The sequence below is a fragment of the Solanum dulcamara genome, chromosome 10 (assembly GCF_947179165.1).
Source record: "Solanum dulcamara chromosome 10, daSolDulc1.2, whole genome shotgun sequence".
NCBI lineage: Eukaryota > Viridiplantae > Streptophyta > Magnoliopsida > Solanales > Solanaceae > Solanum > Solanum dulcamara.
In genome coordinates this window covers 10651893-10723981 of record NC_077246.1, presented here as the reverse complement: position 1 = coordinate 10723981, position 72089 = coordinate 10651893, and the positions used below count along the sequence as shown (strand labels likewise).

The window sequence follows — 72089 nt, the reverse complement described above, 5'->3', positions numbered from 1 at the left end:
ATAAATGAATTGTGAAAGGTTTTCTCACAATATGAATGAAATTGTGATTCAAATGCTTACAAAGGCAAGTATCTTTATGAACGATATTATGAATCATGATTTAAGGAGCTACTCTTATATGATTTTATGAATGTGGATTGGTACATGTTTATTGCATTTCCTAATATTAATGATTTTATCTATTCCATTGGTATTTGACTTAACACCGAGAGGGCTTGAGGCGGAGACTTTGTAATGAAGTCTCTAGTAGCAATCTCTAGTCTCAAACTGCGTTCCTCCGTATGTTGTCTTAAATGACATAGCTAGTGGATCCACAATTAGCTCATGATATTAATGATACAGAGTTACCTTGACAAGTAGCCTCTCCTTTTTTGGTGTAGGAGTTGCACCGAACTCCATGTTATAGATCACATGATTTTATTGTCGGTTACGATCCATATCCTACAAAATGATTATGTTTACTTACAAGCTTTTAATGATGTCCTTTTTTATGATGCATTGACCTTATTTCTTGACTTTATGATTTATCTCATGCTTTTCAAGTTATTTTGGTCATGCATTTCATATTCATGCTTATTATGTTATTTTTCTCACGTTATGCATATGTCTCACATACATAATATATTTCATGTACTAACACATGCTTTTTCCTACATTGCTTTATAATATAGGTCACGACGCTCTCACCCATCCACGTGGCTAGTTTAGGTTTCCATTTGGAGTTTGCTATTTTGGTGAGTCCTCGTGATTTGAGGGGCAAACCAGCTATGTTATTTCTTCGTGTTTAGACTACTTCACTTTCTTATGTTCTAGATGAGCTAGGACTTTTCCTATTCTCTATCTAAGTCTAGTAGGGGCATTGTCGGACTATAAGAGTTTGTTTAGTTCATGTTAACTATTATGTTTGAATTCTCTTATCTCAAGATTTTCATGTCTGAAACTATCTTCCGCGTCTATGTCTACTCATGATTTTCACATTGTTTTTTTCATGCTATGTATGCCAATAGGTTTGGTTGGATTCATTCAATGTTCTAATCGATGTATCACATCTAGGGTCTAGCTTGGATCGTGATAGGATAATGTGAAAAAGACGTGTTTTTTTATAGGTTGAATTGGCTTATCATTATGTGGCATAATAAGTTCCCTATCAATTTATGTGTTTACTGCCAATGCTACTAATGATATTTTTTAATTTGGTATCTGATATTCACATTGGAGTCTGATTATTACAGATTTATGTCGTGTAAGGCACTATTTGGAGGGAAATACCCCCTATCAAGAATTTTTGTATATCCATGGCTCGAACTTGAGATCTCTGGGTTAAGAGAGGAGAAACCTTATCTATAGCTACTTGTAATATATTTTTTGGTGGTGCTATTATTAGTTTTGAGGATGAATCATCAATTAATCATTTTTCTTCTTCTAATTCATAATTTGGATTTAAATCATTTAATTAATATAAAAATTTCCTAGTTTACCCTCGGGGTTTCTTATTAAACCTTTTGAAATTTCTGCTTTCAAATAACACCACATGTAAAAACAAAAAGACAAAAAAACAATGCAAAAAAATCCATTTCAAATTGTTCCATATATAGTCCTTGATATGTCATAACATGGTTGTCTTATTAATTAATATGTTATAAAAATGAGGAAATTTCTTATTGTTTGTTGACATTTCATTTTTCAGAGAAGTTTACTTCATTGATCCACACGACTTATAAAAATCAAAAGTTTGTAATATATGACATTTTTTTCCGCAAATAACTTCATAAAAGTTATGTCTATAGCGCGACCCCAACCAAGCCGTGAGTGGCATCCACACTAATCTTCTGGTGGAAAAACTAAAACTACACCCCAACTAGCATCCTAACATAAAAATATTCATAGATATGTGGAAAATATCATTTTTATAAGTCTAACTGAGTGCCCAAAATTGGAGGAATTAATTTCATGCACAGACATAAAATAGTCAAAACATGCGGAAGTCACCCCCTAGAATCTGAAAGTCAATGTACCAAAGCCCTACTAAGGAACAATTCTAAGAATAAGGGGATGCAACCCCAAAATAACAAAATAAAATAAGTCTGAAAGGTTGGACTGAGATCCTAAAAGAATTCATGACAGCCTAAAAGAGCTGGCTCACCCCTGAATCTTGAGAAGTCAGTGGTCTCCTAATTAAGGTCTGGCAGCCGCTGCCTGAACATGACCTTTACTCAACAAGAAAAGACTAAGTGCAGTATCAATACACATAAAAAATAGTGAATTGGTAGGATCACGCAGCTACCCTAGTCAATGAAACATATGTCAGCACTATAATAAAGTAGAGACAGGAATCTATGAAATATATTACCAATTAGGAATTCTTAAGCATAATTTAGTTCACATGATACTAATGTCTAGTTTGCTTGCCACATATCTCGTGGCTAAGGATCAACTAACTCACCACCCATCTCGTGGCCAAGGAATCATGATACTAATGTTTCGTTTGCTTTCCACCTATCTCATGGTCAAGGATACAAAAGATGTCACATTTTCTTTCTCAAAAAGAATTTTCACGGTTCTCAACTTCCCAATAATCAATGATAATATGAATGAGGATGAATATGTTCACAACATATAAGGCATGGAGGTAATATTTAACTTAACATATAGTACAAGGTTCAAAGTTCTCAAAACTTAACCTAAACATGAAATTCACCCCCAATAGATAGTAATGGGAAGGAAATGCCTCAAATTAAGTGTTCAACCCTTTCTCAACAATATTTCAATACCCAGACATGTTCAAAAACCCCAACTCAACCCCTCAGGCTGCATTATAAGTCAAATAACCTCTTCGAATCTCTAACTAAGTTAATTGATGTATTACATAGTCTCAATCACAGATAAAATATCATATAATGACCCCACATGGGCTATACAACATATATAAGCCCCCAAACAAGCATCGCGATATAAATTATCAGTCTCAAACTACACTAGGACCCCATCCAAAAGTTTATAGTATAGAATTCGACTAATCACCCCAACTCAGCCCTAATAAGGATAGCCAAACCTACCTCAATTGCCGGAATTACACCCAAACACCTCCACTGGACAATCAACTCTCAAATTCAATGCTCGGAATGACAACCCACTACCAAGAATGAAACATACGCGTCATAAGGAGTCTAATGACACCCATATCAATAGGTTTCAGAACTGGGGGTACAATAGTCCAAAAATTGATCTTTTCCAAAAAGGGTCAAATTGGAATTTTATTGCAAAATTACGTTTTACTAGTAATAAAAAACTCATGGTTGGAAAATCCATAAAAATAGAGTCAAAATAAGTTAGAAATCAACATTCTCCTCGGGTTCAGATTAGGGAACAAAATAAGAAATTTAGGAGTTTGAAACCAAAGATTAAGAGTTGAAATCATGACATAAATGATGGAATATGAAAGATTTTAGTGAAATAGTACTTACCCCACGAAATTACTCGAAGAATCCTCTCCAAAATCTGCCCAAGAAACTCAAAAATGGTAAAAATAGGTGTTTTACCAATTAAACACTGTTCTAGCATCAGATATCCCTTCGTGATCGCGAGTCACTAAACCTCGGGGTTGTGACGAGTGCTGGACATGATGAATCATTGCGATAGCAGAGATCACCATCGTGATCGTGTGATCTGGGGTCGCGATCGCGTGACCTAGGGTCGCGATCGCAATGAAATAAATCACCTGTACCAGAAACCAATAGAAACCCGACTAAAATTCTCCGATCGGACCCTGAATTCATTCGGAATCCTATATACACAAACCTTATATGCACTCTTACCAAATTCGTTCCATACTCAATGGAACCATTGGATTTTGAATTCGAGATCTTCTTGACCCAAAATCTGATAAGTCGCAACTAAACTAGTTTCGGCACTTGAAATATCCAAAATACCCTCGGAACCTCTAAAAATTACAACAAAGTCATTTCTAGCATTAGAATCACCCTCCAAAACTATTACAATAATTAAAAATCCAATGCAAATCTCCGAACTCGATTTGTTGACAAAAGTTAAACTTAGCTCACTTAAAACTGACTTTCTAACTTAGGACCTCTAATTCAGATATCAACTCAAAATCTGATTCTAACGACTTCCGTAGCCCAATTTCCACATTCCGAAGCTGATAGAAAGGATGAAATCCCATTCTCAGACCCGTAGCTCCTATTGGTACCAAAAAACACTTTTTAACAACTTAATTCCTTAAAACTCAAAAACTTAACAAATTCACAAACCATTAAAATTTTAACACATTCAACTACACAAACTGATCAAATAACACTTGGGGGCAATAACGATAGAGGTAAAAAGGTAATTTCATGAAAATTTCTAAAAATGTCCCTCAAGATCATTACATCATCCACCACAAAAAATGATGTTCTTCCTAGAAAATAAGATAAAGGAAGGTACCTGAAGTATTAAAGAGTCGAGGGTACTAACCCACATATTAGACTCTAACTCCCAAGTTGCCTCCTCAAAAGGACGATGCCGCCACTGCACCTTGACCAAATTGATCTCCTTGGTTTTGAGTCCACGAAGATGCCTATCTAGGATAGTTGTCGGCTCATCCTCATAAGACAAATTCGGACCCAACTCTACCGCATCATATGAAATCACATGCAACTCATCCGGTATGTACTTGTGAAGCATGGAAACATGACACACCAGATGGAAAACTGACAATCTAGGGCGTAAGGCCAACTCATAAGACACTCTCCTCAAAAAATCGAATAGGCCAGCAAACCTCGGACTAAGCTTGCCCTTCTTTTGGAACATCATTACACCCTTCATGGGTAATATTTTAAGCCACACACAATCACCCACCATAAACTCTAAGGGACGAACCCTCCTATCAGCATAGCTCTTCTGATGACACGGGGCTATCAATAGTCGACTTTGAATCAAGCGTACCCGCTCCATAGTATATCTCAGTAAGTTAGTATCCAATGCATCAACCATAACAAAATCAAACCAACCAATGTGTGATCGGCACATAAGACCATACAATACCTCAAATGGTGCGATTTGAATGTTTGAGTGATAACTGTCATTATAGGAAAACTTCACTAAGGGCAAGTGTCGGTCCCATCGGGAACCAAAATCAATCACACAGGCCCTAAGCATATCCTACAACACTTAAATAGTTTGCTAGGACTGACCATCAGTCTGAGGATGAAATGCTGAACTCATGTCTAGTCGCGTACCCAAACCACGCTGCAATGCCTACCAAAAGTGAAAGGTGAACACTGAACCCAGATATGACATAATAGAGATAGGCATCCCATGAAACCTAACAAATCTCACCAAGGTAGATCCTAGATAACTGCTTTGCAGTGTAGCTAGTCTTCATAGAAAGGAAATAGGATGATTTGGTTAATCGGTCTACAATAACCCAAATCGAGTCATACTTATCTAATGGCATGGGTAACCCAGACACAAAATCCAAGGTGATCGCTCCCACTTCCATTCGAGAATAGGAATCCTTTGTATAGGACCAGCCAGTTTCTAATGCTCATACTTTACTTGTTGGCAATTTAGACACTTAGACACAAAATCAACAATGTCCTCTTCATGCCACACCACTAATAGTGTTGTTTCAAGTCATAAAACATCTTTTTCACTTCTTGGAGAATAGAATACTTGGAACAATGAGCCTTCTCTAATATCATACATACCCAATCATCAACTTTGTACACAAATCCAACCATTAATCCTCAAAACACCCTCTGGATCAAAAGAGGCTAATTTAGCTTCACCCCTCAACACTTTGCCTCGAATGTCCCTCAACTTGTCATCTTCAAACTGATGTGTACGAATCTAGTCTATCAAAGTAGACCTAGCCTCCACAAAGGCCAAAATACTGTGATGTATAGAAATATCAAGTTGGACCAACTGTCTAGGCAATGACTGAACCTCCAAATCCAAAGGCCTTACCTCCACCTTAAGGAAGGCCAAACTACCCATACTAGATTTTTTATGACTCAGGGCATCCGCTACTATATTAGCTTTGCTGGGGTAATAAAGAATGGTAATATCATAGTCTTTGAATAACTCCAACCACCTACACTGCCTCATGTTCATATTTGGCTGAGAAAAGATATAATTAAGGCTACAATGGTCAGTAAACACCTCACAATGCACACCATAGAGATAGTGCCTCCACAACTTTAGAACAAACACCACCGTCGCCAAATCTAAGTCATGGGTGGGATAGTTCTTCTCGTATACCTTCAACTGTCGAGAAGCATAAGCTATAACTCTCCCCTTTTGCATAAATACACCACCCAAGATGACTCTTGAATCATCACAAGACACAATAAAGGCCACACCCTCCTCGGGTAGGGCTAGAATAGGTGTTGAAGTCAATAAATTTTTAAGCTTTTGAAAGATCGCCTCACACTCATCAGTCAACTAAAATGTCACGGTCTTTTAAGTTAGCCTAGTTAATGGAGCTGCAATAGAATAGAAGCTCTAAAAAACCGATGATAATAGCCTGCCAATCCTATAAACCTCTGAATCTCGACAACCGAACTAGGCCTAACATAATCATGAACCGCTGTAACCTTGGTCGGATCAATCATAATACCATCATTGGTTACCACATGACCCAAGAATTCCATGAGTCCTGAATGCATTCTTTGGGATATTCAATTCCCAAACTCTCAACTGACGGTAACCCGACCTCAAATCAATTTTAGAGAAACCGATGCACCCTAAAGTAGATCAAATAAATCATCAATGTGAGAAAGAGGGTACTCTTTCTTGATGATGACTTTGTTCAACTGCCAATAGTCAAAACACATCCTTATAGTATTATCCTTCTTCTTCACAAATAAGATTGGTGCATCCCATGGTGATACACTAGGATGAATAAACCACTTCTTCAACAAATCTTACAATTATTCTTTTAACCCCGTCGGAGCCATCTGATAAGGAGAAATAGAGATGGGCTTGGTGCTCGGCTCCAAATCAATCACAAATTTGACATCAAGGTCAGGAGGAACACCCTACATGTCTGTGAAAAAACACATCTATAAACTCTCTCACCACCCTCATAGTCTCTAAAAGAGATAACTCTTTAGTGATATCGCGTATATGAGCAAAATAAGACAAAAAAACCTTATCCATCAAGTGACGAGCACGAATATAAGATATCAGCCCCATAGGATACGAACTTGAATTACCCTTCCACACCAAACTAGGCAAATTGGGATAAGCTAAGGTCATGGTCTTTACATAACAATCTAATATATCATGATAAGGAGATAGATAGTCCATACCTAATATCACATCAAAATGAAGCATGTCTAATATAATAAAGTCTTCACGAGTCTTTCTACCCAAAAATATCACTAAACACCCTTGATATACCTGATCCACCACTACGAACTCACCTATCGAGGTAGAAATAGTAATAGTAACAATAAAAGGCTTACACACATAATTACTACCCATATCAAAATATGTCGACATGTAAGAATAGGTAGACCCTGGATCAAATAATGCTAAAGCAAGATGCTGACAAACTAGAATAATACCTGTAATAATTGCATTAGAAGCCTCCGCTTCAGACCTACCTGGTATAGCATAGCATAGTTGACGATCACCTCTAGCCTATGACCCACCATGAGTGCCACCTCTAGCTCCATCCTTCACACCCTTAGTGCCACCTCTAGTTCCCTGTGTAGTACCTCACCTGGCTGGAGCAAGTCTACGAATAAATGGTGTCCCGGGCTATCTAGTAGAAGGAGAACATCGGGGGAATCTTGGTCCTTATGCCCAAACTCATCACATATAAAAGAACCTCGAGGACCTGAACCATGAAGAGGGTAACCAAATGTGTCAATACGCCCTCCGGAGCCCAAAGAACTACTATAACCAGACTGACTTAATGTAGATCCACCTGCACTATCTGAGCACTAAATAGTTATCTAGACTGGTCTGACTTAATAACAATGGGTACCTAAACTCGAATACTCTCTACTTCTATAGGAATGACCACCAAACTAACCCTGCCGACGGAACCTCTTGGTCATGCCCTGTCTAACATGTTGAATGCTTTCTATCATCCTGGCATAGTCAATAACACTCTAAAAAGTACCACTGAATAATACAAGATAGGTTGTAGCATCTTGAAAATAACCAGTGAATCCTTTCACCAGCTTGCGAATCCGCTCAAACTCAGTGGGGATACTAGACATAGTATAATGAGACAACTCATGAAAGTGGGCCTCATACTCAGATACCGATAGGGGGATCTGTTCCAATTTGTAAAAATCATATGTGTGATGATCAAGTAGGATATAAGGCATAAACCTCTCAAGAAACACCTCTGAAAACTGCTCCCAGCTCATCATTGGGGAACCAGCAGGCCTATGAGCAATAATCGATCTCCACCGCTCCTTGGCCACCCCTGTAAACTGATATGAAGTGTAGGCTACTCCATATGACTCAAGAATACCTAGATTGAACAAACTGTCCTGGCACTCAATCAGAAAGTTATAGGCCTTCACCCCGACTTTACCATTAAATCTGAGGGTGCCAACCGAACAAATCTCTCAAAGATCATTTGCTCAGCTACCGACATGGTAGCACTAGCAGAAATTGGCAGAGCTGCAAATCTTAAAGGTATGATAGAAGGTACAGAAGAAGAACCAGTATCTGAAACCCAACACTAGACCCCTTAACTGGTTGCGTAATACCAACTGCAATACAAGAGCCTGAAGTTCCTGGGAGAACATCAGCAGTAGGAGCACCATCTAATCTAGCCAATAGTCTAACAAATAACACCTAAAGCATCGAAGTATTATAAGGGACCGCTGGAGGCTAGGCTGGCCTCTACACCTTAATCTGCTACTCATAATCATCCTCGTGCTCAAACACCAGATCAAGCGATGGCTCTTTAGCTTGGCCACGAGCAAGTGCTACTTTCTTTACTCGGCCTTATCCCTTAAATCCACTGACCCCTCTACCTCACTCACGAACTAGGGCTGGGGCTACAGGTACAGCCTCATTCTCAGTGATTTTGTCTCGAGTCCTCACCATCTGCATAGAAGGAATAGATTAGAGGTATACAACACTTGATATGAATAACTCGCACAAAAGGAATTTATCCTAACAAGTATCTTGTAGCCTCTTGAAGATAATTACGAACGTCTACATACCAATTTGTAAGACTCTACTAGACACCCTATTTTTTAACTCGTGAGATCGGTGAACCTAGTGGTCTAATACCAAATTGTCACGACCCAAAAATTGAGGTCATGATGGCACATATTTCGATACCCCACCTGATGTGTAAGATGAAAAGTAAAACCATACGAGACTCCCAAAAGAAAAGTCAGGCCACAAATAAATGCCATAAAAGGACAATAACCAACCTATCCCAAAACTTGGCTTCATAAGTGTAAAGAGCATCTAATACAATGATTGAATCTAATCACCATATATCATTGAATAATAATACCGACTGGAAATAAAAGCTAGAAGTAATGTTGGTCCAAATCCGAAGACCTCACCATTAATTTGAGTAGTAAAGTATTTGCAAGAGAAGGAGATCAACTGTCGCGCGGAATACCCTGACTAGGATCTACACAAAAAGGGACACAAGAGTAGGGATGAGTACATTCCATATGTACTTATTAGGTTTAACCAACTGAATATAGAGAATTAATCAAAAACTATCAAATAAACTAATAAACGCTTCCACCTGCATGTAGAAAAGTCCTACTCTAGCTACGATGCCACCAATTTTATATAATTCAATATCATAGTTAAACAGATAGGTCAGGTATCACAAGTATCAATGTAATGCAATGTATTATGATGCAATGATATGATGTTATGGTGGGAATAAGGCTATCGTGCAACCTGTCGTATACACCTGTCGAGATGTGCTACCAAACAAGACCCATTGGGGTCTCTTAGATCATATACATCATCACAATCTCAACGTATCAACTAACTCACCACCTAGATCGTGGCCAAGGACATATGATACTAATATCTCATTCGCTTTCCACCTATCTCATGGTCAAGGATACAAAAAAGGTCATATTTTCTTTCTCAAAAAGAATTTTCATGGTTCTCAACTTACCAATGATCAATAATACTATGAATGAGGATGAATGGGTTTACAACATATAAGGCAAGGAGGTAATATTCAACTTAACATATAGTACATGGTTCAAAGTTCTCAAAACTTAACCTAAACATGATATTCACCCTCAATAGTTAGTAATAGGAATGAAATGCCTCAAATTAAGTGTTCACTCTTTTCAGAACAATATTTCAATAATTAGGCATACTCAAAAACCCCAACTCAACCCCTCAGGCGGCATTACAAGTCAAATAACCTTTTCACATCTCTAACTTAGTTAAGTCATGGATTACACAGTCTCAATCACAGATAAAATATCACATAAGACCACCCCCACACAGGAAACACAGTACATATAATCCCTCACACGGGCATCACAACATAAATTATCAGTCTTAAACTACACTACAACCCCATCCCAACATCTACAACATAGAAGTTGTCTAATCAAACCAACTTATCCCCAATAAGGAAAGCCAAACCTACCTCAATAGCTGAAACCTCACTCGAACACCTCCAGCAGATGATCAACTCTCGAATTCAATGCCTGAAATAATAACCCACTATCAAAAATGAAAAATACGCATCATAAGGAGTCCAATGACACCCATATTAATAGGTTTCAGAACTGGAAGTGAAATACTACAAAAATAGATTATTTTCAAAAAGACACAAATTTGGAATTTTATTGCAAAATCATGTTCTAGTATTAATAAGGAACTCATGTTTGAAAACCCTTTAAAATAGAGTCCAAAATGAATTATAAATCATCATAGGTTCGAATTGGGGAAGAAAACAAAAAATTTGGAGGTTTGAAACTAAAGATTAGGAGTTAAAATCATGACATACATGATGAAATATGAAAGATTTTAGTGAAATATTACTTACCCCACAAAATTACTCGAAAATTCCTCTCCAAAATCGCCCCAAGAAGCTCAACAAACTCAAAAATTGTGAAAATGGGGGTTTTCCCGATTAAACATTGTTCTAGCATCAGATAACCATTCACGATCGCGAGTTACTAAATCTCGCGGTCATGAAGAATATTAGACATGATGACTCATTGCCATCGTAGAGCTCACCATCACGATCGCAAAGCACACTAACCCAACACATCACTATTGTGTGACCTAGGGTCGCGATAGCGATGAGATAAATCACCTGCACCAGAAACAAGAAGAAACCCAACTCAAATTCTCCAATCGGATCCTCAGAATTCATTAGGAATCTTAAATACACAAACCTTATATGCACTCCTACTATATTAGATATTTCGAACTCAAAGAAACCATCGGATTTTGAATTCAAGGTCTGAAATCCGATAAGTCATAACTAAACTTGTTTCGATACTTGAAATACCTAAAATACCCTCAGAACCTCTAACAATTACAACAAAGCCATTTCTAGCGTTAGAATCACCCCCAAAACCATTGAACTCATCAGAAATCCAATTCAAGTCTCCGAACTCAATTCTTTGACCAAAGTCAAACTTAGCTCATTTAGAACTAACTTTCCAACTTAGGACCTCAAATTCACATATCAACCCCAAATCTGATTTCGATGAGTCTCCTAACCTAATTTTCACATTTCGGAGCTGATGGAATAGACAAAATCCTACTCTGAGACACGTAGCTCTAATTGGTACCAAAAACTACGTTTTAACAACTTAACTCTTTAAAACTCAAAAACTTACCCAATTCACAAACCATTAAAATTTTAACACATTCAACTACACAAACAGATCAAATAATGCTTGGGGGAACTAACAATAGGGGTAAAAAGGTAATTTCACAAAATATTTTTAAAATGACCCTCAAGGTTATTACAATAATCAATGAACATTCTAAAGGATCCATCTTTCTTTCACACGAATAGGGCAGGAACGCCCCATGGTGATATACTCGGCCTAATAAAATTCTTATCTAAAAAATCTTTCAACTATTCTTTTAATTCTTTAAACTCAGCAGGGACTATTCTGTAAGGTGGTATAGAGATAGGCTTAATATCAGGGATAACAACAATCCCAAAGTTAATCTCCCTATTGGGAGGTACTCCAAGAAGATCCTCAAGAAATACTTCAGGAAACTCATTAGAAAATCGCGACAGACGCAAGAGATAGAGACTCCACATTAGGGGTGTTAATGGTCTGGTTTGACTTGGTTTTTGGCTAAAACTAAACCAAACCAATTAAGGCAGTTTTTTTAATATTCAAACCAAACCAAACCATTATATTATAAATTCTATCCATTTTGGTTTTATCGACTTTGTCAGTTTTATCGGTTTGTTTCATTTATTATGGGTTGAAATAATATATTTTATAATAAAAAAAAATTGACAAACTTATTTACTACCTTCATACTGCAAATCAGTAGAATTTTAAAACAATTGTCATTAATCTTCAAAGATACCTGTGAGGACGAAGAAAAGTATATAAGCTAAATAAATTACCATCTAAAGTCTAAGCTAGATCTATAAGAGAGAAGCAAATATGGTTCCAATAATAAAAAACTTGAATATGTCCTGATTGGAACTATTTCTGATGTTCTTGTAAAGTATATAAGCTAAAATGATAAGCTCTAAAAAGGGCAAAATATCAGCAATATAAATCCATAAGTTGGTGGATTGTTCAACTTCTACGGTCCACGAAGGAAATGACTTCAAAAATAAAGAATTGACAACTTATTTTAACTGTCCAAGTTCGATACCAAATCTGAGAAAAGGAACCACTAGAACAAAAAGAAGTCCTTTAAGAAGCATCATTTTTTTCACTATTGCATGAAGTAATTGAAGCATTCCGGCCGTGGCCAATAGAAAACTTGCTACTTTATCTTTCTCCAAGATAAAACTATTCGAAATAAAACTAAAAGAACGGATCAGCACAGCAGCATATGCAAAGACAACCTCGAAAGAAATTATAAAATTTCCATCACGGAAAGATAGCAACTACTGCATAGTAGTACAACCTCCACAACAACAAAATTAAGAAGGCTAACCCATAAAAGCTTAATTATATATGTTAATTTTTCATTAATCAAGTTGAGAATAATAAGAAGGTCTTTAAATAGTCCTCCGAATGATCAACATTCAACACAAAAGAACCATATACCCAACTGTCACCAAAAAAATATTACTTAATTGCTTGCATAAAAGTATGATTAGATACAGAAAAAAGTCAATAGCATAATCCAAAAGTACTTCAGGTGAAGCAATAGCAAAAACCTGAAAAATTAAGTACCAAAAAGCAAAATAGTTGCACTACGAATTTCAATTGCAACATCCAAACTAATCAATGCTCAAGGTTGTGCTAGCATATTCTGAAAAAATAAAGAAGAAAGTTTAATAAAGTAGGCATTAAAACTTTTTAAAACATAAAAGATATATTCATAAAGAGTTAAATGAGTAAATTTACCTTTTTCAACTATCTTAAGTTTCTGAATTTCTTCTAAAAGATCTTCAAACTTGCATTCTTTGGAAGTTGATCTTAACCATTGTTGAGTGCAAATAAGAGATTCTACTATCTTTGGAGATAAATAACTTCGATAAGAGTCAAGAATCTGACCACCGGTGCTAAAAGTTGATTCAAAAGTAACAGTAGAAATAGGAATAGAAAGAACATCTCTTGCAATCCTAGAAATAATTAGATATCTAGCCGAAGAAACTTTCCACCAAGCCAAAATATCTAACTCTTTGGTCTTTTCCAAATCATCTACCAAGTATTTCTCAAGTTCAGATTTATTTTCAGTATTGTCTTCATCTGCCAAATATTTCTCCCATTGTGACTGCCACATCTCGTCTCTATACATGGTATTAATTTCATCATCCAAGCTTGTTTGACCACCAAGTTTATCAGTATGAGTCCCACAAAAAGAACTCATGTAGTATTCATACAAGCGACTCAAAGTATCCATCACCTTTTTCAATTATTTGGTTCCCACCAAACAATCTTAAGAGTTTTTAAACAGATATTCCACAAAATTCAACTTGTATCAAGGATCCAAAACAACAGCAATGAATAATAACTTGTTCATACTTTCAAAAGTACCCCAGTATTTGTGAAATTTAAGCTCTATCTTTTTAGCCATGCCACTCAAAATAGAATCTTTTCTACGAACATACTTGCAAAATTCTTTTGAAGATTAAAGATCTCATGGAAGAAAGAATTGGAAGTAACATATGAAGTTCCTGAGAATTTCAAAGTTATCTGGTAGAAAATATCAAGGAAATTAATGAAAACTTTAATATTTTTCCAATCATCTATCGATATGGTCAGAACTTCATCTGGGTTCAAATCCTACTGAGAGGTCCACTAGAGATCAATATGCCTTCCCACATTATTTATTTCTAAACAATACTTGAGGTACTTGTGATCATCATCATACATTCTTGAAAATGCCCTTTCAAATTTTACAGTTGTATCTAGCATCATATATGTGGAGTTCCACCTAGTCTCAATATCTAAATTCAAAAGACCATGAGTGTCAATCTTAACCTTCTCGACAAATGACTTAGAGGAATCAAACCTTCTAGTTGAGTACTTAACATATTTGATAGCATTTCTTACCAGAAAAATAGACTCATTTTGTTCACCGAGTCCTTCTTTCACAATCAAATTTAGAATATGAGCATTACATCAAACATGTAAGAACTCATTTCCTAAGATGCCTCATTTCCAATCCTCAATTCTTCTCTTCAAGTGTTTAATTGCAGAATCATTAGCAGTTGCATTATCTAAGGTCACCACGAATATGTTATCAATTTCCCAATTAAATAAGCACGACTCAATCCCCTTAGCAATTATTTCACCCTTATGATTTGATGTTTGGAAAAAGTTGAGAATTTTCTTTTTTAGATTCCACTCATCATAGATCCAATGGGCAGTGACAACCATATAAGTTAGATTTTGAAGTGATGTCCACGTATCACTAGTAACACATACCCGTTGATTATGAATAAGCTTTTTAAGTTTTTTTTTCTCTTCTTGATATATTTTCAAATATTTTCTAGCAACAGTCAAGCGAGAAGGTAATTGAAAATTAGGCAAAGCAACTGTCATTAATCTCCTAAAACCTTCCCCTTCAACAACTTTAAAAGGTTGTTCGTCAATAATGACAAACTAAGCAATGGCTCTCCTAATCTCATTGACTTTAATCACAACCTTTTTACAGTACATATACTTTATGCTTGTTCCCCTTTTTTAACTACCTTGATTCTTGATTGATTTTTGTCAATAATTCTAAGAGGGGAATTAGGACAAACCTCATTTAAATTTCTCCATAGGGTTGAGGTCCCATTCGTACTTTAAGAAGCAAAGTTACTAGTATAGTAATTACATTTCACCCTTTTCTTACCCCATTTATCAAGATATTCAGTATAGTGTTTCCAAACGTCAGATGTTCTCAGGTCACTACTCACAGGGCTAGATCAGGGTCGCAAAGAGTTGTTTGTTTCCGCTTTTTAGCATGATTAGGAGTAATATCACGAGTTTTATCATCGTCAAGCTCAGGTTTCAGGAAAGTAGTTGGAGATACTTTGTTGGTTACCTCCACTGGCTCCACCTCTTTTTGAGTAGTTGTAGTTTCCATCTGAAAAAAAGTATCCGAAAATCTAAATAAATAGAAAAATCCAAAGTCATTAGATAAAAACTAAATAAACAGAAAAAAATCTAAATCAGTGGAGAAAATCTAAAATAACAGAGAAATAAAATAAAAAACACATACAAGATGAAAGACTAGAGAAGCAATTCATTCAAGTAAAACTTCAAAGACAGAAAAATAATTAAACAAACAAAGAGTAGGGAACATACAAAAAGTAATCAAAAAAGTAAAAGGAAGAAAAAGTTAGAGACTTACAGGGATTAAAGCTTCTTGCACTCAATTGTTATCGTGAGAGCAGAATAGAGGTCTACAGGGTTTGGAGGAAATAAGAGGGAACTGAAAATCTAACGAGGGAAAAAATTATTTATGCTAACTATTCAGTAAGGGCTTTTTATTTTACTTTAAACGTAAATGGGATTGGGGAACATGGGCTAGACTTTTTTCTTGGAATGGTCCTAAATTATGAAGAAGTTAAAAAATAGATAAAGTTTAATAAACATATATAAATATATATAATATTTTAAATATGTACATACATATCGGTTCGGTTCAGTTTAGTTCGGTTTTCTTTATGGGTAACACCAAACCAAACCAAATGTTATTAATTTTTAAAAATATAATCCAAACCAAACCAAATCGAGTCGTTTTTCAGTTTATTAAATCGGTTTGACTTGGTTAATCGATTTGGATCATTTTTTTGGTATCGTTCGAACACCCCTACTCCACATTGTCACCTTTCACTTGCACGATGTAATAAATACGTCCTTTCTAGATTAACTTTTTGGCCCTAAGGTAGAAAATAAATTTACCCTTGGGTACAATAGTACTACCCTTCCATTTTAAGACAGGCTCTGTCGGGAATTTAAACTTAACAATCTAATTCCTACAATCAACTGAGGCATAGCAGGCATAAAGCCAATTCATCCCAAGAATAATATCAAAATCAACCTTGTCTAACTCAACTAAGTCAGTGATGGTATCTCTGTGATAGATTGACATAGTACGATCTCTATAGACCCTATCAACTAATATAGACTCACTAACATGAGTACACATACTCAAAGGCTCCAGAAGACACTCAGGGATTTTATCAAATTTATTAGCCACATAAGGGGTTACAAATGACAAATGGCACCCGGATCAAACAAAGCATAACAATCAAAAGAAAATACTTGAAGGATACCAGTGATAACATATGGAAAGTTCTCCTGATCTTGGAGACTACTCACGGCATACAAATAGTTTGAACCCTCTCCTGTACTAGGAGTAGTACCCCTCTGATTTCCTAGAACTAGTAGTGCTAGAGCAGAAGATTGGGCTTTGCTGGCCCACTTTAGACAGTCACTCTAAAAGTGACCCACTTGACCATACTTATAGCACCCATTCCCTCCCTCATGGCATTCTCCCAAGTGAAGTTTAACACATTTCCCACATGGTGGCTTAGCTCTAGAACCTTGAGCCACACTAGCTTGTGACTGAGAACCCTGGGCTCTGAAGTTTTGGGACCCCTGTTCATTTCTTATCCTGGGTGTAGGTGCACTAGCAGATGATGGGGCTAGACCGATCTAAAAATGGATCCTATTCACGTTCCCTCTCTTACCAACCAATGGCTGGATATCTTAGCCCTCTTGCTCCTAAACTCCTCCCTGTTAGGATGCTTTTCCTCCTTTGTCTCCTGCCCATAAGTCATCAACCTACCAATATCCATGTCTCCGATCAGCATTGCTCCCCTTTCTTCTTTCTTTGTCGAACAACTCAGTCTAACCACATACAAACTCATCCTACTCCTCATATCAGCAACCATCTTCGGAGCATAATATGATAACTGTGTGAACTTGAGACTATACTCATGCACAGTCATATAGCCCTGTTTCAAGTTCAAAAATTATCTTACCTTCGCCTCTCTCAACTCTCTCAGGAAGAAGCATCCCAAAAAAACCTCCTCAAACACTACCTAACTCAAATCTGGTACACCCTCTCCTCTAGCCTTCCTCCATTGGTCAAACCACAGTCTGGCAATACCCTTAAGCTGGTAGGAAGCCAACTCAACATGCTTAGCATCAATCATATGCATAACCCGGAGTACTTTGTGAAGCTCATATATATAATTCTCTGGATCTTCATTAGGTGTATACCTTGTCAACTCAGGCGAGTTTATGCTCAAAAACTCATGGATCCTGGATGTGTTCGGAGCATCTTGTCTACTTTCTCCCTATCCGACCACTAATGCATTCATTGCTTGAGCCAAAGTCTGAATGGTCTAGCGAAGCTCAGAATTTGAGATGTCAGCCTGTGGTGGATACTCTGCAGGTATTCTTGGGTCTCCTTTCCCCTCATGAACTTCTTTTTTAGGTTGGTTAACATTTTGCCTGGCTGGGCGTCCTCTTCCCCTAGCTTGTCCGGCAGCTCTTCTTGGAGGCATGATCAGTCAAAATATGAACGCACGAATTAGAAGTGAACTTTCATAGAGTTAAACTCTATCGCATGAACTCAGAATTTGAAAGAAGTGAAACAATTCCTAATGTCTAATAGCCTCCTGATTATAAGTGTGGTGCACAACACACCCATAAGCAAGACTCTACTAGACACGGATCTATAGACTCCCTAAGACTCTTGAACTCTGTGCAGTGATAAAAAGTTTGTCACGCCCCAGGAGAATACCTTAGATGTGGTCGGAACTCAGAAACTATTAATAGCTTCCAAGTGAACCACTTGGTCAGATCACACATCTATTTATTCATTCAATCAGCAGCTGACTTAAAATAAAGAGGAAAATAGGTGGGCAAATCTAATTAACAATCTAACTCAAGAAACAAAGGCCATAGGAAAACAAATCAAACTTCAATCTATGTCATGTGAATAGTCTAACAAGAACAATTCAAGAAATAGAAATAGTCAATAAACCCATCTCTATCTAGTCTATAAAACTTCTATCACTACTATCTAAATGGTGGCAAAGACAGGTTCATGGATACCTCAAATCAAAATAAAAAGACTAAACTCAAGAAAATAATAACATAAGTTGTATCCTTCGAATGTAGGGGAGGACTCACCAATAAGCTAAATGTGAACAGATCTTCAACGGTGTGCCTATTGATGATCTCTAAAACTTCTCCCTGCATCATAAAATGATACAGGTCTAAATAGATGTCAATACATGGAATGTACGAGTATGTAATATAGAAGAATGAAACATGCAGTAAGGTAGAATAATATCAATTCATACATATCAAATTAGAAAGATCAGAAACTCAATCAGGATGTCATAAGTCTAAATTAAGAATAAGGTTTAGACAGAGACCAATCATATCTAATCCAATCCAATCATTAGAGTACAATCAAGACGTATCTGGGAGTTTCTCTTATCTGACAACAATCACTTATGAGCCAGTGATAGTACAACAAGCTTGTTTTTATTGCCACAACTGTCCAATACTTTACCAGGATAAGGGATGAATCAACCAATCAGGGATCCAACAAATCAATCAAGCCCTATCATGTCAGGAAAATAAGGGAATTCATCCGATTTATGGTACAATCCTCACCTACGTTTGCTACGTAGTTATTGAATTTAAGTTGTTAGATACTCTCACTCAATTCGGTGCTCGATACACCTCTAAAGACTCAATTCTCATAACACTTTATCCAATCAATTCAATATAGTCATTTGACAAGTCTCATTTGGACTCTTATCAATTTATCAATTCTATCACAATCAAACCACTCGACTAGTCATACTATCCAATCAACCCCAATCACAGCTTTCAAGAGTAGTTTGGATATGCATTTATGATGAAATTTAATTTTATTTGATCCTATTTGGTTTCAATTTATGAAAACACAAAGGACTTTAAAGTTTCATTAAGGCTACATTCATATTCAATCCTATTCACATTCAAGGCATTCAAAGTTCATGCTCTCAAACTCAATGATTACATAGAGATAGGAAGTTATATACAACATTTTTTTAGGGTTCATGTGGGAAAAGTACATAATTAATTATTCCAAGTATTTAATTCATAAAACTCTCAACTATATAATATCATGCAAGAATTTAATAAAATTTAGGGTAACTTTCAAGAACTCGCTCACAAGAGACTCAACTTAATCTCAATTCAACAAATCAACGAAGTAGGTCACATAGACAAACAAAATCCATATTTTAGTTAGCCTTACATACCTGAAAATCAAAGGGACAATCGAGACTTTAAAGGAATGGCTTGAAAACCTTGAACCCTAGCTTTCTTTCTTCTCTCCAATTCTCTTCACTCAAAGTTCTAAGTGTTAAATAAGAGAAAATACCCTTAGGGTATTGATAAGGGATGAATTTTAGCCCCGAAATATCTTGGGTTAATTTTGGAAAAGGTGGGAAAAGTCTGGAATGCCCTTCATTAAGAAATATCTGAAAAGCAGGTTCTGGCACACTGTTGGTGCATCGCCCTAAGCCCCAAACTGTTGCAGCTTGTTTTTAGCGCACTAGAGGCACGCCTCCCCAGGCCCCAAACTGCTATAGTTAGTTTTAGGCACACAGGTGGTGCGTCGTGCCAGGCCCCAAACTGCTACAGCAATAGTCTTCGGTAAAACGGTTGTAACATTTTACTCTAAACTCGGAATGAGTCAAATTTGGTGGCGTTAGAAAGAGAACTCAAAGAAATTTAATTTAATAGGTCATGGGCCACCTAAGTCTTAATATTATGAGAGATATAGTTGTTTCAAGTTGACACTTATATGATCTTATAAGAAAACTCAATCTATAAAGGATCTTTGAACTCGACTTAGTAATAGAGGTTCCTTATGACCCTAATTCACCAGTAATACACTTCAAATACTTAATAATTGATCCTAAAACATATATACAATTAGAAGTCATCAGGCTCGGGCTTATACGAATAATAAGAATGGCTTGGGTCATAGCTTAAAAAGTTTCGAGGTATAACAATATCTCCCTCTTGGGATCATTCATCCTCAAATGATAAGTAAACTAAGGATTGACTCGAGGAACGAATTACAATCAAGACTCAATCATTCAACCAATCAAATACTCTAATTAATCGACTATTCAAACTCAAGGATGGTCATACTAATTCAACATAAGAATAGGGATGAATTTTAGTCCCAAAATGGCTTGGGTTAAGTTTGAGAAAGGTGGAAAAAATCTGAAATGCCCTTCATTAAGAAAAATCTAAAAAAGGGGTTCAGCCGCACTGCTGGCGCGTCGCCCCATGTCCCATACCACTGTGGCTTGTTTTGAGCACACTGGTGGCACTCCGCCCCAGGCCCCAAACTATTGTAGTCAATTTCGAGCGCACAAGTAGCACACTGGTGGCACGCCGCCCCAGGCTCCAAACTACTACAATAATATTTTTAGAGATATAGTCGTTTGAAGTTGACACTTGTATGATCTTATATGAAAACTCAATCAGTAAAGGATCTTTGAACTTGATTTACTACTAAAGGTTCCTTATGACCCTAATTTACCTCTAATACACTTCAAATACTCAATAATTGATCCTAAAACATATATATATAATTATAATTCATTGGGCTCAGGCCTATACGAATACAAAGAATGGATCGAGTCTTAGCTTAAAAAGTTTAGCGCTATAGCAGTTTGTCGGAATACGACACCCGATCTAATATGTATATGTGTAGGAACATGACACTTGATCCAATATATATATACGTCAAAACTTGACATCTGATCCATATATGTGTGTGTGTCAAAATGTGACACTCGATCCAATATGTGGCAGAATGTGACACCAGATCCAATATATATATATATATATATATATATATATATGTATCAGAACGTGAAACCTGATCCAATATATGACAATCACAATCAAAGTCCACAATGAATAGTTCACATACTTGTACAATCAAGTAACAGGTTCATTACATATAATTGATCACAGTAGTCCTTTTATTTTGCTTATTATATATTTCCTAGTTTCACACATGCAGACAATACTATTAATTAATGTAACAAGCACATGTAACACAGACAAGAGTGTTAAACCATCACCTTCCTTGAAGTCTATCGGCTTATTTTTGGTGTAAAATTAAACAAGAAATATACAAAGCAATGAACTAATGGACTGCAATATTCGAGTTACATCAAAATCCTAACCCTTAGTCACTTTCATAATCCTATCACACATCTAGAGCTAATTCCTACAATTGCATTCAAGCCAAGCATCCTTCCCTAAGATATTTACCATGAATTCTAGGTTCTAAGAATCAAATTACAAAGTAGGAGAGTATTTAACTTATCTTTGGCACAATAATAAGTGGAAAACTGGAACAAATAGCCCTAGTTTATCCCTTTGCTCTCCAAAAATGAGAAAATGCATAAAAATATAATTTTGGGGGCTTTTCCCGTTTAAAACTGCATCTATTTCGGCGCCACTTACCCCAATATGGCGGTCCTGCCATAGCGGGAATAATACCGTCATGGCAAGTTGCATGAAAATAGAAACTCAAAATTTGTGTCCCAAGCTCCCATTTTGTAACATGCCATCAAACCATGGCATTCAAAAATTAACCCTTCACGCCAAGATCAATTACGGGAGTTTTACTCACCCGAATTCAATTTCGTAAAGTCATATGGGCTCCTTAGTGTCTTGGCTATCAATTTCAACAATAAAACTGATAATTACATCACTCATCCATACTGGATTACCCCATACCTCACCCGACTCAGATTCCGTCTAAATCTGACCTAGGCTCAAATTTTTCAAGTTTCTACTCAAAAGTTTTCTGAAACCAATTGTTTTCCCTATTGGCTTATCCATAACAATGAAAACAAATCGTTACAATCTATTTCCACAGATATTCTATGCAAATAGTGTAATCATCAACATCATAGATATATAACCTCCAAACTACACCCAACTCTGCTTAGAGAGTCATCACCCCAACAATTAGAGGTAAATTTATTAATTTAATCCTAAAGGGATGGTCTTTATACGATAGTGTAGAATGTTTTAAAAGGTGGGGTGTGAGATGAGACGTTTTATGCAACACGAGATCATATGTAGTCCCAAAACATAGGGCATAAGTCCCATGAATATTTGGGGCGTATAACTCATGTATCTTTAATTATATAATTTTATTCCTAAGAAAATAAACAAAAGTAATTTTTTCAATAAGTTTTTGAATAAATTTAAACAAATCACCAATAATATCGAAAAATTTATTATAATTATTATTTGAGAAAGGTTAAATAAACAGAAAAAATGTGTAAGACCCCCTAAAACGTTGTATGTGGTGTTTCAATTCTAGATGAAAATGATACTGCTTCTATATTTTGAGCGTAACTTTTCATAGAATGGTCCAAATTAGGTATTCAAATTTCTGAATAACCCCCACATCATTACCTACAACTTTCATGAGACCATATCTTAAGATTCGAAGGCTAAGTAGTTCAACTAAATTAAATTTTGCAAGACATGGTGTTGTAACAAAATAGAGTATTTGTAGAGAGAAATTCATATCTCACTATAGGATGTTCCAAATTGGTTGATTCTTGAACGACATGAAAGAATACTTCTAGAGCTACAATTCATATAAATACACCAAATCCTAATGAGGAAGCTATCTTGTTGAAACGCAGCCCCGAAAAGGGGTATTCCGTTAAAAGAAGGTTCATCTGATCATCCATGGAAAGATCTAGATCCATTTGACATCATCTATGACATCAATAGTGTTACACCCCACATTCTTGAACTCGGAAGGTTCCTTAAGTTACTTAGAATCTATCATGTGATCCCCCTAAGTTACGACACCATCAAACGACTCTAAGGAAGGGAGAATGTGATACCCCATAGTAGAGAAGGTTGGAAATAGAGTCATAAGAATCCGGAAGGAATTGGAGGCCAAGAAATGAGTCGTAGGACTCGATTTACCTACGTAAGACACTAAGTTAAGAGTCTTATACACTTAAGTTTCTTAAGGATATATCAAGCTTACACAGCACGGATGACATAGGCTCTTAAAATAAGACGAGATTACGAACCCATGGGGAAGAGAAAAAAATTACGCGGGGCAGCCAATGGGAGGGTGACACATGGAAGAACCTAAGCAAGAAGGTGACCCACCTACTTGGGGTCAAGTAGGTGACCCACCTGCTTGGGGGAGGTGGGCCCCACTGCCACGTGGCATCCCCCCTTGAAAGCATAGATCTGTGGCCCAATAAGGGTTTGACACGTGTCACCCTTAGGAGATGACACGTGTCACTTCCTAAGGGACCCTATATATGTAGGTTAATGACTCTTAAGTCATTTGGAGTCCAAAAATCAGCCAAATTATAGAGAGAAACGTGAGAGAAACAGAGCTCACAACAGCAGCCACAAATTGGAGGAAATTAAGGTAAGTTCTTCACTTTTCTTCCGTGAATTAATTATCTATGGTGTTCCCTAAGAACGTGGAGGTGTATATATGTATTTTACAATGTCTATGGAATTAATTCTTCAGCTTGGAACTTGAGAGGAAGTTGAAAGAACAAAGAGGGAAAACGTTAAAAACTAGTTAACAAACCCGTTTTTGGAGGGGACAGATATTAGTAATATTGGTATAACTTCTTGTGTATATCTTTGTTTTGGGTGATTCAATATGTTTTAGAAAGGTATTTCATAGGTATATAACTTTAATTCAGACTTTCAAATCCATTTTTGCTTTGAACGTCTCGAAAAAGGGTGATGAAGTGAAGAGGAGGTACTGCCCAGATTTTAGTTTTGGAAATCTTACACGGATTGTTGTTGATGTTTTGGTCATATATTTTTGTAAAAAATTGATGTAGGGGTGATTAAAAATTGTATGCGACCCTAAGACACATGTCTATAACTTTCATGAAGGACGTAAATCTTTTTTCCCTCTATTACCCCTTCGAAACGAAGCGACAAGGTAAAACAGTAAGCTGTCCAGAATTCACATTTTGATAGTTTTGAGTGAGTTGTTGCTGCATGGGTGTAATTTATTATTGCAGGGACTAAATGCATTCTAAAAGGGATGTGGATGCTTCTGGTTTCAGCCACACGAACCCTCGTTTCGTATAGTTAAAGGTGTTACAAAATAAAGTCTAGACGCCCTATTGTGATATCGTATTTTTGAATAAGCCGTTTGGAGTTTATGTTGTATATTGTTGGTGTGAATTGTTGCAGGTTGTTGTTGTTGGTTGGCTGTAGGTCTTAGGTACCTAATTGGAAATTTGGATAGGGCACATTATAGGGGAGGTGCTGCCCAATTTTCGTTAACGCCTTAACAAACTAAAGAACTAGTCGAGGAAATGACTAAGGAAATAGATTCCATTGATGCTAAGGTGTAACCTAAGGTGCTGGAAAGTAAAAGGGGTTGATATTCATATTAATTTCATTTTGAATAGGTTCAAAGGACGGCGAGGCAAGCAGGATAAGGAATAATTCAGACAAGGCATGTGAAGCTTTCTTTTGGCGCATTTTTTGAATAAGTATGTAGAGCTATTCTTCTTTTCTTTTGGCATGTCTTAGATGTAGGCTATAAATGATATGTATATGACATTTGGTATTCAATCCATTCGTAAAGCCCTGAGTATGAGTCGAGACTCTCTTTTACTTCTTGATATTAGAACTCCTGCAATAACTGAGTCATTGCCTTTAAGTCTTCTATGTGATGAAAACTAGTGCATGTAAACCCTATCTCTTCTTTCCTTTGGAATGGCTTAATTTTAAGTGAAATGATATATGATATAGATTTGGAGAAAATTCCAATTATGAGCTTTGAGTATAATTCGTGACTTGTAGTCATTTCTGACCATTAAAAGCCCGAAAATAGTCAACCTATTATTCTCGAGCCTGCTATATAGGGAATAATAAGTGGAGATACAAGCTCCTTTTCTTGAAGGCTCTGAAACGATCAATGTCTCTGATTGCATGATTGTGTCTTTGATTGCATAACTGTGTCTCTGATTGCATAATCGTGTCTTTGATTGCATAAACCATGTTTCTGATTGCATAAGCTATGTAGCATTGTCTTGATGCATGTCTGTGATTCCTGATGCCCTAATTGATGTAACCCCTAATGACATCTAAAGGGCGCTTCGGATGAGTACCTTCCTGGTCTTCAGGTGACGGTTCACTTGAGTGTTTCATTGAGTCTCAGAGGGTGACTTAATTACATATAGTTTTTCATTACTCTACTCGTGCATGCTGTAACCCTTCTTTCTTTGCATCCCACGATGGGTCAGATATTATGTCGAGCGCAACTTTACTACTTCTTTCACCGCGTCTCGGGCCGGATGTGTATAGTTCCACGCACGAGGAGATGATGTCATAAGTGAGGTGTGATATATGTTATATATTATGATGATACTATTATTCACCGAGTCCCGGGCCGGCTGTAATATGATATTATATGTGGCAAAATAAGGAAAAAACACTGAGTCCCTCCTTAGAGGGCCAGGTACGTATGTATATTATGTTGGTACGCTATAGACGTACACCACTCCATTCACTGAGTCCCTCACTAAAGGGGCCGAATACTTTATGTAGGCATGCAGATGAGATTAGAGTGATACATTTGCGACCCCGAGCCCCGTAGTGAACCGGATGTAATACGATGAGATACATGATAAGATTGTACCATATACGATGATATGATACTATATGCAATGATATGATACCGTATACGATGATATGATACCGTATACGATGATATGATGAAATAAAATACACGATGATACGTTGATATGTAAATATGAGAAAATACTTATGACACCGAGTTCACTAGAGGGTCGGGCACAACATATGATGATGTGTATGATTTACGTATCCTAAAGTGCAGGTACAGTAATTCGTTAAGTTGTTATACTGGTCCTCTGCATCCCTATTTCAGTTATGGCCTTAGTTACGATGTGTTATGGTTTACATACTCAGTACATATATCATACTGACCCCCCTTTTCTTGGGGGGATGCGTTTCATGCCCACAGGTACAGATATTCATTCTGGAGATTCGTCAGCTTAGGAGTTTCTCTCAGCTATGTTGGAAATGCTTCACTGTTTTGGAGCCTAATTTTTTATACTGGTCACTTAATGTATATATTTGTACATTCAGGGGTACGGCGGGGGCTCTGTTCCGCCATATGTTGCTGTTACTATTCCTAGAGGTCTGTAGACATATGGATGTGGGTTGTTTGTGAGTTCGTTTCAATTCTGCCTACATGGCATGTTGTGAATGTTTTTTTTGTTATAGCAGCCTTGTCAGCTTGCATGCCCTTATGTGTTATGAGACGAGTGAAAGAGGTCATACGTACATAAAAAAGTTTTAACTCATTGGGGTGTTGTGTGAGTAGTATCACCTTGTTCATGGTTTAATATGACTACAACTGATAGGTAGGTATACGGGGGTCCAGGTCGGACCCCAGTCGCGGCCTACGGGGTTGGGTCGTGACAAATAGTCCTCCATTTGACACCATCCATGACATCACAATCCTCCATTGAATTGTTAAGATCATTCTTTGTAATTATTTTTATTTATTATTAGGTACCTCCTCCACACCTATAAATACCCACTTTATTTTCTCGTTTTATTCATCAAATTTTCTCAAACAACTCTTCTCTCTATACACTTCTTTACTCATTCTCAAATATAGTTTTAGGTTTTAATAGTGTAGAAATACTATTCCGGTGATTCTTATACTTCGAGTAGCAAACAAATTACTCTAACGAGGAGAAAAGGCTAGGGATTCAAGAGTGTTCATTGAGTTCTTCAATTCAGAATAAAGCTTCGAATTCCAGGTATGTAAGGTTATTCATAGCATTGGATTGAGTTCGTTCATGCGCCCAATATTTAAATTCATCGTAATTGAGTTATAGTTGAGTTTAACCCTAATTGTTGAATTCTAAATGAGTTAATTCTTCTTTTATCGAGTTAGATATATTTATGCATTGTGATTATTATTATTATCTCTCATATTATTGGAATTATTGTTCATGGCTACTTTCTCATGAATCCTAATTGATTTGATGTTCATGAATATTTTTAAGCGTGTTTTGAGTAAAGATGGTTGCTTTTAATAATCATTGACAAAAAGAGTAATTTGAATTAATATTATATATGTATTTTATTGAGTTCTGAAAGAGCAAAAGAATTGAGTTTAAATGAATTTGATTTTTTGGATAAAATTATGTTTTAAGCAAGATGTTTTGATGAGATGTAAATGATGTTTTGAAGTATAATGATTGATGAAGAGGCAATGAGATAAGTTTGATATTTTAAACAAAAGTCGAATAAGATCAGATGATAAGGTTAATATGAACACATATTTTGGGAGTAGTATTGAGCACCAAGTTGGGTAAAGGTTTAATCAACTCAAACCCAGAACTACATAGCCAGCATAGGATGGAGGCTATGCCTCTTAAGTCCCAAAAATAGGACTTTGATGATTGGATCCAAGATAGTGATGTCTTTTACCCTGGAAAGGTATTGGATGGATGTGGCAATGACATCGCTTTGTTGTTGTCACGACCCGGGAGGGTACCCTAGACGTGACCGGTACTTGAAAGCCATTTTTGACCTTCAAGCGAACCACCTAACTCAATCATTCCGTCATATATGCTCAAAGGAGGGCTCAATTATAACATGTTATTTACAATATGGGGGCCGAAGGCCAAACATGTTCATCTCAAAAAAATAAGTATAATAGAACTCCTCAAAATAACAGTTCAAACTCCCCACACTCTAGTCTATGAAGCCTCTATCAAAGTCTAGAAGGTGCCAATGCAAGCCCATGGCTACCATAATCAAAAATAAAGGAGACAACATGAAACTATACAGGGAGCCCAAGATCCTCTGGAAGCTAGGAGGACTCACCACGTAGTTGGAAGTGCGTAGATAATCAACGGTGCGCTGGTTGATGGTCTCTGGTACCTGTCTCTGCATCATAAAACGATGCAGGCCAAATGGCATCAGTACATGGAATGTACGAGTATGTAAAATGGTTGGATGAAACGACATCAAGGAAACATCAATATCAGCTCAGGATATCAACTCATACATATATACATAACAACTCACTCAAATGTCCTAAATCTAACAAAAATAGTTTAGACGGGACTAACTCATAAGCCACTTAACTCAACTGACTCAGAGCACTATCAAGACCTATATGGGAGTTTCTCTTATCCGACAACCATCACCTATGAGCCGGTGATAGTATAACAATCAGACGTTGTTGCCACGTCCGTCCATACCTTACCAAGGCATGAACGCCTCCCTACTCATGGATACCATCGATTAGTCAAGTCCTATCATGTCAGGACAAATAAAAGGGAAACATCCGACTTTAACGGTTCGATCCCATGGGAAGCATCCAACTTTAACGGTTCCATCCCTACCTACGTTGGCGGAGTAGTTTCTGGGGTTCGAGTATGGACTATACTCTTACCCGCCTCGATGCTCGATACTCCTCCCATGACTCTATGCTCATAAAACTCCCTCCAATCATCTCAAACAAGACCTCACGGCTAGTTTCATGTAGAACATTGCCCACTCAACAACTCTATCCTCATTCTCAACTCAATTTAGTCATAATGGCAAGTTCCACTTAGGACCTCGTCCACTCGTCAATTCTATCCTCCAATTAACTCAATCAAGCCTCATTTAGGTAAGCATTTATGACATCCCCTCAAGACTCATCACAAATCTATGACTTTAGCTCAACAATCCAAGTAGAATAATATATTTAAGGAAAATGACTTAAGCAACATAATCACATGGTTAAAGAGATCAACAAAACATAACAACAAGTCATCTCCATCAACTCATACTAACATGAAGGTCTTAGGAACTTCTTAGCTCAACAACATCAACATATATATAATTAATTTAATAGGGGACAAAACTCATTCAAACATGAACCATACCAAAAAACTCCATTTTCATGGACATCTAACCTCAAGCAAGAGTAGGGCACATGGGTGAACTCAACCTATGTTTTGGATAGCCTTACATACCTTAGTGAGGACTTGAAGAGAACCTTGATGTTGGGTCTTCAATAGAGGACTAAAATCTTGAAGCTCTTAGACTCTTTTGTTGGAAATAGAGGAGAAGAGGAAGAGAGAGAGAGGAACTCCTAGGGCTTTTCTAGAGAGAGAGTGGGGGCTGGAAAATGTGTTTCCAAAAGACCAAGGGTAATACATATATAATTTGGGTAAGTTCCCAAATTACCCCTCCTCAAAAGTTCTGAAAAATAGGCAAAAATACACCTGGCGCGATAGTGGCGCGTCGCGCCATTGCAGCGCCAGGCCAATTACGCCTAAAACTTGCACACCTCATAGTGGTGCGCCGTGCCAGAGCCCAAACTACTGAGGCATGTTTCTGGAGCGATAGTGGTGCATCGCGCCCTTACGGCGCCAAGGCCAATATTTTCTGGGTTCTGGAAATTAGCTTGAAAAACCCTGCACACCTTATAGTGGCGCGCCGCGCCAGAGCCCAAACTACTGAGGCATGTTTCTGGCATGATAGTAGCGCATCGCGCCACTACGGCGCCAAGCCCAGTTTTCTAACAATTGCAACCTAGGCCTGAAAATCTCTGTTGTGCTAGTTCATATTAGGATCGCCATATCATTTGACTACGAACTCCAAAAATTACAGTCTTGGTGGCGTTGGAAAGAAGACTCGACGAACTTTAATTTAATAGGTCGCGGTCCACCTAGATCGTCATATATGAAAAGATAGGGTCGTTAGGAGTCAACCCCTTATGCGAACTCCTCCTCAAACTTAGTCACTACGAATCTTTTGGGACTTGGCTTGGTCCTAGGGGTCCTTTGTGAACCCATACCACCTCTAACACTTCTTAATTTCTCAAGGACTCGTCTTAACTCATGCAAATGCTCCACAATACTCGAGTTCAACCCTACTCGAATACAAGAAGGGTCCGAATCTTAGGGAAAAATTTTGAGGGGTGTTATATTATCACCCCTTGGGATCATTCGTCCTCGAATGACGAGTGACCAAGAATGGACTCGGCGTACAAATCGCAATCAAAATTCAGTCATTCAATCAATCAAATTCTCAATCAAATTCTCAATCAATTATCAATAAAGACTCAAAATGCACAAATGAATTCAAATCAAGGAAATGGGCATTACCTTCAACATTCTCATCGGTAGGCACAAATAGATATGGATATTTAGATTTTATGGCTTCCTCCGCTTCCCATGTGGCTTCCTCAACAAATTGATTCCTCCATAGGACCTTGACTGAGGCGACCTCTTTGTTCCTCAATTTGCGAATTTGGCGATCAAGAATTTGGATCGGAACCTCTTCATAGGATAAGCTATCCTTAACTCAAATACTGTCAATAGGGACTACCAACGAAGGATTGCCTAAGCACTTCTTCAACATCGAAACGTGGAATACCTGATGAATAGAAGCGAACTCCGAGGGTAACTCCAACTCATAAGCAACACTCCCAATCCGCCTCAAAATTTTGTAAGGACCAATATATCGAGGACTAAGTTTCCCCTTCTTTCCAAACCTCATGACGCCCTTCATGGGTGACACTTTCAAGTATACCCAATCACCCACCTCAAACTCTAAGTCTCTCCTCCTCACATCAGTGTAAGATTTTTGGCGGCTTTGGGCTGTCTTTAGCCTCTCTCGAATGAATCGCACCTTCTCCATGGCTTGATAAACAAAATTAGGCCCAATCAACTCGGCTTCACCAACTTCAAACCACCCAATGGGCGATCTATACCTCCTCCCATACAAGGCTTCATAAGGAGCTATTTGAATGTTTGTATGATAGCTATTGTTATATGCAAATTCTATGAGAGGTAAGTGGTCATACCAATTTCCCTTGAAGTCAAGCACATATGCCCTCAACATATCTTCCAATGTCTGGATGGTGCGCTCTGCCTGGCCATCTATTTGGGGATGGAAGGCCGCACTTAAATTCACCTTCGAACCTAATCCCCTCTGAAAGGATTTCCAAAATTGGGAAGTGAATTGAGCTCCTCTGTCTGAGATGATAGACAAAGGTACCCCATGCAATCTGACGATCTCCTGTATGTACAACTTTGCATAATCCTCTGCGGTGTCAGTAGTCTTAACTGCCAAGAAGTGAGCTGATTTTGTCATTCTATCCACAATCACCCAAATTGAATCATGTCGCTTTTGAGACCTCGGTAGACCTGTAATAAAGTCCATGTTGATCATTTCCCACTTCCATTCCTGAATTTCTATATTTTGAGCTAAACCACATGGCCTTTGATGCTCAACCTTCACCTGTTTACAATTCAGGCACTTGGAAACAAATTTTGCAATATCTCTCTTCATCCCACTCCACCAATAGTTCTCCCTCAAGTCATGGTACATTTTTGTGGAGCTTGGATGAATAGAGTATCTAAAACTATGTGCTTCGGCCATAATCCTTTCCCGAACATCATCGATATCCGGCATACATAATCTATTTTGGTACCTCAACACACCATCTCCCCCTTTGATAAAAACCATTACCTTTTATTTGTGAACAACTCCCTTCAATTGGAGAAGGATAGGATCTTGGTCTTGCTTCTCCTTCACCTCTGCCATAAGTGAGGATGTAGACCCATCCTGAACAGTAACTCCGCCTTCATTGTTCTCTTCCAGACGAACTCCCAATCGGGCTAATCTGTGTACCTCCTTCGCCAATTCTCTCTTTCCTTCCTCCACGTGGGCAGTGCTACTCATAGACAACCTGCTAAGAGCATCCGCAACAACATTAGCTTTACCTGGATGGCAGAGGATGCTCATATGATAGTCCTTGAGTAGCTCAAGCCATCTCATTTGCCTTAGGTTGAGTTCCATCTAGCTAAAGACGTATTGCAAGCTCTTGTGATCGGTGAATACATCAACATGCACTCCGTACAAGTAGTGGCGCCAAATTGTAAGCGCAAACACCACAGCTGCCAGCTCAAGGTCATGAGTTCGGTAATTTCTCTCATGAACCTTAAGTTGTCTTGAAGCATAGGCTATCACCTTCCCCTTTTGCATCAACACACAGCCCAAACCAATTCTGGATACATCACAATAGACCACAAAGCCCTCTGTTCCATCGGGCAAAGTTAGAACAAGAGCAGTGGTTAGCTTGGTCTTCAATTTCTGGAAACTCTCCTCACATGCATCGAACCATTGGAACTTAGCCTTCTTTTAGGTCAGCTTAGTCAATGGTGATGATATGGATGAGAATCCCTCTACAAACCTTCGATAATAGCCGGCCAAACCCAAGAAGCTCCTTATCTCTGTCAGGGATGTGGGTCTGGGCCAATTTTTCACCGCCTTAATCTTCTGAGCGTCGACCTGAATACCATCTCCAGATACAATGTGGCCTAGGAAGGCCACTGATGCAAGCCAAAATTCACATTTGGAGAACTTTGCATACAATAACTGGTCTTTCAAAGTTTGCAAGACGACTCTAAGATGATGGGCATGGTCCTCCTCATTCTTGGAATAGACCAGAATATCATCTATGAATACAATCACAAACATATCAAGATATGGTTTGAATACTCGGTTCATGAGATCCATAAAGGCTGCGGGGGCATTAGTCAACCCAAAGGACATGACCAAAAATTCAAAGTGGTCGTAACGAGTCCGAAAAGCGGTCTTCGGAATATCACATTCCCTCACCTTCAGCTGATGGTAGCCGGATCTCAGGTCTATCTTTGAGAAGCAAGTGGTACCCTGAAGTTGGTCAAATAAGTCATCTATTCTGGGGAGAGGGTATTTGTTCTTTATGGTGACCTTATTCAGCTGTCTGTAGTCAATGCACATTCTAAGGGACCCATCTTTCTTTCGAACAAATAGGACAGGAGCACTCCATGGTGAGATGCTCGGCCTAATGAATCCCTTATCTAATAAGTACTTCAACTGTTCCTTCAACTCTTTCAACTCGGCTGGGGCCATTCTATATGGAGGAATTGAGATAGGATGGGTATCAGGAAAGACATCAATCCCAAAATCAATCTCCCTATTAGGAGGGACACCAGGCAGATCCTCGGGAAAAACGTCGGGAAACTCATTGACAATTGGAACCGACTCAAGGGATGGAGACTCAACATTGTCGTCTTTTACTCGGACAACGTGATAGATGCACCCCTTTAAGATTAGCTTCCTGTCCCTAAGGTATGAAATAAACTTACCCTTAGGCGCAACAGGACTACCCTTCCACTCTATGACAGCCTCATTCGGGAATTTGAACGTGACAATCTGCGTTCTACAATCAATAAAGGCATAACAGACATAGAGCCAGTCTATGCCAAGGATCACATCAAAATCGACCATGTCTAACTCAACCAAGTCAGCCAAGGTATCTCTGTGATGAATTAACACAATGCAATCTCTATAGACTCTCTCAGCTAAGACAGAATCACCGATAGGGGTAGCTACACTGAAAGGATCAAGAAGACATTCGGAAAATTTATTGAATTTACTAGCCACGTAAGGAGTCATAAAAGATAGGGTGGCACCCGGATCCATCAATACATAATAATCAAGAGAAGAGACTCGAATCATACCCGTCACGACATTTGGAGAATCCTCTTGATCTTGGCGACTACCCATGGCATATAAACGGTTTGTACCTCCGCTGGTGCCTGAAGTAGTGCCCCTATGATTACCTCTAGCCGGCGGTGCGGTGGTAGAATGCTGGACTCTATTTCCCCCTGTTGGAAACTCCTTCTGAAAATGGTCCATTTGGCCGCATTTATAACAACCAACCCTTCCCGCTCTGCATTCCCCCAAGTAGAGCCTACCACACTTACCGCATGGTGGCTTCCCCCTCGAACCTTGACTTACGCTGGCTTGGGATTGAGAACCCTAGGGTCTGAAATTCAGGTGACTCTGTCCCTGCCGATCATACCTGCTCTGCGGCATAGGTGCACTGGCGGTAGATGAGGCATAATTTGGAGGCCTCTTCTGGAAGAAGGACCTGTTGCCCTTGTTTTGCCTCTACTCATTCTCATGCCTAGCTGATCTTGCCTTTTTGCTCAGATGCTCCTCTCTGTCTTTCCTCTTCTCATCCTTAACCTGTTGAGCATACACCATCAATCTGGAAATATCCATGTCCGAGATCAACAATGCTGCTTTGCACTCGTTCTTCACATGCCTCCCTAATCCGGAGATGAACTTCCTCATCTTTGACCTCACATCTGGGATCATTTCTAGAGCATACCTAGATAACTGGATGAACTTCAGGCTGTACTCCTTAAAAGTCATGCCTTCTTATTTCAGATTTACAAATTCCTCCACTTTCGCTTCCCTCAATTCTCAGGGAAAGAAGTGGTCAAGAAAGGCTCCCTCAAATTCATCCCACCTAGCAGGTTCAGCATCCTCACCTCTACCTTGTTCCCATTGGTTATACCAAAAGTTTGCCACATCTTTGAGCTGGTAAGACACCAACTCAACCCCCTCAACCTCTGTAGCATGCATAGCTTTCAGGATTTTTCACATCTCATCAATAAAGTTTTGGGGGTCTTCATCAACCTTAGAACCCATGAATGCAGGCGGATTCATCCTCAGAAAGTCTCTAATTCTAGTGGCAGCAGATGGCTCTTGGGAACTAGAGTTGAAAGTCGGTGAACTCTGGTTACTATTCCGGGAAGCCATTAACTGAGTGAGCATTGCAATCGCCCCACAAAATTCTGCCTCTGATGTGGGTGCAGGCGGAGTAGCAGGCACTTAGGGTGCCTTCGCGTATCTCGCAGGTCGGCCTCTAGTCCTTGCTGGGTGTACCTCTGATTGGGGCATCTCGGCGTTATCAACATTTCTCTGGCTAGCCATACGTTTAGAAGGCATTATCTGTAACGTACAAATGCACGAATTAGAAAGGGGTTTTATAAAGTTTAACTCTATCGCACGAATTTAGAGTATGAAAGAAGTGAAACAATTCCTAATGTCTTATAGCCTCCTGATTATAAGTGTGGTGCACAACACACCCATAAGCAAGACTCTACTAGACACGGCTTCATAGACTCCCTAGGACACTTGAACTCTGGGCTTTGATACCATGTTTATCACGACTCGGGAGGGTACCCTAGACGTGACCGGCACTTGAAAGCCATTTCTGACCTTCAAGCAAACCACCTAACTCAATCATACTGTCATATATGCTCAAAGGAGGGCTCAATTATAATATGCGATTTACAATATGGGGGCCGAAGGCCAAACATGTTCATCTCAAAAAAATAAGTATAATAGAACTCCTTAAAATAACAGTTCAAACTCCCCACACTCTAGTCTATGAAGCCTCTATCAAAGTCTAGAAGGTGTCAATGACAAGCCCATGGCCACCACAATCAAAAAAAAAGAAGACAACATGAAACTATACAGGGAGCCCAAGATCCTCCGGAAGCTAGGAGGACTCACCACGTAGTTGGAAGTGCGTACATAATCAACGGTGCGCTGGTTGATGGTCTCTGGTACCTATCTCTGCATCATGAAATGATGCAGGCCAAATGGCGTCAGTACATGGAATGTACGAGTTTGTAAGATGGCCAGATGAAATGACATCAAGGAAACATCAATATCAACTCAGGATCTCAACTCATACATATATACATAACAACTCACTCAAATATCCTAAGTCTAACAAGAATAGTTTAGATGGGACTAACTCATAAGCCACTTAACTCAACTGACTCGGAGCACTATCAAGACCTATATGGGAGTTTCTCTTATTCGACAACCATTACCTATGAGCCGGTGATAGTATAACAATCAGACGTTGTTGCCACGTCCGTCCATACCTTGCCAAGGCATGAATGCCTCCCTAATCATGGATACCATCGATTAGTCAAGTCCTATCATATCAGGACAAATAAATGGGAAACATCCGACTTTAACGGTTCGATCCCATGGGAAGCATCCGACTTTAACGGTTCCATCCCTACCTACGTTGGCGGCGTAGTTTCTGGGGTTCGAGTATGGACTATACTCTTACCCGTCTTGGTGCTCGATACTCCTCCCATGACTCTATGCTCATAAAACTCCCTCCAATCATCTCAAACAAGCCCTCACAGCTAGTTTCATGTAGAACATTGCCCACTCAACAACTCTATCCTCATTCTCAACTCAATTAAGTCATAATGGCAAGTTCCACTTAGGACCTCGTCTACTCGTCAATTCTATCCTCTAATTAACTCAATCAAGCCTCATTTAGGTAAGCATTTATGACATCCCCTCAAGACTCATCACAAATCTATGACTTTAGCTCAACAATCCAAGTAGAATAATATATTTAAGGAAAATGACTTAAGCAACATAATCACATGGTTAAAGAGATCAACAAAACATAACAAGTCATCTCCATCAACTCATACTAACATGAAGGTCTTAGGAACTTCTTAGCTCAACAACATCAACACATATAGCATTAATTTAATAGGGGACAAAACTCATTCAAACATGAACCATACCAAGAAACTCCATTTTCATGGACATCTAACCTCAAGCAAGAGTAGGGCACATGGGTGAACTCAACCCATGTTTTGGATAGCCTTACATACCTTAGTGAGGACTTGAAGAGAACCTTGATGTTGGGTCTTCAATGGAGGACTCAAATCTTGAAGCTCTTGGACTCTTTTATCTGAAATGGATGAGAAGAAGAAGAGAGAGAGAGAGGAACTCCTAGGGCTTTTCTAGAGAGAGAGTGGGAGCTAGAAAATGTGTTCCCAAAAGACCAAGAGTAATACATATATAATTTGGGTAAGTTCCCAAATTTCCCCTCCTCAAAAGTTCTGAAAAATAGGCAAAAATACACCTAGCGCGATAGTGGCGCGTCGCGCCATTGCAGCGCCAGGCCGATTATGCCTAAAACCTGCAAACCTCGTAGTGGCGCGCCGCGCCAGAGCCCAAACTACTGAGGCATGTTTCTGGTGCGATAGTGGCGTGTCGCGCCCTTACGGCGCCAAGGCCAATATTTTCTGGGTTCTAGAAATTGGCTTGAAAAAAACTGTATACCTTATAGTGGCGCGCCGCGCTAGAGCCCAAACTACTGAAGCATGTTTCTGGCGCGATAGTGGCGCGTTGCGCCACTACGGCGCCAAGCCCAGTTTTCTAGCAATTGCAACCCAGGCCTGAAAATCTCTGTTGTGCTAGTTCATCTTAGGATCGCCATATCTTTCAACTCCGAATTCCAAAAATTATATTCTTGATGGCGTTGGAAAGAAGACTCGATGAACTTTAATTTAATAGGTCGCGGGCCACCTAGATCGTTATATATCAAAAGATAGGGTCATTAGGAGTCAACCCCTTATGCGAACTCCTCCTCAAACTTAGTCACAACGAATCTTTTAGGAATTGGCTTGGTCCTAGGGGTCCTTTGTGACCCCACACCATCTATAACACTTCTCAATTTCTCAAAGACTCGTCTTAACTCATGCAAATGCTCCACAATACTCGAGTTCGACCCTACCCGAATACAAGAAGGGTCCGAATCTTAGGGAAAAATTTTGAGGGGTGTTACAGTTGTATTATCAGTAGCTTATAAGCGATGGTTGTCAGTTAGAGAAACTCTCAACTGAGTAAGCATTGCTTATTATTATTTTTAAACTTGCATTACATATTGATGTTGAGATGATGTTGAGTTCTGAGCTGAGTCTTCCTGAGAGGAGTTTCTTGATATCTGTCCTTATTTTCCTGTCATTTTACATACTCGTACATTCCAAGTACTGACGTCATTCGACTTGCAACATTTTATGATACAGATATAGGTGTTAGAGATCCTCAACAGGTGCATCGTTGAAGATCATTACTTTCCGGCTATTTGGTGTGTCCTTCTTGTATTCGTAGAAACTCTTTATCCTTTTATTATTGTTGAGTATTATGTTTCTTTTGAGGTAGCCATGGACATGTCATTGGCACCGTCTGATAGTGTTAGAGGTTTCGTAGACAGAGTTTGATTATGTAATTGGAGTAGTTCTCCTTTGAAACTACTTCTTCTAAGGATTATTCTTTCCTTTGATGTTGATGATGGCGAGCCCATATAAGTATTCTTATCTTCACTTAAGTCTTCCACTGATGAACGAATGAGTGATGAGACCAAGTGGTTCTTTCGGAGGCCCGAGATGGTTTATGAGTGTCGGCCATGCCTAGGGTACCCTCTCGGGGCGTGACAAAATGATAATAACCATCATCCATTTCATTATCGATCTCGACATCTACTAGTCCTTCCCACCCTCAACTAATATTTGCAAGATTATTGTTTACATATTATAAAGAAGAAGGATAAAATGTGCAAACAGTAAATGAAATTGCCTCAGAACATAGTGTTATATAATTGTATCCTATCAATTTCAGACGTGATTATCCAAATATATATATATATATATATATATATATATATATATATATTTATGGCAATATCATTTTCTATGAGAGTTGCCTTATCTATTTATATATTTTAGAAAAAGTCACTATAACATGAAAACATGGTAGCATAAAGTATAAATGTCATTATACCTAAATAAAAAAAACATGGTTTACAACAAAAATTCATTTAAAATAATAAAAATCAAATTTAACACATGAGACATATGATTTTATGCACGGAACTTATGTTTTTACGTCCGAAACTCACATTCTTACATTCAGGGCTTACGCCACATATTCTACAATGGACGCCCAATGGATTTATGTCTTTTTTTTACAGTGCGGAGAATTAATTTTGATACGCCTCTCCTCCAGAATTCACCTCAAAAACACTAGTTATAAGACATATTTTGAAAAATATTTGTGGAGGAACTTCGTTAGGTCGTCGCAGTAACATGCAATATTAAAGATTATGATGCAATAAATAGAATAATCAAATATTTTGAATTCAATTTTGAGTATGAAAATTTTTAATGAGGAGGCTGTTTTATTTGGGACGAATTTTCGTAGCAACCTTCAACTGGAATCTTTTTACTTTTAGAAGTATATATTGATTATGCCAACAACATCCAAACAGAAAAGTAGAGCATGCAACAGCATATCACATTTACATTTATGTGCTGAATTTTAGGATTGACACCTAATACAGATAAATTATAATTATTAATTAATGTCAGAACAATCACGAAATTAAGCATCTTAATTCTAAACACCAATCAGATTAAGCGTTACAAATCATATTTTTTTGAATAAATTATCAGTATAATTTTGATTGTGTATTAACTCTTCTTGTTTAACAAGAAACTGAACCAATATTAATGATTCTTATATTATATACTTAGTGCCTTAACTTATAATCTTAATATTATTAATCCAAGAATTAATTAGTCAGTAAGTTATTAATAGTAGTGCAAAGATCTATCTAGCAAAACACTTGCATTCCTTTTCTTTACCCCTATATATAAACCTGGCTGTATGTATAATAAATATACATATATGCTATATTATATAATTTGTATTATTTAATGTGAGGTGTAACATGTAGAAATTAAGGGAAATTAATATTCTCCCTATGAACCTAATAACATGTACAATTTTTTCGAGAATCAAATAAACTAAATCATCATCAAAATTTTCAACTTTCTAGTACAGTGATGGAGAAATGGAATTGGTAGTCCATCAATGTTACATTTACTAAGAAAAAAATAAGGAAAAAAATAATTTTTTTTGTCTCTTTTCTATACCTATTTTTTTCTTGCTAACTAATATTCCTCTACTTCTAATTAATGTCACGTTTCGATAAAACCAGTCATCCTTAGAACTGAGTCCCTTACTTGACTCAAATTCCTTCCCTTGAGCGTCCTTGTGTATCCTGTGCTAATTGAAAATGCCTGTTATAACGGCCAATTTGGCAGCCATCTTCATCTTCGGCTTCTTACTCAGTTGAATTTTGAAGCTCCGATTCATGCTCTTGAGGAGAAAGCACTCCGCTTTCCTGAAATTCTTCAGCCATGAAAACACAAGTATGAGAAAAAAATGAAATGTTTTTCTTTTTTTGGAACAAAAATATTTGAAGTTGAATTAATAGTAAAAGGGGCAGGAGAAGGGATTTATTTAGGGAAAGGAAATGATTTGAGGGTCATGCTGAAAAGCACGGAGTCTGGCTCCCACTTTCTCTTTCTAAAACTCTTTCTCTCACTAAATATATGTTAGATACTTTGTGTATCTATGATTTTTTGTGTATGTATGTATGCTTGTACTAGATTTTCACATTTATGTTACACTTAAAATCAATTTCTTGTTTAGTTTATATGAGTATAAGTTCGTAATGTAACAATTGGTTAACATTTTCGTATTTTTACACTATCATAAATTTTAAGTAACTCAGTTAGTTGACTACCTGAAACCTTGTTGGTGAGAGTTCGATTCTCCACTTTGTAATCTTCTTATTCGTTTTCCTTTTCAATAACAATAAAAAAGTATTAATAAAATAAATCATGCAAACGAAAACAAATCAATCAACATTCAGAGAGAAAATAAATAGTGTTACCCCCTATTTAACTAGTAGTTAAATAATTTGATCCATATCCCGATATCTTCATTTTCTTTCCTCTTTTGGACCAATTGTTGTCGAAATGTCCTCTCAAATCTATGTATTTTTAATCCAAATCTAACATTAGATGACAAGGATGAAAAAGAAAGTGAAAAAAGGGTTCGAAAATGGAAAGAATATACAAATTCACAGGTGAATAGTCAGTGCTTGAAGACGATTGTTAGGATTTATTGATTAAAAGGGAGAGAAAGCGGAGAGTTGGGGGCGACGGCCGGCAAAAACAAAAACTGATTAGGGTTTAGAAATAATTGAGAGGGTTAAATAATTGGTGAAGAGAAGGAGTGTGGGTCGGCTGCTTAAATAGAATAAGTGGCGGAGTTTACGAGGATGGGTTTCGGGTTTTTTTGATTGGTAGTGAATCGGATCAATTTAGGAGTTAAATTTGGGAAAAGTACATAAAATAGACCTAGATTGAAAGTAATTATCCGAAATTACCTTATCCTAAAGTAATTTCAGAAAATACCCCCTTTGCTCCAAATATGTACCCGAGATACCCCTTTAGTCTAGGCCGAATTCACGTTTATAATACCATCACAGTATATGTATACTATGATGATTTCATTCAGTATTTGTGCATTTTTTCCTAAATGTTTGATTCCTTAATGATACCATAACATATGCAATATATATATATATATACTATGATGGTATCATTCAACATTTGTGATTGTATCATATCAGTATATGATATATACTTGAAGGACTGTTCATTGGTGAATGATATCATGCTATTATATATGATATTATGTGATGGCATTATTGAGAAATTATGAATTTCTCACTTGAAGGATTGCTCATTAGTCAATGATATCATGCTATTATATATATAGTGTCTTTGTATTATTGATGATTGACTTAGTTGTACATGAATGAAAGTAGGAAACCTTAATAATACGATAACAGTATATGAATATATTGTTATGTTATCATTAATGAATGAGTAGTTTTGTGAATGAATGAATAAAGGAAACCCTAGTGCTACCACGACATTATATTCACATACTTGCGATGGTGTTATACATGATTAGAGGAGTAATACTAGTTATATGAAACAATTCTTAATGATACTATGCCAGTATATGATGGTATCATGGAGATGACGCTGAAGGATTGAAGTAGACATCAATGATACCAGGACAATATATAAATATAATGTGGCGGTATCATTACGGACTGAAACAAACCTCAATGATACCATGTTAGCATATTGATACTGCGATGGTATCATGGTCGCGAGTCGCATGCTTTGGGGGTATGAATTATAAAGGGATATTTGTTTGTAATTATTTTACTTTTATGGGGCGTGGGCTTACATTTCCCTTAAATTTGGATGTGAATTTTAGCTAAAATTAATATAATTTGACCAATTTTTCTCAAAGAGATTGGTAATTATATTGTACTTGGGTTATTATTTAAATATAAAAATACTACAACAAGATGATATTAATAAAATCATATAAAAAATTGTAATTATAAATATAATAATTAGTTAAGTACATGATGGCAAATGCATATGTAATTTTATTAGAATTAAAAATGAAATTAAAATTTCAGAAATAGATATAATCATAATATAATATACAGAATGTTATTTTTAAATATAATATGAGTGATAAAAAGCTACATAAAATTATGAATAATTCTATAGGAAAGTAGGAATTTCCAACAATTTTATTGGTGTAACATTTTAATATTTTTACCAAAAGTATTTTCGGCAATAAGAAAAGAGTTGTAGTAAGTGTTGATGTAAATATTGTTGGAAAAGTTTATGCAATGATAAATAATATTATTGCCGAAAGTCAATCATCACCTAATATAAAAAGTTATAGCCATAAATCAGATTTTATTGGTAAAAAATCACATTGTTGTGTCTTATGCGATTATTTAGCAACAAAAAAATTGTGCAAAAAATTGTTTTTTTTCCTCTATAAACTTAGTTGTTGCAAACGATGGACATGAAAATCGGTTAATAATCTTTTGTGAATGCTTAGCAACAACTAATATAATGGTAAATCATATTTTTTCTACAATATTAGTCATCATATTTAATTTTAGCAATAATTTATTAGTAATTGTTACATACACAATAATCCATATCTTTTTTAAAATTTTATATATGTGTGTGTGTGTGTTTATGTGTCAACACATAAAACTAATACACTTTAAAACACTGTAAATAATAGAGAATATGATTCCAATAAAGATTTTCATTAAGTTTAAGTATTTAAGGGTCATTTAATAGGTAATTAGGATTTAAGTGATTAAACTATATCTCACGTAGTTAAGCTAATTCGAGTACGATAAACTATTTATGTGTGAACATGGGTAGACAACACAAAAGGATTTATCCTGAGTAATTCAGTGCTTTAGTGCCACGTTGCAATTATATATTGTGGTTGATTTTCGTGCAGCAAATAACAAACCTCATTATTATCATTTATTATTATATTTTAAATTCGATAAATATTATTTGTCATTAAAGTATCTACTCTGACACTTCATATTTCGCGTCCAAAAAAAAGAATAAAAACAAACATATCCACACACTCAATACAAGTTGAAGTGTTAAATGGTGTGACTTGAGGGGGGGGGGGGGGGAGTGTTAATGGTGTGACTTGGGTTTGGAGGATGGTATGGTGTTAATGGTGTGACATAGTTTGGATTGAATTTAGATAAATTACAGACAAATTAATTTTTTGGCCATTTGTTTCAGTTTCTTAGTTATTATTATTTTTATTTCACTGGGTTGTTGTTGTTGTTTCATTTTTTCTCTTTCACATCCTAACAATTAAGGCTTGGGGTGTCAAATAGTGTCCCTTAATTTGAAGACGTTAATCACCATGACTTGAATTAAATTTAAAAGGATTAAAATCAGGCTTAGATCTATATAGTTTGGAGGTGTTAAATAACATGATTTAAATTAAATTTTGGTGAATTAAAATTAGAAATCAATCTCTATAATAAATTTTGGGATAGCACGATATCTGAATGCTTGATTAAACTTTAACTAACATTGATAACTTATATAGAAATATTAACATTATAAAAAGTGACACTCAATCTCACAAAGTTAATATGGGTACTACAAAGCTTTATTTTATTTTATTTTCCATTTATTATCTTTTTACCGTTTTCTTTAGCTCTTTTCTTTCTTTTTTTCAATTTCTTTATTCTTTCTTAAACCTATTTTATTTAAATTATATATTTTCTTTATTTTTTTCTGATCTTGAAAATCTTCTTTGAATATAATTTAAACATGTATTAAATTTATCCATTTAATGTTACTCTTTTCTTAATTTTCAAAATTGTTTAGAATAGAAATATCAAGAAACATAATATTAATCTAGCTATATATAGATTTATTAAATGTAGAGTATAATTCAATTTTATTAACTAGTGGTAAGTTTATATTGAAGATAGTGCACTACTAAGAACACACTTTTTTCTCAAGTGACAAAACCGGCTTATAGTTATTTATCCAAAATTATCATCTCAAAATTAAAAAATCGATAGATTTCCTTGAATTTATTCTATAGCATCTATCAGTTATTTAAATGAAGAAACTACTAAAAAGATTGTAATTTCATTAATCATAGACTATCGTTGATCCCGTTGGCTTCATTAAGAAAAATTCAGGAAAAAAAAACTTCATTGATTTTTCAATAGTGTCCGTTATTAATTTAGTTCAATTTAATAAAATAATTGACCAATGGTATCCGTAAAATTTGTTTTTCGATAGAAAACTACTTTTAGAAATGATGACACTCATAGTTATCAAATACTGTATTTGGCTTTTGACTAAAATGAATTAAGTTTATAAGCGAATGGGTTAGTAACCCGTCTAAATATTACTTGAGTTAAATGAATTAGATTGAAACAAATTTTAAACAAGATATAATCCAATACACTTAATTTTTATAAAGTTTTAATTTTTCTTATCTGTCTTAATATTTTATTTAAGTGGTAAAAGATTTACTTTCATTTGTTACATCGGCTATATATATATATGAGGATCGAAGTGAGTTGAGTTAATAAACAAGTGGGTCAATAACCACACCCAAAATTGAATTGATTGGATGAATTATGTTTTATACGAGCTAATTTTATGGGTAACTTACAGAAATCTCACTAGTTTATGAGATACTTACTTAGATACAGACTAATTTATAATATTACAAATCTTATCACATTTTGGTGCATCCAAATACGTCCCAGATACATGTATCTCGAGATACATGGGTCAAAGTTAGGTGTATTTGTGATTTGAATTAAATTTGGACGGATCTATATAACGGGTTTGGGGTAGCATGAAATTTGAATGCTTGGCTATAATTTAAGGGAAAACTACACAAATTAGATTCATTAAGCAAAATAACCCAATATATTTATCCTAACTAGACCCACGATCCAAACTATTTATCCAATTGCCCCCTTGTTCTATTTACTAAACCATTATTTCTTCATCTTTGATACCATTGGAGTATATATATACTCTGATGGTATCAAGCAGTAATTGAGTAGTTTTTTCACTGAAACACTGTATATTACTCCTTGATGCCTTCAGATTATATATATACTCTAATGGTTTCAAGGAATACCTTAGTAATGTTTTCACTGAATCACTACTTCATCCTTTTTGATACCATCAGAGTAATGCTGACGAGAATCGAATGGTGCTGGAGATGTGCAGTATAGCTAAGGACAGATAGAACACTTCTGATGACTAGAAGATGTTGGATTTGGATCATAAGGCAGGCATTTCGATTTATGAGTTGAATTGCACCTGCCATGGTACTTTGTTTGCTCAATTCGGTGGTTTTAGTGTGGCATTGATTTTCTCAAATGAATCTAGTATTTTCAATCAAGTTTGGTGTCTTGCCTAAAAAAAAAGAATGGAGCAATTTTTGGAGTTTTCAAGTGAATTTGAGAATTTTCCTCTTAAAATGAGTTCTGTGTTGGTATTATATGATTCGAGAGGGTGTATGGGGGTCGGGGGTCTGGGGGAGCAGCGGGCCCGATAAACTCGTCTTTTCCTGCCTTCAGGTTGTAGCTATCGTTCTACATTTGCGAACAAAAGTCCTTTTTAGTAATGGATATTGTAATGACCCCCGGGTCATTTTCTTAATTTTCAGATCTTTTTCAATGTTTAGAGTTTTTTTGTAACGACCCTAAGTCATTTATGACTTGCTAGGAATGACAGTTTGATGTCGCATCGTTCATTTGTGTTTTACGCAAATTTTATTTAATGGAGCTTATGTATTTTATATGGTTGATTCTGATCAAAACTCAAATAAAAAGGCCTCAAAATGCAATTCTAATGATTTTGTTAGCTCCTGAACATCGAGTTTGGTCTAAAATGACCTTTCGTGCAAATCTCGAGGGTCTCGATCTCATTCTTTCTCTATCTCATTCTAAGTCCTTTTCTGAAATTTGTCTTAAAATGGAATGCTTAAGCGTGGGATCAACTTTTTATCAAGTCCACCTCTGATAGAAGGTTCGATGGTTTAGTTGAGTCCGGAATGTCAAATTTAGTGGGTGACATATCTAGTTAAATTTTATCGAGTCCCGAATGAATCCCGAGGATCCATTTTGAGACTTTAAAAAATAACAAAATCTGATTTTGCTAGTGCAGAGTTTTAGCAATGGAAGAATGGGTCTTTACAGGGAAAATGATTTTTAGCAATGAAATGATTGATATTTAAATGGCGAATTCCAACTTCAGTCCTCATTTTCTAAATTCAATTTCTTGAGATAGGAAGCCTGATTAAGGTAATTTAAGTAGCGTTAGGTAGGGTTATGGCGTGGCTACATATTGGAGTTATCAGAGAAGCCTGAAAGTCGTTGTTTTGAGGTAATTTTCGCCCCAAAGGAGTTGTTTGAGCTTGAATTTGAAGCTTTTATGGTGATTTTATTACATGAGTTATTTTAGCTAGTTTTCGAGCTTGGATTGTACTCATTTTCAGTGCACAAGTTGTTTGAGCTATTTATGACATTTTGATAAAGTCAATTTTTCTATTTTTGATACGGGTCCCACTTTTCTTACTGACTCGATTTTTGATTTGTCTCCAATTATTGTGAATTTGTTGTCTAAATATCTATATTGACATTGTGATCAATAATTTATTAGTGTGACAATGACCGAATGTGATTCGAAAGCAGATATCTCTTGTGCGGTAGATTCAGAGTGCAAGTGATCGTCTTTGAATTAAGCTATAGCTTACTTTTTGATTGGGCTTTATTAGATGGTGTTTAGTATTAATTTCATGTGATTTAGGTTGGTAGTTATCGGGTATGAGAATTTATTCTATTTATTATATTCTTTCTTGATTGTCGTAGAAGCATTGGGGCTTATTGTGGAGTGACAAATTCCTTAGTTTAGGGTGGTAGCCTTGCTTATGAGTTATATAAGTGTGATTATCCTTATTAGGATGGATACTTGCGGCCTTAGGCTAGGATTGAGCCTTAGATGCCTTACAATGTGTTATTGCCCTTGTAGCTAGGTGTTGCTTCCGATAGGCTTGTTTCGTATGGTGCATCTTATGTTAGTGCTTGTGACCTTAATGGCTCATCGTAGCCATAGGTTAGAATTAGCTATGCTCTGTTGTAAACTGGAGTGGTATGATTAGGGTAAGACGTCGTTCCTTGAATTATTTCTCTCCCCTTATTGATTATTGAGCTCTTCTTGATTTCTTCGCTTGTTGGTTAGAAGTAGGCCTGTTATACATTATTGAGTTATTGTTATACTACTGGGTCTGAGTCCATGGTCGAGGACCAATTGGATTCCAAGTTAGTTCTCTCCACCTTGGTAGTGTGATATGGTTGATATTGTATTTTTGATTATGTGTGCCTTGTTTAGATGTTGGTGATGGCATGCATTGCATTGGTTGCTCATACTCATGTATTTTGTGGACTATCCCGATTCCTACATTGGTTCATCATAACTATTTTTGGAGAATGGCTATTTTCACTTGAAAACTATTCTAAACTGATTTTAACGAGAGTCGTACCACCAGGATCACTTTGTTAATTGATTTTTGAGATTTAAGAAGCGTCAAGGACGTGCTTCTTTTCTACTTGAAATATTAGAGGCTTTTGGGATGTGCTCAGGTTTTACTTGAAAACTCGGCATGTCGATGCCCTTTTCTGAATTGATTTAGCTACCCATACCTCCGGTACCACTATAATGACCTTGAGGGTCATTTTTGAAAATTTTAATGAAATTATCATTTTACCCCTATCGCTAGTTCCCCTAGAGTTATTTCAACAGTTTGTGTAGTTGAATGTGTTAAAATTTTAATGGTTTGTGAATTGGGTAAGTTTTTGAGTTTTAAGGAGTTAAGTTATTAAAAATGTGATTTTCAGTGCCAATCAAAGCTAGGGATCTCAGAACATGATTCTGTTAGTTTCATCAGCTCCGAAATATGGAAATTGGTCAAGGAGAGTTTTCGTAATCAGATTTGGGGTTGATATGTAAATTCGAGGTCCCAAGTTGGAAAGTTTAGTCTTAAAAGAGCGACATTTGACTTAGGTCAACAAATCGAGTTCAGAGACTCGGCTTGGATTTCTCACAATTCCAATGGTTTTGGAGGGTGATTCTAACACTAGAAATTGCTTTGCTGTAATTTTTAGAGGTTTTGAGGATATTTTGGGTATTTCAAGTATCGAAACTAGTTTAGATGCGACTTATCGGATTCTGGGTCAAGGAGACTTCTAATTCAAAATCTGACGGTTCCATTGAGTCCAGAACGTCGAATTTAGTAGAAGTGTATATAAGGTTTATATATACAGGATTCCGAACGAATCGTGACCCAATCGGAGAATTTCAGTTGGGTTTCTACTGGTTTCTGATGCAGGTGATTTATCTAATCGCGATTGCGACCCTAAGTCATGTGATCGCGATGTGTTGGGTCAGTGTGCTTCTAAATCTTGATGGTGACCTCTGGGATCGCGATAATTCATTGTGTCCAGTACTCTTCGCGACCACGAGGTTTAGTGACTCGCGATCGCGAAGGGTTATTTGATGCCAGAATATTTTTTAATCGGAAAAAACCCTATTTCCACCATTTTTGAATTTTTTAAGCTTCTTGGGGAGATTTTGGAGATAATTCTTCAAGTATTATCGTGGTCTAAGTAATATTTCACTAAAATCTTTCATATTCTATCATTTATGTCATGATTCAACTCCTAATCTTTAGTTTCAAACCCCAAATTTCTTGTTTTCTTCTGTAATCTAAAACTAGGAGAATGGTGATTTCTAACTCTTTTTGAACTCTATTTTTGTGGTTTTTTCATCCATGAGTTTCTTATTACTAGTAGAACAAGATTTTGCAATAAAATTCCAAATTTGACCCTTTTTGAAATTGATCAATTTTTGGACTATTTTAACCCTGGTTTCAAAACCTATCAATATGGGTATGATTGGACTCTTTATCATGCGTATGTTTTATTCTTGATAGTGGGTTATCATTTTGGATATTGAATTTAAGAGTTGATCATCCGGCAGAGGTGTTCGATTGTGATATCAGTTATCGAGGTAGGTTTGACTATCCTTCTTTGGGCTGAGTTTGGGTGATCAGTCAAATTCTATATTGTAGACTTTGGGAAGGGTCGTAGTGTAGTTTGGAACTGTTAATTTATATTGTGATATCCGTGTGGGGGCTTATGTGTGCTGCGTAGCTCGTGTGGGGACTTTATTTGATATCTTATCTGTGTTGAGATTGTGTAATCCATGAATTAACTAAATTAGAGATATGAAATAATTATTTGCCTTAAGATGCCCATATGAGAGGTTGAGTTGGGGGTTTTTAGTATACCTGAGTATTAAAACATTATCAAAAAAGGGTGAACATTTAAATTGAGGTAATCCCTTCCCATTACTATCTATTGAAGCTGAATATCATGTTTAGGTTAAGTTTTGAGAATTTTGAACCTTGTACTACATGTTGAGTATAATATTACCTCTATGTTGTATATGTTGTGAATATGACACCTTTTATATATCTTTGACCACGAATAGGTGGCAAGCGGATGAGATATTAGCACATTGAATTCTTGGCAACGAGCTGGGTAGCAAAATAGTTGATACATTGAGATTATAAAGAGGTATATGGTTTGTGAGACCGCTATGGGTCTTTTTTGGTAGCATGGCTCGGAAGGTGTATAAACCAGGTTGTGCAACAACATTGATCCCACGGTATCATTATATCATTGCATCATCATAACGCATTGCATTGTATTGATACCTATGATACCTGACCTATCTATTTAACTATGATATTGAACTGCATTTATGTGTTTAGTTTAATCGCATCGTTCTATATAAATTAGCAGTAGCGTAGCTGGAGCAGGACTTTTCTTTGTGCAGGTGGAAGCGTTCCTTAGTTTATTTCATAGTTTTGATTAATTCCTTATAGTCAGTTGGTTAAACTTACTGAGTACATATGGATTGTACTCACCCCTACTTCTGTGTCCCTTTTGATGCAGATCCTTATCAGGGTATTTTGTGTGGCAACTGATCTCCTTCTCTTATGGATATTTTACTATTTAGATTAATGGTGAGGTCTTGGGATTCGGACCGCTATTATTTCTAGTTTTTATTATTATTCGAAGACTTATGATGTATATCAAATTCGATCATTCTATTAGATGTTATTTACACTTATGACACCAGGTTTTGGAATTCATTTTTTGTTGTCATTTTATTGCGTTTATTTATTGCTTGACTTCCCTTTAGAAGTCTCGTAGGGTTTTAATTTTCGGCTGACACATCGAGATGGGGTTGGGGATGTGTACTATCATGACCTTGATTTTTGAGTCGTGATAAATTGGTATCAGAGTGCTATATTCACTAGTCTCATGAATTAAAGAGCAAGGTGTCTAGTAGAGTCTTGAAGATCAGTATGTAGACGTCCAAACTTATCTTCGAGAGGCTACAAGATACTTCTAAGGATAAATTCCTTCTTTTGATTCCTTTCATTCGAGTTATTCATATCAAGTATTGTATACCTTTAATCTATTCCTTTTGTGCAGATGGTAAGAATAAGAGTCGGAGTCACCGAGAGGGAGGTTGTGCTTGTTGCTCGAGCCCAATACGCAGGCGAGGCAGAGGACACGATGGAATCAGAGAATGAGGCCGAGTGAGGGAAACGACACCTGTTTGTGGCTGAGATAGAGAGGTGTCGCCTGAGCTGATGTATGAGCAGAAAACTGAGGAGCAGACGCCATCCCATCCTCTAGTGGTCCCTAATTGTATTTTGATGCTTCAGGAGTTATTGGTTAGACTATTAGCTAATTGTATAGTGCTCTGACTCCTAGTATTCACCCAGGTACTTCAAGCTCTCCTATCACAGTTGGTACTATGCCACCAGTTCAGGAGCCTAGTATTAGGTTCTAGACTCTAGGATCTTCTTTTGTGCCCTATATCGTACCTTTGAGCTTTGTAGCTCCTCCAGTTTCTGCTAATGCTGCCATATCGGTAGTTGAGCAGAAGAACTTTGAGAGATTTGTTCGATTGACACCTCCTAGATTCGATGGTACAACTGGGGAGAAGGCCTATGACTTTCTGACTGAATGCTAAAACAGGTTGATCAACCTGGGTATTCTTGAGGCACATGAAGTATCTTACACTTCATATCAGTTTACAAAGGTAGCCAAGGAATGGTGGAGATCGGTTATTTCTCGTAGGCCTACTGGTTCCCCTATGATGAGTTGGGAGCAGTTTCTAAAGGGGTTTTTTGAGAGGTTTGTGCCTTATAGCCTTCGTGATAAGCGCAGAGATGAGTTTGACAGATTAGAGCAGGGCTCTCTATCCATATCCGAGTATGAGGCTCGCTTTCATGAGTTATCCCATTATGTTATATCATGAGTTATCCCATTATGTTATATCTAGTATACCTATTGAGTTTGAGCGGATTCACAAACTGGTGAATAGGTTTACTGGTTATCTTTAGGAGGCCATAACCTCTCTTGTCTTATCAGATGGTACCTTTTAGAGTGTTATTAACCATACCAGGATGATAGAGAGCATTCGACATGCTACAGAGCGGGGCCAAGAGATTCTATTGGCTGGGTCAGTTTGGTGGTCATTCCTCCAGGAAAAGAGAGTATTCGGGTACAGGTACCCACGGTTATCAGGGAAGACCAGTCCAAGCAGCTATTTAGGGCTCAGGTGGTACAAGTGGATCTAGATCGGGTCAGACTGGTTATAGTTGTTCTTTAGGCTTCAAAAGACATTTTGATAATTCTGGTTATCCTCCAAAGGGTACAAGACCTCGAGGTTGCTTTGTGTATAATGAGTTTGAGCATAAGGCCCAAGATTGCCCCAGACGTGCTCCTTCTACGGGACATCCCGGGCCACCAGCTGTTTATTCAACTCCCACTCCAACCATGCGAGGTACTTCACAGGGAAATAGAGGTGGCACTAAAGGTGCCAAGGGTGGAGCTAGGGTTGGCACTCGTGGTGGTTCGTAGGATAGAGATGATAGCCAGCTATGCTATGCTATACTAGGAAGACCTGAGGCGAAGGCCTCTGATGCACTTATTACAGGTATTGTTTAGGTTTGCCACCATCCTGCTTCATTATTATTTGATCCAAGGTCTACTTATTCTAATGTGTCGACCTATTTTGATATGGGCAATAATTATGTGTGTGATCCTCTTATTGTGCCTATTACTGTTTTTACCCCAATAGGTGAGTCCTTAGTGGTGGATCAGGTATATTGGGGGTGTTTGGTGATATTTTCGGGTAGAGAGACCCGTGAAGAATTGATTTTATTAGATATGTTTGATTTTGATGTGATTTTGAATATGGACTGGTTATCTCCTTATCATGCTATATTAGATTGTTATGCAAAGACAATGACCTTAGCATATCTCGACTTGCTTAGCTTGGTGTAGAGGGGTAATCCGAGTTCATATCCTAAGAGGGTGATATCTTTTATTTGTGATCATTGTTTGATGGACAAGGGTTGTTTGTCTTATTTGGCTTATGTACGTGATCTTACTATAGAGTCACCTCCGTTAGAGACTACAAGGGTGGTGAGAGAGTTTATGGATGTATTTCCTATAGACTTGTCAGGTGTTCCTCCTTATCGTGATATCAATTTTGTGATTGATTTGGAGCCAAGTACTAAGCCCATCTCTATTTCTCCTTATTGGATGGCTCTGGCGGAGTAGAAAGAGGTGAAAGAACACTTTGAAAATTTGTTGAAGAAGGGGTTTATTCGGCCTAGTGTATCGTTGTGGGGTGCACCAGTCTTATTTGTAAAGAAGAAAGATGGTATATGAGGATGTGTATTAACTATTGACTGTTGAACAAAGTCACTATCAAGAACAAGTATCATTTTTCTCGCATCGATAACATATTTGATCATCTTCAGGGTGCATCGCTATTCTCTAAGATTGACTTGAGGTCACGTTACCATCAGTTGAGAGTTCAGGAATTCGATATCCCAAAAATTGCATTCAAGACTCGTTATAGGCATTATGAGTTTGTGGTTATGTCCTTTGGGTTAACTGATTCCCCGAATACTTTTATGGAATTGATGAACTGAGTATTTCAACCTTATTTAGATTCATTTGTGATTATGTTTATTGATGATATTTTGGTATATTCTAAGAATGAGGAGGACCATGTTAGTCTCTTGAGGACCATTCTTCAGAGATTGAGAGAGGAGAAGTTGTATGCAAAATTCTCCAAATATGAGTTTTAGCTCAAGTTCGTGGCATTCTAGGGTCATGTGGTGACCAAAGATGGTATTATGGTTGATCTGGTCGAGGTTGAAGCAGTTTGTGATTGGGTTAGGCCTACTTTAATTACTGAGATTCAAAGTTATATTAGGTTGGCATGCTATTATTATCGGTTTGTTAAAGGCTTCTCTTGTATTGCAGCCCTATTGACTAGGCTAACTCCAAAGACTATGGAATTTTCAGCGGACTGATGAGTGTGAGGCGAACTTTTAAAAGCTCAAGGAGTTATTGACTTCACCACCTATTCTAGCCTTACCTGAGGAGGGTGTGGCCTTTATTGTGATTTATGATACTTCGAGAGTCAGCTTTGGTGGTGTATTGATGCCAAATGGTAGAATTATAGCTTATGTCTCTCGACAATTTAAGGTACATAAGAAGAACTATCCTACCCATGACTTAGAGTTGGTGGTGGTGGTGTTTGTTTTGATGTTATGGAGGCACTATCTCTATGGTGTGCATTGTGAGGTCTTTATTGACCACCATAGCCTTAAGTATATTTTTTCTCAACCAAATCTAAACACGAGCCAACGTAGGTGGTTGGAGTTATTAAATGACTATGAAATCACCATTTTTATCATTTAGACAAAGTTAATGTGGTAGCAGATGCTCTGAGTCGCTAAGCATCTAGTATGGGTAGTTTGGCCTTCCTTAAGGCATATGAGAGGCATTTGGCTTTGGAGGTTCAGTCATTAGCTAGGCAGTTGGTCCGAATTGATAATTCTACACATCATAGCATTTTAGCCTTTATGGAGGCTAGATCTACTTTGATGGACCAAATTCGTACACATTAGTTTGAGGGTGACAAGTTAAGGGCCATTCGAGACAAAGTATTGAGAGGTGAAGTTAAATCTACCTCTATTGATTCGGAGGGGGTATTGAGGATTAATGGTCACATTTGTGTGCCCAAGGTTTGTGATTGGGTAGGAGGAGGCTCATTGCTTCAAGTATTCTATTCATACGGGAGCGGCAAAGATGTTTCATGATTTGAAATAACACCATTGGTGGTGTGTCATGAAGAGGGACATTGTTGATTTGGTGGATAAATGTCTAAACTGCCAATAGGTAAAGTATGAGCAATAGAAATCGGGTGGTCCTACGCAAAGGATACCCGCCCGAGTGGAAGTAGAAGTGGCAGTGTATTATTATGGACTGTGTGTCTGGATTACCCATGGTATTGGGTAAGTATGACTCTGTTTGGGTGATTGTGGACCAATTGACCAAATCAGCATATTTCCCTCCAATGAAGACTAGCTACAGTGCGGGACAGTTAGCTAGGATCTACCTTTGTGAGATTGTTAGGTTGCATGGGGTGCCTATCTCTATTGTGTCGAATAGGGGTTCAATGTTCACCTCTCACTTTTGGGAGGCATTGAACTGTGGTTTGAGCACACGACTAGACATGAGTTCAGCATTTCATCCTCACACCGATAGCTAGTCTGAGCGGACTATTCAGGTGTTGAAGGATATGCTTAGGGCCTCTGTGATTTATTTTGGTATCCGATGGGACCAACACTTTCCCTTAGTAGAGTTTGCCTATAATAATAGTTCACTCCAACATTCAAATGGCACTATTTGAGGCATTGTAAGGTCGTAAGTGCCGATTACCCATTGTGTCATTTAATTCAGTTGCAGTTGATACATTGGATACTGACTTACTCAAAGATTCTATGGAACGGGTACACTTGATTCAAAGTTGACTATTGACAGCCCAAAGTCATCAGAAGAGCTATGCTAATAGGAGAGTTTGTCCCTTAGAGTTCATGGCGGGTGATTGTGTGTGGCTTAAAATATTGCCAATGAAGGGTATGATAAGGTTCGGAAAGAAAAGCAAGCTTAACTTGAGGTTTGTTGGCCTGTTTGAGATTCTGAGGAGAGTGGGTGGGGTAGCTTATGTGTTGGCCTTACCCACTAGATTGTCAGCCGTCCATCCGGTGTTTCATGTCTCCATGCTTCGCAAGTATATACTAGATGAGTCCCGTGTGATTTCTTGTGATGCGGTAGATTTGGGTCCGGATTTTACTAATGAGGAGGAGAAGGCAACTATCCTAGATAGGCATCTTCTTAGACTCAAGACCAAGGAGATCATTTCAGTCAAGGTGCAGTGGTTGCATTGGATTGTTGAGGAGGCGACTTGGGAGTTAGAGTCTAATATGCAGTCCCGGTACCCTCAATTTTTGAGACTCCAGATACTTTTCTTAATCGTATGTGACAAGCATCACTTTTAATGGTGGATAATGTAATGACCTTAAGGATTATTTTCAGAATTTTTTGTGAAATTACCATTTTACCGCTATCACTAGTGCCCCTAAGATTTATTAATCAGTTTGTGTAGTTGAATGTGTTAAAATTTTAATGATTTATGAATAGGGAAAGTTTTTGAGTTTTAAGGAATTAAATTGTTAAAAAGGTGGTTTTCGGTACCAATCAGACCTACAGATCTCGAAAGAGGATTATGTGAGTTCCATTAGCTCTAGAATATGGAAATTGTTCTAGGAGAGTCGTCGGAATCCGAATTGGGGTTGATATGTGAATTTATGGTCCCAAGTTAGAAATTTTAGTTTTAAAAGAGCTAAATTTGACTTTGCTCAACAAATCAAGTTCGGAGACTCGACTTGGATTTTTGACGATTCCAATGATTTTGAGGGGTGATTCTAACGCTAGAAATTGTTTTGATGTAATTTTTAGAGGTTTTGAGGGTATTTTGGGTATTTCAAGTGTCAACTAGTTTAGGTGCGACTTATCAAATTTCAGGTTAAGGAGAGCTCAAATTCAAAACCCGATCGAAGAATTTGAGTTGGGTTTCTATTGGTTTATGATGCAGGTGATTTAACTCATTGTGCGGCCTTAGGTCACGCGATCGCAATGTGTTAGGTCAGCGTGCTTTGCGATCGCGATGTTGAACTCCACATCACAATAAGTCATTATGTCTAGTATCTCCGCGACCACGAGGTTTAGTGACTCGTGATCGCGAAGTGTTATTTGATGCTAGAACACTGTTTAATCAGAAAACCCCCATTTTAACCATTTTTGAGTTTCTTGAGCTTCTTGAGGCGATTTTGTAGAGAATTGTTTGAGTAATTTCGTGGGGTAAGTAATATTTCTCTAAATTATTTCATATTCCATCATTTATGTCATGATTTCAACTCCTAATCTTTAGTTTCAAACCCCGAATATTTTGTTTTCTTCCCTAATCCAAACCTGAGGAGAATGGTGATTTCTAACTCATTTTGGACTCTATTTTTGTGGGTTTTTCAACAATGAGTTTCTTATTACTAGATGAATGTAATTTTGCAATAAAATTCCAAATTTGACCCTTTTCGAAACTGATTAATTTTTGGACTATTTTACTCCCGATTTTCAAACCTATTAATATATGTGTCATTGGACTCCTTATGATGCGTATGTTTTATTCTTGATAGTGGGTTGTCATTACAGGTATTGACTTCGAGAGTTGATCATCCAGTGTAGGTGTTCGAGTGCAGTTTCGGCTATCGAGGTATGTTTGGCTATCCTTCTTAGGTCTGAGTTGGGGTGATTAGTCAAATTTTATGTTGTAGACTTTGGGATGGGTTCGTAGTGTGGTTTAGGACTGTTAATTTATATTGATATGTCTATGTGGGGGCTTATATGTGCTACGTAGCCCGTGTGTGGGCCTTATTTGATATCTTATCTGCGTTGAAACTGTGTAATCCATGACTTAACTAAATTAGAGATGTGAAACAATTATTTGCCTTGAGATGCCCGTATGAGGGGTTTAATTGGGGGTTTTGAGCATGTCTGAGTATTACAACATTATCGAAAATGGGTAAACATTTAAATTGAGGTAATCCCTTTCCATTAGTATCTATTGAGGGTGAATATCATGTTTAAGTTAAGTTTAAAAACTTTGAACTTTGTACTATTGTTGAGTTGAATATTACCTCCATGCCTTATAAGTTGTGAATGTATTCATCCTTATTCATATTATCACTGATCATTAGGGAGTTGAGAACTGTGGAAATTCTATTTGAGAAAGGAAATGTGACATCGTTCATATATCCTAGACCACGAATACGTGGCAAGCAGATGAGATATTAGTATCATAAGTCCTTGGCCACGAACTGGGTGGCAAGGTTGTTAATACACTAAGATTGTGATGAGGTATATGGTGTGCTAGCCCTTATGAGTCCTTCTTGCTAGCACAACTCGTCAGGTATATATGACAGATTGTACGACAATCTTGATCCCATCGTACCATCATATCATTACATCATCATAACGCATTGTATTGCATTGATACTTGTGATACATGTCATATTTTTTTAACTGTGATAATAAACTATATTTATGTGTTTACTTTAATCACACCATTCCATATAAATTGGCAGTAGCGTAGATAGAGTGGGACTTTTCTGCGTGCAGGTGAAAGAGTTTCTTAGTTTATTTCATAGTTTTGATTAATTCATTATACTCAGTTGGTTAAACCTATCGAGTACATGTGGATTATACTCACCCCTACTTCTGTGTTCTTTTTTATGCAAATCCTAATAAGGGAATTCCGCGCAGCAACTGATCTCCTTCTCTTGCGGATATTTTACTATTTAGATTAGTGGTGAGGTCTTGGGATTCGTACAACCATTATTTCTAGTTTTTATTTCCAATCTTTATTATTATTATTAGAAACCTTATGATGTATATCATATTCGGTTATTGTATTAGATGCTCTTTACACTTATGACACCAGGTTTTGGGATACATTTGTTATTTTCCTTTTATTGTGTTTATTTATGGCCTGGCTTCCCTTTGAAAGTGTCGTAGGGTTTTACATTTTTGCTTACACATCGGGATGGGGTTGGAAATGTGTGTCATCATGACCTTGATTTTGGGTCGGGACAACGGAGATGACTTATTAAATAACATAGGTTGGGTCCATGAAGGTATACGAATTTTTTGTGTTTTCTATAGGTCCCTCTGGCCGTGTGTTCCATTGTACATCATGGGTGAATTGCATAGGTCCTGCCCCGCCTGATCAGGGTAGGGGCAGGTGTATATACTTGGTTACTGGCGATTCTACTGCATTTTCTGCATTCATATGCATTGCCTATCACCATTATAATTTATTATTGATTGCACCCTCTAATTTTATTGGGGACTATTGGGTTATGTTTGTTGTTTGTACCTTTCAGACTTGTGGGGGTCTAGTGAGGTTATCGTTTGACTATCTTTTTTATTCCTGTGATATTGATCTGATAGTTGTTAGGTTATGGTTTAAATTTGTGAATGTTGCTTCTTGGGTAGTTGACCTCTGTAACATAACTTCACTTGTGATCCCAGGTACATTCTTTGACTTGATTTCTTTACCCTTTGTATCCTAGTTCTCATTCTTATTGTCTATCATACCATGCTATATCTCTTGTTCAGTTACTTGTGTTGTAATCTCTTTATTTACCTGTTGTTTAAACTTTCTTTGTCTTTAAAGCTCAGTTGGTTGATGCTTACTGAGTAAAGCTTGTTGGTACGCATATGACACTTTTATACCCTATAGATCATACTACAAATTCTCACTATTTATTTGGATTTCGTGTAGAGCACCTTTTGCACTTCGGAGATTGGGTGAGCTCCTAATGTTTGGAGTTACTAGTTTCCATCTATTTTGGCTTGGCTAGGCTAGACTTTATGTTATATTTACAGACAGTCTGTAGTTTGATTGTATTTGTAAAAGCCTTGTATTCCTATATTTATTAGATGCTCGATTACTAATCGATGTCAGGTCTTGGGGATGGTTCCTTGTATTATTTTAGTTGATTTCTCTTTCTTCTCATTATTGTCAGATTCATACCTTTTATTGTTATCTTTCATAAGATATCTCGTTGCTTATGGTTCTGGGCTATGGATTATGCTTACCTATTAGCAGGGGTGTATTAGGTGCTATCATAACCTGAGAAATCCAGTCATGACATGTTGGTATCAAATCTCTAAGTTGACCGGCATCATTGGTATCAGAGTAAATACTACAAGACTCTCGTGGATCTATGCGGAGACGTCCATATCCTATCTTCGGGAGGCTATAGGGCATTCTTAGAAAATTTTATTTATGACCCCTTATCATATGCTTTTGCTTTGATTAACCTCTAAAACTGCTTCTTTAGAATACACTCTCTAAGATGGATAACATGAGATATTCGATGGACGTGGATGGAGCATCAACATATTCTAACACAGTTTCAACATTTCCTCAAGCTATAAGGCCTCAGTAAGGCACATACCTTAGGGTCAGAGATGTTCTTCAGTAGATAAAGAGTTTGAGGGCAGCCCCGACTCTAATAGGGTCGTTGACTACCTTAGCTCCTTAAAGTTTAATAATGTAAGGCTCGAGTCTCATCGATGGTATACCACAGGCGGGTGAAGTTCTTTGTGCATCAAGTACTTCTATGGATAGATATGGGTTGATTGGTCCCAAGCAGGGTTCGTCCTCCATTTTTGATTATGTGTTGGGATTTCTTGAGTGGGATAGACTTACTCCTACATTACTCCCTAGAATTGGAATTGGAGTCACGAGTTCATCAAGATATTGTCCTTGCCACTACGATTAACATTAGAGAACTTGATAAAAGTTGGTTCTAACTTTCCCTAGGTTGTTAGTCATGTGAGGGATGTGGAGCAGGCGTCTTGAAACTTAAAGAGATAGTGGTAAGAGGCCTTGTCATAAGTAAAGCAGTGACAACATTCCACTTCAAGGTGGGTATCAATTCAATGAGTGTTATCTTCTATCTCGATCTATTAGGCCTATAGCGGTAGAATCTCAAATTCCAGGGGTGATGAGGTAGATTGTAGTGCCTATGTCAGGCAGAGCTCAGTCCAGACTTCTTACGGTCATCATTTTGGAACTCAAGGTTTTGGGTGTTATTTTTCTCTAGTTGGGTCTTCACAGCAGGTTGCTCTTAGTGATGGTTGCTACGAGTGTGGTGAGGTAGGTCACATTGTCAAAGATTGTTGTTGGGCCCTAATATAGTTGGTTAGGGGTGGTCTTGAGTGTGGTAGAGGTAGGCAGGGCTTCTCATCACGTCCTTCATGCTGGGATTGAGACTATAGAGGTTGCTATGATTTTAGAGAGTTTGGCCACTAATCCAAGGATTACCCCAGGCAGGAGTTGATTATCAAACCATTGTTGGCATCTGTTACTCCTAAGATAGGATGGTTGGACTTTATCGTATATGTGGAGAGCTTGGCCATCATTCTAAATCTCATCCCCGATATATGACCTTTGTGGGAGGCATTCGATTGGATCAGTCTCCTAGGTTATTAACACCTTCAATTAGAGGTGGTTCTTTGAGTGGTGCTGGTGCTAGGTGTTTATCTTATGGTTAGACATGATCCATTTTATGCTTCTACAAGCCAGATGGAGGCCGAGGCTCTAGGTATCCCTTCCTTGGATGTGATTTCATTGTTTTAACCCATTATTTCTTTTTCATGTGGTTTAGGAGACTTCATACCCATTCATGTCTATTTGATATGTTACCCATCAGTAATTTGTTGTGACAGCCTTATTTGGGATTTTGTTTTTCTCCTATAGTTGATTTCTTTTAATAAAGGATCGACCAGGCAGTGTTTCATTGATTGAGAGTAGTGATTGAGTGACTCCCTATGCCTTTGCTATGTTGGTTTTATTGTGATAGCGGTATCAAGATTGTTGTTTTCCCTTTTTTCCCACCTTGATGTATATTTTTACTCTGATGCCAACCCTTGTTAGATAAGTGGCTAGACCATCTTTACCTGATTTGGAATTTGTATGTTGTTGGAACTAATCGAATAAGTAGGTTCGTTAGTTGTCCTTTTAGAGTAGTAGTTAGGAGATTATTGAATGTTGAGTTTATGTGAAGGGTAGTATGTCCTTCTGTGGTGTTATGGTAGTCGTAGTTACCCATTCCCTTCCTTTTCCTTAGTCTTATTCTCGACTGCGAAGTTGTGATTCACTCATTTGGTCTTTTGGTATTCGTCTCTGTCCAGTTTTCATAGTGTTTGGGTTATGGCTAGCTGTAATTTAGAGGTGTGATTCCTTGTTGTACTTTCTTATAATTGTTTGTTGGTTCTCTGCGGTTGTATTAGTAGCTCTTGAGGTTTTTTTTGTGATTTAGAATCAGAGTGGTGGTGTTACTTGGTGGCTCCAGACTTTAGCTTCTGATGGATAATGGAAATTTGCTAAGAAGATTCACCTACACGATGAGATTAAAGTAATTCATGGAATCTATGATTTGGTTCTTGTTTAGGATGCGAGGTTTGCATTTGTCATAGTTGGTAGCTTGCGGAGTTTGTTGATGGGAGTTGGTACCTTGGGCTGCTATATTTTTATGTTGCCTACCCGCTTGGGTTCCCTTGGATTAGGGTGGTTAGCTCATATTATTCTAGTAGAGTAGTTTATAGGCTCATAATGTTGGTTTTTCGAAAGTTCCTTTAGTAAAAGTAGGTCACTGGAGTTGGGCTCAGTGCAGCCTTATCGTTCGTGTGATGATCTTCCTTTGGAATAGAGTTTTTGGTTTCAGAAGGTTGTGTTATCGCTGGGATTGTTGGTTTTGAGAATTAGGAATGGAATTTGGGCTTTGCCCTGTGTTGAGTTCCTTGTTTTGGCGGTTGTTTGGTGACTCGGGGATTTCTTACTCATGTATATCTTTAGCTTATGATTTTGTTTTATATAGAGAATGAGGCTAATTATTCTTTGAATGTGTTTGTTTCAGGTAATTATGGCTTACAAGAAGTTGTGATGAAAAACAAATGAACTGAGGAGAAAAGAGTCAAAAAAACAAAGGAGCTGAAACCGAGGAAATGAACCTTTTAATGTCGCAAAAATGACTCAAGGGTTGCTTAAGTGATGATCAAAAACAATTTTAATACCTCTTTAGCAGCCACGCGGCGCTCGCTTCAGCAAGAGGGTTAATTGTGCCAACATCCGCTTTAGCGAGCTACATCATCGCTTTAGCAAGAGGTGAAGAAATTTTGGGTGCTGCTTTAGCCAGGGATGCTTAAGTGACTGCCTGGTCGCTTTAGTAACTATCAAGACAGTGTGCAAGGGGTAACTAAGGAATTTCACATATTTGGATCCAATTTCTCATAAAAAGCCGATAGAGAGTTGATGGGAAAAACGTCTTTCATACCTTTGACATTTTTTGGCATCTGGAACTTTGAAGAACACTCCATTGTTTGGGCTTAGATTTTGATAGCACATTTCCTTACAATTAAATATTGGATTGAAGATTGAGTTCTCAAATGTAACCATTTTCGTCATTTCTTCATTTCCTTGTTTTGCAGTGCATGAATTGTAGGTGTAATATAGAAGGATTGGGGTTTTGTGCTAGAAATAGACATTTGATGGGTTGTTGATTTTTTTTTTGCTTTTGTAATTAATTGAATGTTTTCTCATGAGAAAGATTGATTGGTGCATAATTTGAGGTGTAACAACTCTTATATAGAATTATAGCTAGAGAGAGTGAATCCATGCAATGCCTATAATTGGATTGATTATGCTGTCACTTAACTAGGTTCGGAAGAACTAGTTGAGAAGTATTTGCCTATGCTCGAAAGAAGCAGATGGATAATTTAAACTCCAAGACATATATGATTTTGCCCATGATTGATTGAGTATACATGAGATTAAGGTGCGATGAATCATGTGAATGTTAATTGACCTCCCCTTCCCCAATTCCCATTGATTCTTGCTTGCAAAGACTTTTTCCCTTGTTCCAGTGTTCACTTTTCCCCTTTATTGTAGATTGTTATCGATATCTTTAAATTATAATTGTATTTTTTATTTTGAATTCAAACTAGTTGATTGTAATTCTTTATTTCTTCAATATCCTACGTGGTTGTGGCATTATTTGAATTACGAGATTAATATATGAGCATGATAACGTATTACTATATTCATTCCAATTTACATGGTTGTGACACTATTTGGATGTCGAGAACCGAACATGTTTTTCTTTGACTGTAATTTTTAATTTTAAATAATTTGGATGTTACTTATAATACTTTTTGCATATACAATTAGGGTAACATACAGAAATCCCACTAGGTTATGAGGCACTTACTTAGATACACTCTAGTTTGCAATATTATGAATCTTACTAGATTTTAGTTGTTACATACAATAAAATTACTAAAATACCCCTAGACTAAAGAATGCTCGCACAATGCATCATCCTTATTTTTTCAATCAATCCGAGGTCAGAATATCGATTAGGGGAAAATCATGTGGGAAAGTGGTCTCGGTTAAATTTTAGGTCAATCGGATCAAAAGATAAATTTTTGAGGAAAAACAGAAATTTCATAAGAGTACGCGACCAGTCCGTGTCACGGACTTGATCAATCTTGGTTCAAAAATCACTATCGAAAAAGTTTGGAAAAAAATAAACTATGAGGGAACAAGTCTACGTCACACACTATTTCCCCAACAGGCCAAATTTTTCTACTGAGGTTATCTTTAAAAAAAGGCTTTTCGATCTTTTTCCCACCTCTCATATACTAAACCCGTGACTGATATAGGTTGATTTTGACCTTAAAAGAGTTTCTAATAAGTCCATACTACGTATTCTAACCAGAGACCTAGGTTTAAGGAGTGGAGAAAGGATGGGGTTCAACAGATTAAAGCAATTTCTTGCCAGATTGATTGTCCTGTACTCATTCCGGGTATGTAAGACTAAATTAAAGCATGGAATTTGTTCTTTCATGTGCCTCATGATTGTGATAGGTTGATTTGTGAATGATTTGAGTCCCTGTGATTGTGTTTCTTGAGAATATTTCTTAAATTTAACATATTTTTATATAATACTGTGTAATTGATGTTTTCTAGGAATTGGTTTCTTGAACAAATAATTTTTGACTATTTACTTCATAAACCCTCACGATATTTTGACTAATATTGGATGTACATGACTAAGAATTGAGTTTAGAGCCTTGAGCTTGTGAGTGTATAATTGTGATTGGGATGTGAGCATAGTGATAGTCTTGATGAAACTTGATAGTCCTTTATATTTTCATAATTGGACCCAACTGAATGGTATCAACTAAATGTTGTCACAAATGACTTTCCCAACTACTCTTAAATGATTGGGAATGATTAGAACATTGATTGGTTGAAAGGATTGATTGGATAGAACTGATGAACTGATAAGAGTCCATATGAGACTTATTGATTGGTTGATTGGAATTGATTGTCATATGAGCATTGAGTCTTGTGAGGAGTATCAAGTACCGAATTGGGTAAAATTAAGTAATAACTTGAACCCAATAACTACGTAGCCAGCATAGGGGAGGATTAAACCATTAAAGTCGAATATTTCTTTTTATTTTAATGTCCTAAAAAGATGGGACTTGATTGATTGATTGGATCCTTGATTGGATGATTTGTCCTTTACCCTAGCAAAGTACTAGACAATTGTGCCAACACCAACAAGCTTGTTGTACGATCACTGACTCAGAAGTGATTGTTGTCGGATAAGAGAAACTCTCATATAGGTCTTGATAGTACTCTGGTTGAATTGGATTTGATTGGATTGTATATGATTGGTCTTTGTCTAAACCTTACTCTTGCTTTAGACTTATGACATCTTAATTGAATTCCTCATCTTTCTGATTTGAGATATCTTAACTGGTATTATTCTACCTTGATGCATGTTTCATTCTGCCATTTTACATACTCGTACATTCCATGTAATGAGGTCCATTTGGGCATGCATCATTTCATGAAGCAAAGACAGATTCTAGAGATCATCAACAGGCGCACCATTGAAGATCTGTTCACATTCAGCTGATTGGTGAGTATTCCCCTACATTCGGAGGATACCAATTATGTTATTCTTGCTTTAAGTTTAGTCTTTATTTTCATGTTGATTTGAAGTAGCCATGAACCTGTCATTGGCATCCCTTAGACAATTGATAGAGTCTTCATAAACTAGATAGTGATGGGTTGATTGAGTATTTTCATTTTTTTGAATCGTTCTAGTCAGAATATTTTCATGACATAGATTGAAGTTTAATTTGTTGGCCAATGGACTTTCTTCCATGAGTTAGATTATTGATTGGGATTGTCCACCTAATTGTCTCTTTATTTCTAGTCTTCCACTGATTGAATGAACAAACGGATGTGTGATCAGGCCAAGTGGTTAGCTTGGGAGCCAGTAAAACCTGAGTGCCGGCTACGTCTAGGGTAGCCTCCCAGGGCGTGACATTGGTCCATCAAAATACGTCCAGATACATCAAGATATATGTATTTCAGAATACATAGGGTCAAAATTAGATGTAATTTATTCTAAATATATTGTATCCAAGTGATTTGCATGTATCTACTATACATAGACAAATATCGCTCACTATATATATATATATATATATATAAAGGGCAGTCTGGTGCACTAAAGCTTCCTCTATGCGCAGGGTCCGTAGAAGGGCCCGACCACAAGGGTCTATTGTACGCAGCCTTACATATAGTGCGCGCCGACATGCTAAAATATATATAGTGTGTATCTGGTGTGATTCACATGTATCTGAGATACATAGACAAATCTCGTTCATCACTCTAATTATTTTAGTGTATTTGATAGTAAAAAAACATGTATTTATGTGTATATGGCTTAAAATTTAGTATGAAATAAATTAGTTAGTGATATAAAATATAATTTTTACAAACTAATGAGAGAATTAGTAAAAATGGTAAGAGTGTTTGTGTAGTCAGGTAGTTTCTCCATACAATTATTTAAGAGAAATTTTCGCATATAGCCACTCAAAAATACCTTAATTATGCTCAATAGTTATAGTTGTTAATTACAATTTGTAGCTATAGTTATAGCAGTATTTGTATAATTCGCATAGCATTTGTATATGTTTGTATAATTTGCTATACAATTCACATTTTTTGTATAATATTTGTATATTTCACTATACAATTCATTCACAACGTTTGTATAATTCTCTATATAATTTGTAGTGTTTGTATATTTCTTTATACAATTCGATTCGAGCACAATATTTGTATTAATCGCGCGAAATATACAAAACTCAATAGTATAATCGTGCAAATAATACAAAACTCAAACTGTAATTAAAGTTAGATGTTTGTTGCGAGCCATAATTAATTCAAACTATATCTATGTTAGTTAATTAAATAGTATATGTTTGCTTATCCGCGTAATTTTCCCATTATTTAACTTCCATTGTAAAAATATAGCCCAAAATTTATGTTACAAATCTTTAACCCAAAATACAATTTGATATACAATATTATACATTCGGTATACAACAATGTACAAAATTTTCATAGTTATGTTTTTGCAAAAATATTTAGAAACATGATATACAATATTATACAAAATTTATACGAGGTATTTATTGACTCATATACAATAAAATACAACTTCATACATTATTATACAAATAATGACTTCGTCATCGTCTTCTTTCTTGAATTCAAGCATCAACTTCATCCAAAAACACCTATAAACTACATTAATCACCCAAAATTTCATATTTAGACTTCTCAATATGTAATCAATCTTTTGCAACTAAATACACTCAAAATGGAACTTATTTGCAGAAATTAAATTTTTAAATTTTGAAACTTCAAGCTTTAACAATGGCTATTTATGATTTCAACGAAATGTCAATACTAATTTTGTAACTCCAAAAACAAAGATACAATAATGAGTTAATATGTTAATTTCTTCAAAAGGAGAGATCATTACCAATCACCAAACTATATATGCATATGGGACCATTCATTTCACTGCGAACCAGCAAAGCAAACGAAATCAGTTAATTACCACCACCATCACCGTTGCAATAGCCACCTTCATTGGAAAAGCCATCAGGGACTTAGCTATTACCGAACTGCTATCATAATAAAATAACATTTTAAAAATTTCAAAGATGGACAGAGAATGGAATGTGATAAGGGAGAGAGATGGAGAGAGTTAGTTTTAGGTGTGTAGGAAGAGAGACGAAAGAGAGATATCAATATGTTAGTTGCTAAATTTGGTGAACTTTGAAACCCTTCGCCAATTTAGCAATGTACTTGGATCAATTGTACTTTCAAATAATTATTTCTTATAAAAATTAAAAAGTCCTAAAATATATGATAATAATAATATATCTGATTCACTAATTCTCATTAGTCACATAATAATATATGTGTGGTCCCTTTTTTTTATTTGGATGAAAGAATATATGCTGAATTCGTTTATTCCCTTTTAAGTTTTTTTTAAAACAATTTGCAAGTTGTTGAATTAGAGAAAAAATATATCTTTTAAAAATTGAAATTACGTAATATGATTATCACTTTTAACTTATTTTAAAATTTTGTTTAACGCATTTTCAATTAGAAATATCGATTAAACTTTTATCATTCATTAAAAAGGCTCTACAATAGATAAAATTAGCATTTATTATTTTTCTAAATTATTATTTAATTATCTTTATAATATTTGAAATTAAGGAGTCCTAAAATATACGATAAAAGGTATTAGGAGAATTAATAAGTCCTAAAATACATAATAAGAGAAAAATATATTTTAAAAATTAAAAAAAGCCTAAAATTAAGATATATGGTAAGAGTTTAAAGTCTTTCTCTCGTCAATATGTATGTATTCTTTATATTCTTAAGTTATTTGTTCATCTATCTAATTATGTATTAACGCGCCACCTCAAATTCCATAAGTCATTTTGCATGGGAATATTGTCTCGGTATTACTTTTTCTTTTCTGATATTATGTTTGTATTGAGCATTGATACATGATATCCATGATCACTTGACTATATAAACTATAATTCGTTTTCTCTTTTGCATTATTCACTGTTGTGTTTTAATGTGTAAGTAATTAATAATAACTTTAAATTCAAATTTCAGAATTTATCACATCTGTTATATCAATAAGTTTGTTTGTGATTTATAGCTTCTTTTAGTTATAAAGTCTGAGAGATCTATATTTTTATGTTCACATCATAATAATCGTGCCTGTGTGACAGAGGAAGCTGGCTCTAATTCGGATACACAAAGACATCATCTTTACGTAAGCTATTGCTTTTCTCAATTTTCTTTTCATTAATTAATTTCATGTTTGGTATTTTAAATGAATTATGTAGTTATCACCACTTGTATATATTTTTGGTTTAGTAGTGATGTTTTTCTTTACCATAAAACTGTCATTATCATTTCCTCAAATAATTGGCATTTATTTATTAGTCAAATATTTAAGACTTTGAAATTAACAATATATTCTCTTTATATATATTAATTATTAATTAACACAATATACAAATAAAAAACACATATAGTTAATTAACTAGTAACTTAAACTAAAGGGTATAAAATTATCAAAAAAACACTGAATTTTTTTATCCAAAAAGAATTTAAACTAATATATGAACATGAGAATGTATTACTCTATTCATTCCAATATATGTGGTTATGGCACTAATCGGATTACGAGAGTCGAACACATTTTTTTGGACAATAGTTTTTATTTTAAATATTTAATTTTTTAATTATTAGGACTTATAGTACTTTTTACATAATTTAAAAAATATAAAACTATTTTTAACAAAATATATATTTAAAGATTCCATATGTAGGCGAATTCCAAATCAAAATTTCAAATTTTTACTCTAAATATTACTCTATATCAGAAGAGTGAATCGAGCAGCTTAGGGCCAGTCCGTCTGGCCGATTTGCCCTTTTGTTTCAAATTCCTCTATTATATTTAGTACTTTCTTTGTTTTAATTTATATGCCTTGTTTTTTTTTAATATGTTATGTTTTTAAAAACTATGAAAAAAGTAGTATTATAAATCACAATAATTAACTATTTAAAATATATATTAAAATTTGGTTAACTTTCAAAATTTCACTTGTGCTACATAAATTGAGAAATTAATAATTTAAAATATTTTTAAAATATATTAAAAATTTGATTGACTCTCAAAATTTTACATGTGCCACATAAATTGAGACATAAAGAGTAACATATATTATTTGCAAATTACGTAATATAAATTACAATAATTAAAAATTTAAAATATTTAAAGATTATATAAAAATTTGGTGTACTTTTCTAATTCCATCCGTTTCACATAAATTAAGATAAATGAAGTAATATGTATTGAGCTCATACTTGTACGGACTCTTGTATCTGGCATGAATAATAAAAGATAAATTGGAAGAGTGTCGTTTGAAGCCTCAATACCTAGATCCCATTCCCTTGGCCGTCACCCCTATCTTACTCAAAGATGGAAGTTTTGGTTTGTATATGAGTTGACTCCACTAGGATTCATTGCTAAATAGAATCAACGATCACATTTGTTGCTTAGCTGTAAAATTTATCTGTTCGTAAATCTAGAGATTTAAGTAGTCATGTCGAGTGCTTTGAAATTTTATGCTAATTTTGACTACCATTATGATCCCTTTTATGATGCACCGTCAAAATTTGTCTACTATTATCACCACCAGAAGAATTAAGATTAAGAATCAATTGATATGTACTATATTCAACAAGAATATAAGAAGAACAAAGATAAACAAAAGTTTAAATATAATAAATAAATATTCGAGATTATAGAATTCACTATGTCTCTTTAAGAAATTTAATTAATCATGTCATTGTACCCGAGGTTATGGATTATTTCCTTTCAGTATAAAACGGATATACCTGTTAGAGAAGTAGCGGCACCTCAAACTTCAATAACTTCAACAAACTCAAAAGCCAACAACGAAATCACCCAAAGACTCTACTTTATTTGTAAAGAATGTATGTAGAAGAAGGAGAAAATTCAATGTTAAAACATGAGAGGAACATCCTCTATTTATAGACAACAAAGGGTAGCGTGAACATGTGCTTATTGTGCCTTATTGGAAGGGTCATAACCCTTTGGAAAAGTCACAACCCTTAGCAAAAGTCACAGCATTTCAGAAAAGTCTCAACTCTTCAAAAAATCACAACTTTTTGGAAAAGTCACAAACCCTTTGATATTATTGATATTATTGATGATGAGTGTAATGAGGGACGTTGCAAACACTTTGATGTGTGCGTTCACATTATTTTAGTAGTTGACCATCCTTATGATGGTGCGATGGTGGTGGTAAAGAGGATGGAGGATGATGAAAATGCTTGAATGATGATTGTATAATTTGTTTTGAAAAGTTTGGAAACGAGGGGGAGTCGACGTACCTGTCTTGCACATATGTTTCATGGAGATTGCATTACAACTTGGCTAGAGATTGACCATTCTTGCCCAATTTGCCTCTTATGATCTCCTAGCTACCTGGCTAAGAAGCATTACTAGGGTCCTCTCTTTTAGTTTATTTTTTCTTCTTCCTTTTACATTGATTGATATATTTTATCTTATAATTATTCGTGTTACGTAATTACTAGCTCTGCTATTTGATGTGAAAACCTTATGTATCTATTTTTGGAAAATAATTGTAACAATATGTCACGCCCTAAATTAAAGGATGCAACTGAAATCTAATGTCAAATCTCAGGCCTGAGTCGATCCTGCTGAACCATTTGCTACTAGCGCATAGCAGCCACACACAATTAAGAAAACAAGCAAGTGTATCTTGGCTTAAAAATAAGCCCTAGGCCGGCAAGACCCCTGCCAACAACTCTATAAAGGAAATAACTGCTCACAACAATTCACATTAAGAAATATCCAACTAGCACACAAGTTCTATTTGGGCTGTCGAGGCCACCATGATCTCTATACAGAAGCTAAAAGCATGTATATATCAAGACAATATATCAAACAACTATCAAGCCTCAACAAACCAATAAACCAGGCCAACATGGCCATTATCGTAGCTATACAACCCACACACTAGTTTAGAAGCCTCTAAGAGTAATAAAGATTGGCTGACAGGGCCCTGGCCTACTCAAAAATATATACAACAAAAGCTAACAAATCTCAGAAATCTGACAGTTTCGGAAGAAAGGGGCTAGACAACCAGCCAGAACTCAATTGTACTACTATGGAGGACTATCGGACCATCTGTCGGGACCTACAGGCATGAATGCAACTCCTCTAGGTAATGTGATGTCAGTATGAAACAATGTACCAAGTACGAAAGGCAGAAGACTAAATGAGCAGGTATCATAA

The 72089-nt window shown here is 36.5% G+C and overlaps 1 long non-coding RNA gene across 1 annotated transcript; it reads right to left on the bottom strand.

Moving 5' to 3' along the window:
- Nucleotides 1–40175: 40175 nt before the first annotated feature.
- Nucleotides 40176–41472, bottom strand: LOC129871314 (uncharacterized). Its single transcript, XR_008762235.1, has 3 exons — nt 41167–41472; nt 41017–41074; nt 40176–40619 (listed from the first exon to the last, which is right to left on the bottom strand). It is a non-coding gene; the product is annotated as an uncharacterized LOC129871314 (long non-coding RNA).
- Nucleotides 41473–72089: the final 30617 nt, after the last annotated feature.